Source organism: Mercenaria mercenaria, unplaced genomic scaffold (assembly GCF_021730395.1).
Source record: "Mercenaria mercenaria strain notata unplaced genomic scaffold, MADL_Memer_1 contig_4166, whole genome shotgun sequence".
Classification (NCBI taxonomy): Eukaryota; Metazoa; Mollusca; class Bivalvia; order Venerida; family Veneridae; genus Mercenaria; species Mercenaria mercenaria.
The window spans coordinates 1-68,983 of record NW_026462375.1 but is presented as its reverse complement, the minus strand read 5'-3'; the positions used below and the strand labels follow the sequence as shown (position 1 = coordinate 68,983).

Below are 68,983 nucleotides of genomic sequence, written 5' to 3'. Positions count from 1 at the left end.
CAAAGATATCTTTCTGTTGTATGATTTAAGTCCGGCAGGAAGTGGTTTAATTTTCAGTTGATAGATATTCTTCCCGGTACACAATAAATTTGTGAAAACAATCATTCCAGGAATATGTCAGCCATCTGTAGCCGATCTCGTATTTGTGCTCGATTCATCCGCGAGTCAAACAAAAGAAGAATTTGGGAAACAGCTGGAGTTGATTAACAATTTTATTGACCATATTGTAATAGGAGAAAATAACCTTCAAGTAGGTGTTATAACATATTCGTTTGAAGCGGTTACTGAGATTTCTATAGGACAGTATAACGATAATGTCACACTTAAAGAAGCGGTAAGAAATATCAAATACAGACCTGGAGCGACTTTTACTGACAAAGGCCTTAAAGCTGCAAAGGAACTATTTGACAGTACATCTAAGAATAGACCATATGGACATATTGCTAAGCGATATGTGTTTGTGTTGACGGATGGTATGTCGACCAAAAGAAAAGCTACAGTCAAGGCCGCGGAAAATCTAAAGTCTACAGTGAACAAGGTCTTGGCTATTGGTAAGTGATCACAAACAGTGTAAGATACGAAGCTGTATGCTACGAATAAATGACTTTTACAGATCTTTTTAATGTTATTCTAGCGCTACAATGTTTATAAACATTCAGGGACACAAGACAAACACCCTGTCTTCTCACCTAGAAAGCATTTTTCCAAGAAATATTTGTACTGCGAGTATACAATGTATATGTATATATATAAATACTGTGTTAAAGTGGACTTATTTAAACGAAGCATGACTACCACTCACTCAATAAGCTCATATTCGGATTAGTTTTATTCGGGTACACAGAAAATCAGATGTCGTCGTCGGAAAAGAATATCTAATATTCGTTTAAGTCATTACACCGTTAATGTATACATAAATTGATCAGTTTGTCGATGATAAAAGACAATAATAAGTAAGTTGATTTTTACTTTGCAGAAAGCGAACGTAGGTGACGTAAGGATGTAAATTAAAACATTCACGTGGTTGCGTCAAACGTGGAGCTGTTTCGAAGTATAAGTAAATACTTACTTTATTAAGGTCGGGTGTTAAAAGAAATAGATCGTTGTTCATGTGTTTTATCGACGTCAGCATGTTTACCTTTAGTAAATTTGTATGATGTGAGTTACAGCATTGCTACGAGTGCATATGTGACAACGGTTTCGCTTAACGTATATTTGTATCACAACAGAAGCCGCTGTATTCGAACTAATATTAGTCTAATGAATAAAGAGTATACAAGTTGTAATAGTGAAATAATGAAGGCGTTTTCGAAGTCAATGAGTGTAAATTAAGAGTTATGTTTTCGTATACTGCCAGAACCAGTAAATAATGTCGCCATTGACCACCACTTTGTCTGTCAATGCACAAAGATACGTTTAAATATGTTTCAACGATTTTATACAACCAAAATAGAAAAGAAGTAAAGTAAATAGAAAGTCTGCCTTTAAACATTAAATTCATTTTTATTTTATATTTAAACGTCAATATTCCAGAGAATAAAGTAAAATATAAAGTATTCTATTTAATTCCACGAACCAGAGCTTAGCCAATAAAATATGTAAGAATTGATTAAAATTCATACGCACAATTGGCATATTGTACATTTCTTCATATTTTGATTAACGATATCCAGTATATTCTTTCATAGTTTGCATAAATTAACTATCTTGTTTTAAACTCTCTGAATTCCAGTAGTAAGAAGGCTGTTAAGGTTTTCATGCAGATGCTTATGTAAGAAATATATATCACTTTTATGCTGATTTTACTATGACAACAACTTACTCTATCGCTTGCGAAATTGCATTTTAAAAGATATCCTGACGGCAAAGAATGTTTCACAATTTGATTTTTGTTCCAGGGGTAGGTAAAGAAGTGTCCCATATTGAGTTGCTTGCCATAGCATCTAAGGAAAATACGGCTACAGGACGTTCATATGTCTACTCTGTTCAAAATTTCAATGCATTGTACGCAGTTGTGAAAGAGTTGGTGCAATTAACGTGTGACGGTACGAACAGTTGTTTTAGTTCAATTTCAAAGCATAACTGTGTTGGCCGTTTAAGAATACACCGCTTAAAATTGATTATTTTATCAGATAATTAATTCATTAATTATATATAATTACAAATGTACATAAAAGTTCCTGTCGAGCTAAAGTCATCAAGAAATATATGTTTACATAATAATACAGAACAGTTTAGATTAATGATGATGTGTGAAACGTTAATTAGACTATTTATAAGTACACTCTGATTTAAAGCTTTTTATTCTTCAGAATGCTCATGGACGACCTCCTCGGACATTGTATTCCTACTAGACATGTCACCGACAATGTCAACTGACAATTTCCAAACTGGTTTAAACGCAATCACATATCTTACACACAAAACATCTGAAATGGAAACGGAAAACAATACGGTCAGAATTGCACTGGTGACGTATGAAGATGGAGCAGACACTCAGCTAAGGAGGGCTTTGAATGACTCGGAAACAAAGCAACTGTTCTTATCGTCGATACAAAGGCTTGTTATCTCAGACGGTAATTGTCAATCTGATAGACACACGTGTGAAACTTCAAAACTAACCGATGCTTTAAAATTTGCTGACAATACTGTATTTGACAACACTGTGAACAAAGGCGATGACAGTCGAGAAATTGTAATAGTACTATCTGATGGGCATGAACGTATCACTGCTGAAATGAATACCGAATTAGATAAGATAAAAAGGGTGGGCAGGTCTGTCTATGCCATAGCGTTAGGCGCAAGAGCAAATATAGGAAATCTACAGGATATAGTGGGGGACCCAGCGCTAGTTTTTTCAGTCTACGACGAATTTACAATAAATTCTTTAGATGCTCTTACGGCAGAATTCTTTTTCAGTTCTTGTGATCTTACAAATGACTTTCTTGACGGCAGCTAAACGAAACTTATGCGATTTTTTTCTACTTTTGTAGCGTCTACTTTTCATAAAGTTGCCGTACATGAAAAAAAAAGCGTTTGATAGTGTCTTACCATTGTTGTTTTCATCAACGAAGTATGTAAACGGATTGACTAATAGCTTCTCGTGTCCCTGTTGAAGAAACAGATGCAAGTTATTGAGCTATACACACATGTTGGACTTAAAAACAACTAAGAATCAAAAGTATAGTTTTTTTCGCCTGACTGTAAATATCTTTCTTTGTTACTTGCCTAATGCAGAAGTACCGAGTACGGTTTCATATACAATAACGCAGTCCTTTTTATACCCCAGTCACACTTACGGCGCGGATAGCTACGGTAGCAGGCTACACTTCGAATTTTGCCCCCGTCAATATTTGTTATAAATAGAACTTCGTGATTTTGGATGTCTGTAAATTAAGGTGAGAGATAATGATTATTAATTCTTTAGAAAATTTATACAGCCGATACATGTAAAATTCTGATGTCAGTTGGAAAACTAACTGCTGGTAGCTTTGTATGATCAATGAGACACCTTTTCGCGGAAAAATTCAAATCACGGAAGGGTTCTGTGCTTGTTGATTGATACTCAGGAACATTTTCGCTATTTTGTGAAAAAAACGAGCTGGATGGGCCCCCATTCCGTTTATGTCCTGGCGTTCAGTAAGGACTATTAAATTGAGAAATGCAATAAAATTGGACATCGTTCTTGCAGCGGGATCATTGCAGGCTGTTCAAAAGGCGCAAAATTGATGATTTTGGCATGCTATTTTTCATGGATGGTGTAAACCTTTTGTTTTGATAACTTTCTTTATTCTTGTATGAGAATCCTGATCTTGCCATTAATTAAAAGCACAAAACATGCACGCAATTTATAAGGTGGCTACACTAATTCTGCTCACAAGGGAAGTGCAATATTGCGACTCGCTACATGTAAGACCGTCCGTGCCCAAAATTTTCGCGTCTAAGTGTACCTTGCTACCTTACGTCTAGACACGGATAGAAACGTAGTAATCCGTATCGATCCGTTCCTGAGCTGTACGGATTGTTACGGATTGATACAGATTACTACTTTAAGGTACGACTACGGTACGAATCGATACGGATTACTACGTTTCCATCCGTGGCTAGACGTATCTATCCTCGCCGTATGTGTGACTGGGGTATTAGTGGAGCTGTGTTTCTTGAACGTGGCTTTTTTCTAATGCATAACTGCTTATTTTTTGTGTGTGGAAATTAATCGGATATTTTGTCTCTTATTACGACAAGTTTAAGACATAAACATTCTACTGCTTTTACATTTCTTAATAGTATTTAAACTGGATCTACATTTTTCGTAAATTTTGATATTAAGCAATGTTCCTTAGTATACATTCAATTTGTAGGGGTTTCTTTACTTGTCACATGATAATCTTGTCTTGAAAACATGTTAAAATGTTTGATTCAAACGACGCACGTCGCCGGACGACAAAACATCATACATCTGTGGTTCACCGCATTCCATACGGTGTCAAAAGTTACATATTAACTTTAGAATTGAACAAACAATAAAATACACGAAATAAAAAAGAAAACGTGTTTGTTCTTGGCGAAGGAAAACAAATTTTTTTTTTATTTTCGAAACACCATGCATCAAATTTTCAAGCCTTTGTTGACACTACATGACAATATTGCTTCGACAATTGTTTTATGTATTTGGGTGTTAGGGGATTACATAAACCATTAAACGGTAGATTTAATAAAGCTTGCAATTTTGACAAGAAAAGTGTGCTTTATTATGCACTTATATGGATACGGATGTAAAAAGTAAAATAATTTTCAATGTGAGTCACCCAGTTTACCCACTTTACTCTCCCGCCCACTTAGCTCAACAGGGAGAGCACAGAACATGAGTTTGATAAAGACATTAATTGTGTCTGAAATATTTCGTTCTCCACCTCTGATGTTTTTTTTCAATTATATTGTAACAGATAAGTTAAATACGTTTTTTTTATTATCGACATTACAAACCAGAGAAGAAAATTGTTGAATGTTAATAACCAGATAAGGGGTCGAGGAGGGACAACTGTGGGATGAGAGAATAAAACGGATAAATAATGAATGAATAATTTTTATCGGCACAGAAAGAACATTTACAGCCGACATTAAAAGAGCAAAGCAAGAAACTAATATTTATGGTTAATGTAGTATGTTCTTTCGAAAATGTGTCCCACAAAAAGAATACAATTTGTGTTTATATGAGTCTAATGTTCTTAAACTTGTCATAGTACAGTCATCCAAGACGATTCGGGTAACTGCACCACTTGAGGGCACCTGAAAATATGTTCAATGGCAGGTTTTGTCATAGAGATAGAATTTGTTCAAGTACGAATTATTAGAAGGTTTTCCACGTGGTGCATTTCAATGTGTCGGTTTTGAATTGAGTAGTGACAATTAAGATTAAATCTTGAACTATTACTTTCATACAATGTAAGCGTGGCTCTTTCATTCATCTAAAAAAGAGAAAACTACACTTACACTTTGCACTTTGCTTAATTATTATTGATGTACGAAGAAAATGTTGCCATATTCATTTTCCATATTTTTCTGATTGGCACGAAGTGCTCATGGTGAGCTAATGTGATAACGCTGTGTCCGTCGTCCGTCGTCTGGAAAAAGTGACATCTGATGGCAAAGAGAGTCATTGCTTGACAGCTATACTTATGTTTGGATATGGTACAACAATACATGAAAACAAACGGACATTCCTGATGAAAGGTATCGAAAAATTAGCATAGCTGTCAAACAATGACTCTCTTTGCCATCAGATATCACTTTTCCAGGTATATAGACAGACCATAAGAAAAAATGTCACGTTAAAAAGCATTGAATTATTTTTCTTGATTACTTGTATCAATCTAATTAATTTTATACTTAAAGGCATTCGATTTAACATTTAAACCAGTTTAGAGGGTAAATAGAAATAACACAAGTGCATAGCCACACCGGGAGAGGAACGTTCCAACGTAAGCCAAGTCTCAACGATGGTTGGTTATGGTATAACTCAGTATGACACGGTTGATATAATTTTCATATATGATAATTACTTTGATTACATTTACTTCTTTTTTTGCATTAACATGTATTCAGATTCTAAATGTAATCGCATAAATTCATTAAAACATTTAGATTTTAAAAAGGGTCGTCTGTTTTTTTGAGTAAATATAGATATTTTGCTATTTTCCAGAGCAAAAATAATTATATTATACGTTTTCAAAAACAATAGTTATAGACAGTCAATGATAAATTAAATGCAATGTCTCAGAAATATATTACTGCAACTGCTTTATCAGAAACACTCAATATCTAATATCATGTTCCTCACTCTAACCGATGATGTTACAAACTCTAAACGAAGACACAGGCAAGCGTTACTGACACCCATCGAAGTATTGCGGCTAAACACATTACTTATATTTGAGTTAAACATACCAGCAGGTCTAAATATGATTGAAAATTTAGATTTTGGTAAGTGTTTAGTAGTTTATTTTGATTTCGTTTTTCCATTAAACAGTTTTCCCAAAATATCTTAGTCAAAATGAAAGGAAATCTTGATTATAATACGGTCTGTAAAAGATCCATTTGAAGCACGGGGAAGCAAATAAGTAACATCAAGCGAGCAAGTTATTGTAGGATATTAGATTTGTATTGAGAAATATGCACCAGTTATGCAGCAGAAATATTGTGCGACTTTAGGAGAGATTTCAAATCAAATATTTCGAATAGGTTGTTCAAAGATGCCTTACAATGGTACAGTTGCAAAACGATTGCTGAAATGAGGTATTTAAAAGAAATTAAGCGGTGGTCTAGTGGATAAGGTGTCAGCCGCTCAATTCGGGGATCGTGGGTTCGAGCCCCACTGGGGTCACGACCATGAATCTCATATGAAACTAGTACATTTGTGCTGGTTTTCTAGAAAGCGGACTCGAGAGTGGTTCCAATAAGCTTAAAACTTTCATCACAATCGAGCTAAAACAAATTAGTATAAACTAAACCAACCAAAATAAATTAAAGAATTCTTTCATGCCAGAGATTATTGGGAGGACAATTTTTCAAGATTCAAGCCTGGCTTTGCCCACAAATGAATGTACTTGATAGTGCTGATTTTGAATCAGGGATCCTAATAGAAAACGATGAATTCGATGGGAAAGCAACGAAAGATACGTCGTTCACAAATATGTTTGATGTGAAAAAATATCACCAAACTCAGGCAACATTTGTATGTTTTCTTTAAGAATTCCTACATAGTTCCAGTTTATCACTACCAACTTTGGGCTGAAATTGTTTAATACTCTGTCTGACAGAACAGGAAGATTGATGTCAGATGAAGGTGAATTGTAGTAATATACAGTCACTTTTCTTCCTTGAACAAGCCCCTGATGGGCGAAGTCCATACATGAATCTGACAAATTGTCCTTCCAATAATCCCTTGCCTGTGCAAAATTATTCTTTACTTTCTTCATTAAGCGTCAATTAAGAAATCGGTTTGCAATAGTTTCATAGTAAAGTATCTTTGAACAACTTAAATGAAATACTTATTGTAGAATATTTCCCGTATCTAAAATGAAGTCGCCTCATCAAATTTACCAAAAGGTCGTTTTTCACTTTTATCATCGCTGGTATATGTATGATTGCTTAATGAAGGTAAACTACCAACTGCTTTAATTTATTCCGCGTCGATCTTATTTGAATGATTTTCGCTCCAACATTTTCACATTCTTTTGTTGTCTGGGCTGATTGCTCTTTATTTACACAACTTAAGTTTCAAGAGGTCCATCGTAAATTTTAGCTAAACATTTTCGTTTTGTTGTTTTATTGGCGAAAAACCTGCACATTATAAATATTGAAGATATATTTTCCATCTCTTTTTTGTAGACATGCGTTTGTTGTTTCTTTGACTTTTTTGTTTGTTGTTTTGACATTTCGTTTGCTAATTCTGGATGAGTTCTTAACTTTTGCAGTTATGATATTTGTGTGCTTTGTCCAACTGAGATCTTTACTTAAAGTGAAATCCTGTGTATTTTGTTCATTCTATTAATTTGATAATTATGTTGTGAAATAACTGTGTAATTGTAAATACTTGTTTTATTTTTCATTTCTTTCTATTAGTATCTAGTACCCCATATTTTTCAGGGTTAAACTTCATTGACCAGTCATTCCCTATGCTTCTAGGTAATGGAGATTATTTTGCAGAATTTGTGTAACAAATTAGGATTTCCGCATAAGACATACAATGGTTTTATATGCAAATGATCTACTGTTTCTTTTAATAGTGTCGGTAAATGGTTAAGGTAAATCAGGAAGAGACAGGGGCATATTGCTGAACTATGAGGAACTGCAGAGAGAACAGGTAGACGGCATGACGGACAGCGGTCAATAACGATACTTTAGTACCAGTTTTTAAGTAATGACTTTGTGCTCTTTGATGCTAATAGATGGACTCCCAGTGGAGTTTAGCAAAGTACGTTACCATGATTGTCAGTTTGCTGGCCATTCTCTAGCTTCTCGAAGGCTTGTAGCGTAAATAGTGATAAGTTTTGTTTCTCAGATAAGCTCTGAACTTAAACAATATTGGTTATGTCTGAATGGATCATTTTTGTCCAAGTAGGACGAGATGTTAGAAACTAAAATACGTTCCATCATTTAAAAGGCAGTGCATTTTAAGGACGCTCTCTACAGTTCCGTAATTTTTTTCTCAATAATAGATTTTGATGAAATGTTTTGTATTAAAAGATCTTGTTATGATGTATTGAAAAATGAAATAAAAATACTAGGTCACCACTTTTGTTTCAATTTAATTTGCCCCTAGATATGGTGCGATTTTTAACATTTTTCAAAATTTCTATAATCCTAAAATATATTTCAGTGAAGTACAATAATCAGCACAAATTTGATATCTAAGCATTTTTATAACGGAAAATAATATATCTATTTGAAACATGCTCAGAGAAATCAAAAGAAAATGATTTTGTAGAGAAAGGAATACTTGTTCAGCAGACCCAAGGGCTATTTTGCATATTTTTGTCAATTTTAATTAAGTTGGTACTTCTGCTATTTTATCGAGTTTCACATAATAGAATTTAATCAAACTCTGCACATACCTTTGGTAATGTCTACCTAATCTAAAACAAAACGAAAATTGATAGGTCACCATATTAGATTTCGCTTAAATCAAATTACAACGAGGTGGGGTGTGGCGGGCATTTATACAACGCAAGTTGGTACGAAATACTCTTTCAGTGTTTGAGCAAATGACTTAGAGATATATCAAATTATCAAACGGCAGATATCTTAATAAGAGGATTTTAAGGTGTTTCTGAAGCATTTTGATATCATAGAACGATGAAAGTTTCCGCCTTTCTCTGAAAAAAACCTATAGTTTACGAATACGGATGTACGGTATGGGTACGGTACGGGATTAGAAACAGCTGTGACTCAATGCAGAGTTCGAGCGCCGGTATAAATTACAGACTCCAGTATATGTCGGATTGAAGCAATTTGAACTAAATGTACTTTAAATGTATATATTTTGTAACCATGGTGATACTTACCCTAACATTTAGTCAGTATATTATACATATTTTACATTAAATGCCTGCGAACATACAATAATTTGCGAATTTTTGCCGTACGCGACATTAGATAATCACTTCCGGGCATGCGCAGAAAACCGCTCCAACTCTGTAGTGAGGTACATCGATTAGAAACACAACCAAATTGGCACGGTGTTGGGGTAAATATCGACCCGTCTGGAAAAACTGTAGCGAGTGCCTTTAAGGTGTTGCTAGCCTCGGATTTTTGGCCTTCCCTGTATACTGGATCGAAGTGACTGCATTCTTCCATCTACTCGGACTTGACTAGTATTCAGCAATAGTTGAAAATATCTTTTTGTGACTAAAATTGTCCTTTGGTGAAGTAAATCTACTTGAGTACGTGGTCTTGCAGAGTCTTCAGTAGAATTTCACCCCTTCAAAACAAACCATGCTATTTCCTACTATTTTTCCTTAAAATGGTATTACGCACTTCGTCGTACATAAGATGAAATTTAACCAAAGATAAATGAAATCTGAAAAATAGAAAACCCGTTATGTAAGTAAGCCGTTGGTCTTCTAGGACCATCTCAGTGTTGATTGCAAAGAACAAATCCATGTACCGAATTCGGGTTGTTTTCTATGAACACATAATTATACATGTATATTATTATGTATAAGAAATGTCCGTTTTAGTACTATATTTAGCGTACTACTGCTCCCAAATTTAATGTGTCATCGGTACAAAGTGTATGTGCCCAGCTACAGTTTGATACCTTGCTATCATATTTCTGCCAATCACAAAGCTCAGGAGAATCCAGTGCGGGTATAGATATAATACAAACACATTGTGGAATGTGGCTTCATATTGTCATGTCGTATTTTAATACCCAGGAGGTCAAATTTGGGCATATGTGCTCCTCTTGTTAGTAAAACGGTGTTATTCAAAGGACGCATGGTTAAAAGAACAAACAGTTTGCATACTGGGTGTGACATTGTGGAATCTAATATATTAGATTTCTTACGGCAAATATATTAGATTCCATTTTGTATGACATTATCGAGCTAAGTTTCAACAAGATAATGTTCTTTTTTCTAGAATATAATGAGAGAGAGGTTTGGAAACTGCGATTTTCAAGGGTTTGACAGTTAAAGTCTTTCAGATGATACTGCTTATTTGATTATAGTTGTTGCATACGTATCGGTCTGCTGATTATACTCGTTGAAATTTATGTGATGAATGTCAGATAGTGCTGCATCAAGTTTTGTTCGGATATAAAGGTGTTATATGCTGTTTCTTTGACTTTTTTGTTTGTTGTTTCGACATTTCTTTTGCTGATTCTTGGTGAGTTATTTACTTTTGCAGTTATAATATTTGTGTACTTTGACCAACTGAGATCTTTATCTGAAGTGATAGCCTTTGTATTTTGTTCATTCTATTAATTTGATAATTATGATATGAAATAATGGTGTAGTAATAAATAGTTATTTTTATGGATATCATTTTGCAGAATTTGTGTGGCAAGGTAGGATATCCGGAAAAGACACACAATGGTTTTAAATACAAATGATCTACTCTTTCTTTTAATAGAGTCAGTAAATGGTTAAGCCAGATCAGCAAGAGACAGTGTAGTTTTTACTCACCCCATTACTAAGGAATATAGTAGAGTTTTGTAGTTATACACATGACATGGAATTAGGGGCACTTCCACAGTGCTGAGAAAGTTACCGGATTATACTTCTTTATTCTGCCGAATACCACAGTAGTTTAATACAGGAAATACTCATGCGAAACTCAAGACAGTGCAGCAGCGTATTAATACATATTCACACAAAATAGCTTGTACTGCCATAGTGATGCAGTGTCCGTTTACATATGTGACTTTTAATAAATAACATTAACTGCATGTTTTATCGTATATACCATAGTAGACTATTGCAGAAAACAAGAAATTATAAGTTGTGCCACAGATTAATTATACAAATAACATACAATGGACATAACTACCATAGTGCAGCAACCTTTTTACATAAAAATTACCGCAGCGTAAAAATGTAGTATATTTTTGGTAATTCCTTCTATTTGCAATTGGGAAAAAATACGATTTTTACCCAAATACTGCATTATGTACTATGGAAATGAGCACTCCTATTATTTTTCTGGTACGTATGAGTCGTCTCCGGTATCCCGCCTGCAAAACAGTAGTGGTAAGGTAGAACCCCCAAAATATTGTCTGTATTCGGCGACTCAGGTAGCGCGTCGGAGTGCGATAGAGGTAGTCGAAAGGATATCCGGCACCTCTTCATTGGGTGGTTTATAGGAGAGATCTCCGTGACGTCACACATAAATACCCGTTTATCTGGTGGTGGGCAAAACAAATTTTTTTACATCGTTTGTGTATGGGATCGGACTTTTTAACTTTTAATATTTTTTCGCTCATTTATGAATTTTGAAAATTCAAAAAGTTTTGAAATACTTACAATTTTCATATTTTCGTATTCAAATATCTTTTATAAATGAATATTAACAGTTTTAAATGACACATAATTTTAATAGCGGCGTAGTGATGTTCAGAACTTTTAGAAAAAACACTGTAAGTTAAGCTTTCATAATAAATCCACTTTATTTCGAAACACCAATTAAAAGTAATTAATAAATTGCTTATTTTATAACCTTTCCATTGATAAAAACTTATTGATATAATTTGTGTTTTAAGAAAGAAAACATGGACGTTGGGCTTTTGCCCACCCGATCACTGTCTTATCAGTTCTAAAAATAGAAAATACAACGGATTTGTGTACAAACACGATCTCTCCTATTGGACTTTTTTTGCTTTTCGTTTTCTAAATTTTAGGACATTTTTATATCGTGATGGAAATTCGTCTTCAAACTATCATAAGATAAGATAAGATAAGATATGTTTATTATAGTCTCACTCTGCATGAATACAAATTTAATACAGTTACATTTACATAAAAATTTTCATGCAAACCTTTCTTAACAGAAATATGAGAGACTAGGAGAACAAACATCTATTACAGAATTGAACTTTAATATAGTTTCATATTAATATTCTATCACTAAAACTTTTAAAAGGATTCTATACAATTCACAGTAAAATCGCCATCTACTAAAAGTACTAAAAGAACAATATGTAGATATTACACAATATATACACACACATGCCTTTAGCTTTTGGAAACAGACAGACTGTATCAGTGTATCAGGGACCAAAAAGAAGCAACTGATACCTACATGCTTAAAACATATATATTCTTCAAATTTATCTAGGATCTTATCACAAAATACAGGTTGTCATCATCCAGTAAGTATACCATGCTTATGTTCTTAATATAATATATAAATACTATTAGACAAATGGAATAAGTGACAAATTCTTTAAACGTAACCCTGACATCCAGTAAGTGGAGTAAACTTAGGTATGTAGTATGTAGTATCATCTGGAATGTAGTGAGGAGGTGAGTTATTGAGTGGAACATCAAGTTAGTAAAGCAGACTGCACTGAAATGTTTGATGAAGCAGCGTATAGGGTTGAAGTTAACATACTGATTATATGAAAAGAAAATTCTAATTATTTTCACATTATTGTGATTTTTGAGATTATGAGATTTATGAAATAATATAAATCATTGATTTTGTCTAAAAGCGTTTAAGTTAAAGTCAGTGCATTCAATTGTAAGTCGCACATTGCACTCAAATTTTTAGGTTTTCTATCAAAACAATTTTTTATTTCAAAACATCAATACGTAATGCAGCGTAATGCTGCAAAAATGTACACGTAAAGAGTTGTACACCATTTCCAAAATATGCGTTCGAAATTGCTTGAAACACAAGTTTGCAGCAAAAAAGAGCACGATTTAGTCCTATTAGGATATTTACAACATCATTTGTGAAACATGCAAACCAAACTTTTATGAAGGTCTGCATAATTATAAATGTTTCGTTTTATTTAAGGGTTTAGTTTTAGTTTGATCATAGTAATTAAAAATAAATTGGCAAGAAGCAAGCACGTTCAAATATCAAAACATGCAAATGACCATTTCATACCTTCAATAATATCAAAAATTTGAAATCTACGACGCTGAAATGCAAACCCGTGCGTGGTGTAGACATTGAACTGATGCATGCACATATCCAAAAAGCCATTTACCTGATGATATATGCGATCATTTGAGCAAATACCCGCCATTTTTTTTAAGTTTGAAACCATTTCACACTCTTGAAGTAGACTTTTCTAAGTTTCTAGATGACAGAGATTTGTTCTTTAGCCTAAGTAAAACTGAAAATATCGTCGTTAAAGAACTTATAGTTCTAACATCTTTTTTATCCAATGACAAGGGATTTTCAAAAAAGTAACCAACTTATTTTCATATTATTTCATAACTGAAAAAAAAATGGTCCACTCATGAAGAAGTACAAAATTAATGAGTATTCATTGTTCCGACTACAATGGATTTCACACATTCAGGAAGGCGGAGCAACTACCAAAAACAGGGAAAACATACAAGAAATAATGTGTGACCAAGTATAGAAATATCAAATTGTTTTTTCTCCTTTTTTAATGCAAGCTGTACTTCCATAGTTCATATTCTACCTTTCTGCATTTTTCACTCTTTGTATTATCTCCACGATTTTAATTCAACCTCTACCGGGAAGTGAACTAATTGTTGCTACTTATGTGTATGTTGAAATTGTAATATTTTGTGATAGTCTCTATAGTTCAAAAGTGAATGGTCATGTACTAATTTTATTTATGTATTGAAATGAAATTTTATACCTGCGGTATTGTACATGAAGGAAACGTAAATAAAGATTTCATTATCACTAGATAGCAACACCAGCGAGTCTATTATATGGAGCCATGAAGTTGTTTTTTTTTTCTTGTTATATAAATATGCTAAAAACTAAATGGTGTAGACTGGCTCTACATCCACTGCAGCTGTACTTTCTAATTTATTTAATAAATTCCTGTTTTTGTTTTGTTTGCCGAGTAAAAATGAAGTAATGCATGTTGGAGATTACTCTCTCCGATATCGAGATATCACCCTGCTATCAACATGGAAAGTACTCCATTGAAAGATGTGAACCTATCAATTTGTTCTTCTTCAACAAGTAGAAATGTAACACTAAACTTGACTCGAAAGTTCCTACGTACTTGTCTGCTCCCTATTATACCAGAAATCAATGCACACTTGAAACATGTCAAAATCAGAGCAACAGAAGGACTAGAAAACAGGCTATGTTCCTTAAGTAGAAGTGTTCAGGCAAACTTGAAAAGGGTAGTTAGTGGTAGAAATAGAATGAAGTTTGATAACAAAGTAAGAAATACTGCAATTAATGTAGATGAATTTAAGAAACTTCCCTCAATACTGAGTCTACCCCTGGGAAATGTTACACAGGTAGAACAAGCGGCACGTGTCAATGAACCCACTATTCCTAAGTCCCCAGTAGCAGCTGTCGGTACTCCAAATAGCGGAATCAGAATAGACAATGCAAGTTCCAGAAGTCACAGAAAAAATAATCACGCGAAATCATAGATTATCCGTTGAAACTGGACATTGAACAAGGATACCAATAAACCTTAATACGTGTAACACCTGTAGAAATAAGTTAGTGGACGAGTATCATTATCTGTTTTAATGTAACTTTTTTTTCAAATGATCGAATAAAAATCATTAGACGATAAAAGGTAAGGGTAGATTTCCAGGAAGCACAAAACACCCCAAACACAGCAATAGAGCCATGCATCGCAAAGTAGGCCCACAACAAAAAAGAAGTAACGAAGAAATATTTTACGGGTTGCTTCAAAAATCTAACACCAATGATAAAAACATGTAAACAACAACATTAAATCTATACATAAATGAAACATTATTATGGAATTTCATTCACGAAATTTCTCATTCGAAAAAAAATGCAGTGTACAGACGATAGGTTTTAGTTGTACAACACCAATTATCTCAAAGATGTACAATTTTAAAATTGTACACTTTTCACATGCAGAGAGTATTCCACTCCCTAAAAATCACAGAGTTTACCTCCAAAAATATTCCCTCCAAAATGGATCCCATACAGGATGTAGATGGAATTATTGCAATTGTGTGTGTAATTATGATTATGTCGGCAATTAACCTGCAACATAGAGATCGTTTACGAGGTAGACAATGGGTTCGCCCTTGGATTGCACGTAGAGGACAATACGGAGCTTACCATGCACTAATGCAGGAACTGAGGCAGGAAGACCCAAGGTCGTACAAGAATTTTGTGAGAATGGATAAAGATACTTTTACTGAGCTGTTAGAATTGGTGACACCATTGATCAAGAAGAAAGATACCTTTATGAGGAATTCTATTTCTGCAGCTGAGCGACTAGCTTTGACTCTACGCTATCTTGCAACAGGTAAAAACAATATTCGTATTCTAAACTGATACCAGTGCATATCATTACAGTACAATAAAACATTTCCTTTTTATCTTCATTTTTATTGATATTTTGATACAGCGATTTGCAATTTACTATTATAAAGGAGATTACGAAACTTTGCTCTTTTTTCAGGTGACAGTTATGCAACACTACAATACTTGTACAGAGTTCCAGCGACAACTGTTTCTGAAATAATTCCTGAAACTTGCCAAGCAATATACAATGTTCTTAGAAATACCTATATCAAGGTAACGAATTTCAGTTGTTCATTTAAATGTTATTCTTTGCGTATTACATAATATATGAGTCTGATTAATTTTGATTTACAAGTTAGCGTAAGTAGCAGAATATAATTGCTGAGAACTTTCATTTGATTCATTCCCATGAACAGAAAGCAAACTAGAAATTTTTCTCATTCCTGTCGCCTGTGGTGACATATTGTCTGCAACCTGAGGTCTCCACATTTGGCGTTCTGTTGTCATGCTTGGTGTAGAACGGGCTTGCTCTTGTGCTTCAAAAATTACAGTTTGCAGCTTCAAACGAACATTATTCTTTAGAAAAGGATCTCTGATTTTCCGTAATTCATTCGTTTTTTAGATATTTTCCAAAAACTGTGTCTTCATCGTTTGTGTTAGTATCCTCTGTTCTTGATGTTCCCTGTGAAAACCTTGTTCTTATCTCAGACAGAACATTCACAGCCTCTGCCATAGCTGCTGCAGGTCCAGACTTATGCTTCTTTGGTTTTGGGATCTGGGTGTCTTCAGTGTCTCTCTCCTCAGCTTCCTCATCTCCAGTCTGTGAATCCTGAAATGTAATGTTTTTTTCTTTATTTTTAAAGGTACCAAACCCCAACCAAGAATGGCAGAGTGTTGCAAACCAGTTTGAAGAGAAATAGCGCTCAGTTTGCAACATATTCCATAATGTTATTGGCCTGTCAGACAAAAACTCTTTGTTAGAAAATAAATGATCACTACTTTTCTTGGTGTCAAGTGTTTTTTATTTTTTGTGGTTTATAGGTCATTAATGAACATAAGGTTAATAATTCAGTTTAAGATGGAACTGGTTGTATGTGTCACAGCTCTCAGAGATTTTTATTATATACAGGACATACAGCAAATTTATTTACTACCTACTTACTAAATGCCCCAACGCCTAGCGAGGAAGCTACAAGTACATGTACCAGTTTTATAAGGATATATATTCATTAGAAAAAGTTACGTTTAAAAACGCAGACCTCTCTAACCGTGTCCCTGTAGCAGTATATGTACGTATGTGGGCACACACACATACAAAGACAAAAAATATAGGAACACAGTGGGGCACCGCCTTTGAACGGTCAGTGGTAAACACTCCTGTGTTATTTATGCATATACATGTACTCTCATTTTTCATTTCAAAGTCTTTTGTATGCCTGTCAAGGCTAACACTGACAATGCTAATAGTGGCCTCCATTTTGGTTTACATATAATATAGCAACGTAATTTCTATGTGAAATTCGTTTCATTAGGTACATTTTACCTTTTGAAGGTCCTTTTTTCTCTGATCTGTTGAGTAACATAATGTCGATATCATAACATCTGAGTTTTATCAGCTTATTACTATTGCACAAAATAAACGTTTATAAGGAACCCTACATCATATCATTTCATTTGCTTTTCAAGAATCATGTATGTGTTTGAGGGCTCCATTAGCCTTATTTTTGCTTGGTGGTTAATTGGAAACAGTTAATACAAATGTAACTGAGGTGTGTCGTGCTGTTTTTGTTACTTTTATCATTAGACAAGCAAGTTATTTTGAAGTTATAAAACACTTTTGACATTTCTGAAAATTTGGGCATTTTTTTATGTACATACCAATTTCTTTCCATTTCTAGTCGTATCAAATATTTTATAATCCAGAATCAGTATAGGTATCAACTTCGCTTTTATATTTGTAGTAAATAATACATTTATTTAGTTGATTATTTCTTCTAATTCACGTAATTCAAAAGCAAAATGAACAACTTACATCTTCAGTGTTTAATTCTCCACTTAACTGGTTGCTTAGGAGAGTCGCCTTGGCCTGCAGGTCGCTGTGGACGACAAATTTTGATCTAAGAAGGGATATACCACAACTGTCGAATTGCTTGTTCTTTACAAAGGAGCGAAAGCTTCTTAGTGTTTCTGTCTTGTATCCATAACCATTAGCTTGTGATAGGCTTTTTCCATATGCTGTGGGTCGTTTCATGTTTCTGGTGACTCGCCATGACGTGGTAGACACCTACTTCTCGAACACTTGACAAGTAGAGTTCTTGAAACAATTCCAGAGTTTTGGGATAAAGTTTTGGAAATAGGTCCTTTAGGTTTAATGTGTAATTTTGTTTTATTTTCCGCTAAAACATTTTGTTGATCAGAAATTCATATCTATTCTGTTTAGTGTAGTACCATTATTTTACACCCATCTTATTTAGTGCAGTAGAACCCATTTTATTGGGTGTCTTAGTTTCAACACATTCGTCTGGGTTATTTTTGTGGATTTGATTTGTATATATAGTATTATGTATGTGGTATCCCATTGTCTCTTCTTAGAGTGCAGTGTACATTTGTATATGACATCGTGTGTTATTTTAAAAGCAGCATTTAAACTGAAGAGATATTAATAAACATTAAAAGCATTATTTTAGGTCACATGACGAAATTTTATTTTTTCCCCGGCGCAAATTTTGCACCTGTTCTGCTTGCAAGGGTCAGTAAAAATCGAATATCTACAAGAAAAATAAATGTTGAAAACAAGCGTATGGCATACAATTCCACTTCTCTTTAATTTGCAGCATAATGTTATGAAATTGTCGTAAGTCGAGAAATATATACTATAATGTACAATGCGCGACTACAATTGCACCCAAATACATACGCGAAAAATATATCACTATTCTATGAAAAAAGTAACTTTAAAACAAATTTACTGCGGCACTAAAATCTACATTTAATTTATAAAATTTTTAAAAATGTACATATAGAGCTAAACATCTTTTATTACTTTGTTCAAGGAGACATGTTATAGATATTTGATATTCGATAAGATACTTATTAAACGTCGATCATTAAACACAAAATCTATGGACCATATAAAATGGTACTCTATTATAAGATCTAGATTGAGATTTGAGATTGATTTGAGATTGAGATTAGAGATCGAAAAACTAGATATAAAGACTACACAAAACTAGACGTTAAATGCTCAAAGAAATAAATCATTTTTAAGACTTTTGGCCTGAATATAATATCATTTATCTCCACATCTTTCTTAAACGGCCTTTTAATATACATATGATATCAATGTAAACAATGTAATAGTTTTAAAATCCCCTGATTTTCAGGCGAATCATTATACATGTATATACATGTATGGAGCTTGGCTGCAGGTGTAATAACAGCGCATGAGCGCTAAAACACGTTTACTCTCCTGTTAAAACACTCCCTGAAAACAACATTTAGATACATGAGGATGTTGAGAACATGAAACTTGCCATGATGTAGACCTTACTTTCAGAAAATGTACACTTTAGTCTATATAATTCCTCAATATGTGATGAATTTAACGTTCTTTTTGAATGTAGGTTTTTTTGACTATCAAATACCTAAATATTGCAAAATCCAAACATCCACTGCAGTGATATGATTATGAGCATAAATTGTCATATTATTCCAGTGTATAATAAATTATTATTGTTTATCAAGGAAATTGCTGGGGCATTTATTTAATAACCAAATGCCTTTTACACACATATACAATTATGTATCAATTCTTGGAATATGATTTTTTTTTAAAGTATTTAAGGTGATCTCCCGTTGTTTTATGTACAGTATATAGATTTGTGTTTGCATACCATGAGTCTTGTAATTTTACAGTAGTTATTTGTCTCTTCTTGCAAATACCTTGACCTGAGATGTATTTGTACTTTTACACACCTCACAACACCTTCTAAACAGTATGTTCAACAAGACCCGCATAGATGTTAATAGCGCTTTGAAACATAATTGACAGTAAATTGATAGTTATATACACATGTCCATAATTATTAAATCAACCAATCAAATTAAATTACCATTACATGTGATTAAAATTGTGTTCAATTACATATTACTTTTTAGTTTCATGAGACAACGTAATTTATTGTAATGAATTAAAATTACATTTTCATTTACCCCAGGTATGCTTCAGATACAATTGTTTTCTGTCAAATCGTCAAAGAGTACACACGTCGCGCCCGGGTATCAAACTCGCGACATCTTTATTCAAAATACTGTGGTCAAATTACTGAGTTAACTTGGCAGACTTGCGAGTAACACTTGTAGCGATACATACCTCCGGCGAAACTCTAAATTGTTCGCTTGACTTAGCGGATACCCCAATACAACTTGTTAAAAACTGAGTATTATTAATGAAAGGCTTTCATCATATCCTGTGAAATATTCTGTCCATCATATCTACTTTGATGAGAAAAGTTGATGTTAAACTTCTGAATTTTAAGCTTCTTGATGAGAACATGCCATAAATGGCGCTTAAATATTATCAAACCAGCAAAAGTGTCTATATATAAACAAAATAACTCGTCAATGGCTTTTTCACATCAAAGTTTAATAATACCAGGGTTATTTATCATAACATTTAAGTTGATCGACAATTTAGAAGTAGGTTATAAACGTCTGGCAATGAATCAACCAATAAATGTGACTTCTTGCTGAAATATTAAGGGATATACCTGTTACACTTTAGTGTAATAAAACGTATGAATACAACAAAAGTATTGATACGCCATAATTAAAGCATGCAACGTTTATACTTCTTACTAATTTTATTTGTAAGTGTTTGGATATTTGAGTGCTCACTGGCATCGCAATGTACTGTATAATACTATAAAAAAATGTTTGAAATCAGTCAGTCTTATCCAGAATAAAGACTTTTTTTATTGTTTGTTCATATTAAGATTACGTTTTTGACACATTGTTATGCTATGAACCTTCTACAGTACTATAACTGGTCATTTGTACTTGAAATAGTTTTCACAAGAATGTAGTTTCTTGCAGAATTTAAAAAACTTTATTTTCTTCTTGGAATTTAGGACAGGTCAAGATATATTCAAGTTCGATGATGATATTAGTTATATGTTTTTAAGATGTATGCATACAACTGCACAAATACATTGTGGTAAACACTGGATGATATATGTTGGTCCAGTTATCACTGAATTTTAAAATTATTCCAAAGATATGAGTTTTAATGCAGTGTATTTATAGAGTTTATTTTTATAGTCCAATCGGCATATTTCATTTGAATAACCTTAGATGCTACGATGTTATAGAGAATATTTTCTTTCGCTGCAATTTAGATTTTCAACCTAATCCTAATATAGGTTAATTGTTCGACACGTAAAAAATATTACATTTTAGAATGCCAAGATGCTTCGCCTGATATATTTCTTTTATTATTGATGGCTCTGGGAGTGTTGGCAGCGAAATCAAGTATAGCAGCCACAACGTACGTACTATTTTGGTTATCTGAAATACTCTTTTACTACTAGTAAACTAACACATTAATGACGCGCCACAGAATACCCGTGTATTATTTTGTACTTGATTTTAACGTTGTTGCGTCTTTGTGTGTTTAAAGTAAAACTTCACATTAGCACTGCTATCAAAGACAATCAGTGCCACCTGTGTTGCTGACGGGCCTATATTGAAAGCGTCTACAAATTCTTGGATAAAATACAGGGATCGGTAGAAATTTTCGCTGCCAACACTCCCAGAGCCATCAATAATAAAAGCAATATCAGCAGGCGAAGTATCTTGGCATTCTAAAATGTAATATTTTTTACGTGTCGAACAATTAACCTTTATTATGATTAGGTTGCAAATCTAAATTGCAGCGAAAGAAAATATTCTCTATAACATCGTAGCATCTAAGGTTATTCAAATGAAATATGCCGATTGGACTATAAAAATAAACTCTATAAATACACTGCATTAAAACTCATATCTTTGGAATAATTTTAAAATTCAGTGATAACTGGACCAACATATATCATCCAGTGTTTACCACAATGTATTTGTGCAGTTGTATACATACATCTTAAGAAAACATATAACTAATATCATCATCGAACTTGAATATATCTTGACCTGTCCTAAATTCCAAGAAGAAAATAAAGTTTTTTTCAAATTCTGCAAGAAACTACATTCTTGTGAAAACTATTTCAAGTACAAATGACAAGTTATAGTACTGTAGAAGGTTCATAGCATAACAATGTGTCAAAAACGTAATCTTAATATGAACAAACAATAAGAAAAGTCTTTATTCTGGATAAGACTGATTTCAAACATTTTTTATAGTATTATACAGTACCTTGCGATGCCAGTGAGCACTCAAATATCCAAACACTTACAAATAAAATTAGTAAGAAGTATAAACGATGCATGCTTTAATTATGGCGTATCAATACTTTTGTTGTATTCATACGTTTTATTACACTAAAGTGTAACAGGTATATCCCTTAATATTTCAGCAAGAAGTCACATTTATTGGTTGATTCATTGCCAGACGTTTATAACCTACTTCTAAATTGTCGATCAACTTAAATGTTATGATAAATAACCCTGGTATTATTAAACTTTGATGTGAAAAAGCCATTGACGAGTTATTTTGTTTATATATAGACACTTTTGCTGGTTTAATAATATTTAAGCGCCATTTATGGCATGTTCTCATCGAGAAGCTTAAAATTCAGAGGTTTAACATCAACTTTTCTCATCAAAGTAGATATGATGGACAGAATATTTCACAGGATATGATGAAAGCCTTTCATTAATAATACTCAGTTTTTAACAAGTTGTATTGGGGTATCCGCTAAGTCAAGCGAACAATTTAGAGTTTCGCCGGAGGTATGTATCGCTACAAGTGTTACTCGCAAGTCTGCCAAGTTAACTCAGTAATTTGACCACAGTATTTTGAATAAAGATGTCGCGAGTTTGATACCCGGGCGCGACGTGTGTACTCTTTGACGATTTGACAGAAAACAATTGTATCTGAAGCATACCTGGGGTAAATGAAAATGTAATTGTAATTCATTACAATAAATTACGTTGTCTCATGAAACTAAAAAGTAATATGTAATTGAACACAATCTTAATCACATGTAATGGTAATTTAATTTGATTGGTTGATTTAATAATTATGGACATGTGTATATAACTATCAATTTACTGTCAATTATGTTTCAAAGCGCTATTAACATCTATGCGGGTCTTGTTGAACATACTGTTTAGAAGGTGTTGTGAGGTGTGTAAAAGTACAAATACATCTCAGGTCAAGGTATTTGCAAGAAGAGACAAATAACTACTGTAAAATTACAAGACTCATGGTATGCAAACACAAATCTATATACTGTACATAAAACAACGGGAGATCACCTTAAATACTTTAAAAAAAATCATATTCCAAGAATTGATACATAATAGTATATGTGTGTAAAAGGCATTTGGTTATTAAATAAATGCCCCAGCAATTTTCTTGATAAACAATAATAATTTATTATACACTGGAATAATATGACAATTTATGCTCATAATAATAACGCTGCAGTGGATGTTTGGATTTTGCAATATTTAGGTATTTGATAATCAGAAAAACCTACATTCAAAAAGAACGTTAAATTCATCACATATTGAGGAATTATATAGACTAAAGTGTACATTTTCTAAAAGTAAGGTCTACATCATGGCAAGTTTCATGTTCTCAACATCCTCATGTATCTAAATGTCGTTTTCAGGGGATGTTTTAACAGGAGAGTAAACGTGTTTTAGCGCTCATGCGCTGTTATTACACCTGCGGCCAAGCTCCATACATGTATCAATCAATCTCAAATCTCAATCTAGATCTATAATAAAGTACCATTTTATATAGTCCATAGATTTTGTGTTTAATGATCGACGTTTAATAAGTATCTATAACATGTCTCCCTGAACAAAGTAATAAAAGATGTTTAGCTCTATGTACATTTTTAAGATTTTTATAAATTAAATGTAGATTTTAGTGCCGCAGTAAATTTGTTTTAAAGTTACTTTTTTCATAGAATAGTGATATATTTTTCGAGTATGTATTTGGGTGCAATTGTAGTCGCGCATTGTACATTATAGTATATATTTCTCGACTTACGACAATTCATACTGAAGAATTGGGCAAAAATCGATTCTATTATCTTTCCTTGTTTATTGACATCAACGCTATACCTTGTTGTCTCCCTTCGACCGTCTAGCTAAATATCGATCACTATCGGATATTTTTTAGATGGTTATGGTTCGGCTATCTCCGCTTAAAACAAGGATTATAGATTAGAGATCTCCTGTAAAAACGTAGTGGGAAGGGTGATTTATTTTACACCAATTTTAAGTACCGGTAAAACAACAACAGCAAATATAGTCATCAACTTGGTTTAATTCTGTTTTTCAATAATGTAAAATACGGAACGGAAAAAAGAAGACACCACGTTATTTATTCTTTTATTTTGCATAGTCAAAGAGCTATAAAAAAGTGTTTTATACTTCTTTGGCATAGTATATGAAAATATGATCAACACTATATTATCTTCTTTATATTTTACAGAAAGTGAGACATAAAAACAAATATAAATACACAAAATCATGTATATTAGGCGAGCATAACATACATGTACATGAAACTACTATTATCTTACAAAATAGAAAGCAGGTAAAAAAAATTTGTTTTAAAAGTGCTTACAAACTTGACAATTTCATTTTCAGTTATTATAAATGGATGTGAAATGCGTTTTTTATTATTATTATTAATCATATTTAACTTGTTAAAATTAATTTTGCTTTGTAATGAACATTTGAAAAACATATTGTCACACACTGATGAAAAATGAACAGAAAAACAAACTAGCAAACATACTTGACAATGTAAAAGGTATCTTTTTATGACACCAGAGCCTGTTAATTGGAAGTGTGACCTATTTGCCCCCGAGCCAGTCATTGTGTAATAAAGTAGGTGCGAATTATGACTTCTCAAGGTTTCTCAAAAGGGACTGACTGACTGATTTAATAAATGTCAGATTTTTAAAATAAAAAGTGGAAAACCTAAGAATAAAACAAGCACACCATAGAAAAAAGTCTTTTAGAAAAGATTTAGGATAAAGTGACACGATGTAGTGTAAAGGTTATTCATAATAACTATCACGAATATTTTTACTATATGAACAGGGGGTTACAGATTTTTCATATCTTTTAGCGCGTGCTATACCTTCTTGAGATTAGCTGTGCGTACATTCAGTTCAATTCAATTTCTATTTATTGCATAAATACAATGCCTACAGCAAGTGAAAGCATTATATAATATGGAGCAGAGAAAGTACATAATAATTTTCAGGAGAGACAATAAACCAAAGAGCTATAAAAAATTAAAAATGTATTTTATACTTCTTTGAATAAACTAATAAATTAATAAACGACAATTTTTCACAATGTTGTCACAAATCTTCTATACTATAATATTTTCACTCTTAGGCGAACTTTTAACACGTGTTCTATATATCTATACTTTAATATCGAACAATTAAAAATACAAGTAAATACTCAATCACTGTCCCATTATCTTATGTATCTAACAACATTTGTACTTGAAAATGAAACAAAATATTTATTGTGTATTTAAGTCTCGTTCATTAAACATGTTACAATTTTCAAAATGCTCTTACGCAGTCACCGAGAAGATTATTATCTGTGTAATAAAAAGACCTGATCGTCCCTAATCCCCTAATAAAAAGGTGTTGATAAGCAATAAACTTGCAAAAAAATGTTAATTGGTAATAAACAACTATCGAAAAGCGCTTTAATATGTCTGTTTCAGAGGCTCCGAAAACAATTTACTCAAATGTTGCATTATATAAATTCTTTATAACATATTTATGGTTAAAACTTAAACTAAGGGGTATAAGTATAATTAAACGAATCTTTAAAATACGAGACGGTGGTTTAGAAAGAAATATATATAGTTGCAACGTGCATCATGTCTTTCTTTTTTTTTTTTTATTAACATGATACGTCAGCATGTTTCCCTGTAACATTTCTTTTGCGGTAAGCTTGTAATTCCCAAAAACTATGGTTCGCCTTAATATAACTGAAATTATTCCCGCACTATTATTATCACTTAATACTATGTTGCAATAATAATATTTTCTGTATCATCGGCAGCTAAACTTCGGGCGGGTTCGTGCGCTTCCGCACGCGTCCGGAAATACCACGGACACGGCAAATAAAGAAATAATAAAAAAATCACCAACTTTTAAACGTCTAGGGAAGCAAGAAGACATTAAAATAATTTCAAAATAAAAACATAGATAAAAATTTTATTGTCTGTAGAATACTTCAATAGGATAATAAATATTTAGGTATTTGATAATCAAAAAAACCTACATTCAAAAAGAACGTTAAATTCATCACATATTGAGGAATTATATAGACTAAAGTGTACATTTTCTGAAAGTAAGGTCTACATCTTGGCAAGTTTCATGTTCTCAACATCCTCATGTATCTAAATGTCGTTTTCAGGGGGTATTTTAACAGGAGAGTAAACGTGTTTTAGCGCTCATGCGCTGTTATTACACCTGCGGCCAAGCTCCATACATGTATATACATGTATAATGATTCGCCTGAAAATCAGGGGATTTTAAAACTATTACATTGTTTACATTGATATCATATGTATATTAAAAGGCCGTTTAAGAAAGATGTGGAGATAAATGATATTATAATCAGGCCAAAAGTCTTAAAAATGATTTATTTCTTTGAGCATTTAATGTCTAGTTTTGTGTAGTCTTTATATCTAGTTTTTCGATCTCTAATCTCAATCTCAAATCAATCTCAAATCTCAATCTAGATCTTATAATAAAGTATCATTTTATATAGTCCATAGATTTTGTGTTTAATGATCGACGTTTAATAAGTATCTTATCGAATATCAAATATCTATAACATGTCTCCCTGAACAAAGTAATAAAAGATGTTTAGCTCTATGTACATTTTTAAGATTTTTATAAATTAAATGTAGATTTTAGTGCCGCAGTAAATTTGTTTTAAAGTTACTTTTTTCATAGAATAGTGATATATTTTTCGAGTATGTATCTGGGTGCAATTGTAGTCGCGCATTGTACATTATAGTATATATTTCTCGACTTACGACAAGTCAGTCATAACATTATGCTGCAAATTAAAGAGAAGTGGAATTGTATGCCATACGCTTGTTTTCAGCATTTATTTTTCTTGTAGATATTCGATTTTTACTGACCCTTGCAAGCAGAACAGGTGCAAAATTTGCGCCGGGGAAAAAATAAAATTTCGTCATGTGACCTAAAATAATGCTTTTAATGTTTATTAATATCTCTTCAGTTTAAATAAATATACTGCTTTTAAAATAACACACGATGTCATATACAAATGTACACTGCACTCTAAGAAGGGTAAAAAGAGACAATGTGATACCACATACATAATACTATATATACAAATCAAATCCACAAAAATAACCCAGACGAATGTGTTGAAACTAAGAGACCCAATTAAATGGGTTCAACTGCACTAAATAAGATGGGTGTAAAATAATGGTACTACACTAAACAGAATAGATATGAATTTCTGATCAACAAAATGTTTTAGCGGAAAATAAAACAAAATTACACATTAAACCTAAAGGACCTATTTCCAAAACTTTATCCCAAAACTCTGGAATTGTTTCAAGAACTCCACTTGTCAAGTGTTCGAGAAGTAGGTGTCTACCACGTCATTGCGAGTCACCAGAAACATGAAACGACCCACAGCATATGGAAAAAGCCTATCACAAGCTAATGGTTATGGATACAAGACAGAAACACTAAGAAGCTTTTGCTCCTTTGTAAAGAACATGCGATTCGACAGTTGTGGTATATCCCTTCTTAGATCAAAATTTGTCGTCCACAGCGACCTGCAGGCCAAGGCGACTCTCCTAAGCAACTAGTTAAGTGGAGAATTAAACACTGAAGATGCAAGTTGTTCATTTTGCTTTTGAATTACGTGAATTAGAGGGGGAATAATCAACTAAATAAATGTATTATTTACTACAAATATAAAAGCGAAGTTGATACCTATACTGATTCTGGATTATAAAATATTTGATACGACTAGAAATGGAAAGAAATTGGTATGTACATAAAAAAATGCCCAAATTTTCAGAAATGTCAAAAGTGTTTTATAACTTCAAAATAACTTGCTTGTCTAATGTCAAAAGTAACAAAAACAGCACGACACACCTCATTTACATTTGTATCAACTGTTTCCAATTAAACACCAGGCAAAAATAAGGCTAATGGAGCCCTCAAACACATAAATGATTCTTGAAAAGCAAATGAAATTATATGATGTAGGGTTCCTTATAAACGTTTATTTTGTGCAATATTAATAGGCTGATAAAACTCAGATGTTATGATATCGACATTATGTTACTCAACAGATCAGAGAAAAAAGGACCTTTAAAAGGTAAAATATACCTAATGAAACGAATTTCACATAGAAATTACGTTGCTATATTATATGTAAACCAAAATGGAGGCCACTATTAGCATTGTCAGTGTTAGCCTTGACAGGCATACAAAAGACTTTGAAATGAAAAATGAGAGTACATGTATATGCATAAATAACACAGGAGTGTTTACCACTGACCGTTCAAAGGCGGTGCCCCACTGTGTTCCTATATTTTTTGTCTTTGTATGTGTGTGTGCCCACATACGTACATATACTGCTACAGGGACACGGTTAGACTCAATCTGACTAAAGTGCATCTCCAGTTACGCTACGCTTAGGATCTGAAGACGTGATGTTGATAGCCTCGTTCTGACTACGCTTCCGCTAGCCAATCAGAGCCTTACTTACAACATTTTATATGTGAAAGTGGAAGTTTAAAAAAATCTGTATTTAGCCTGGGTTTTTCATCTTTACAATTCTTATGACGACCACATCGCGACTACGCCCTCGTGTTTTGAGAAATCATATGTCATGGTACGGACTTGGTCACGTAAGGTGTAAGACAGCCGGTTAGCTCAGTCGGTAGGGCACTCGCCCTGTAAGCAAGAGGTCCCGGGTTCGAACCCCGGACTGACTGCACATTTTTCTCACCCTTTGACATTCGACGCTATTTTGATGGTTCAGCTAAATGCCTGTTGAAACAAGTTGTCTGATTGGTTCAAATAAAAATAAATTTGCGAAAATAAAAATAGCAATATCGGAAATCCAAAATATACAGAAGACGTATGTGAATGGGTCATTCTCAGATCTTCGTTTAGAAGATAAAGTACTTTTAAATTAGTCAGATTGACAAAAGACTTAGAGATGAAGAATGAGAGTACATGTATATGCATAAATAACACAGGAGTGTTTGCCAATGACCGTTCCAAGGCGGTGCCCCACTGTGTTCCTATATCTTTTGTCTTTGCATTTGTGTGTGCCCGCATCCGTGCATATACTGCTAAAAAGCCACGGTTAGAGAGGTCTGCGTTTTTTTAAACGTGACTTTTCCTAGTGAATAATTATCCTTATAAAATTGGTACAGGTACTTGTAGCTTCCTCGTTAGGCGTTGGGGCAGTTAATAGGTAGGTGTTTTTTTTTTTTGATGAATTTGCTATATGTCCTGTATATAATATAATCTTCTAAGAGCTGTCACACATACCGCCAGGCCTATTTTAAAAATGAATTATGAACCTTATGTTCATAAATGAACTATAAACCACAAAACAAGAAAAGTAGGGATCATTTATTTTCTAAGAAAGAGTTTTTGTCTGACAGGTCAACAGTATGGAATATCTTGCACACTGTGTGTTAAAATGTAAGTATGACAACATGTGTAAAATAAGTTTGTTCACATCTCTATATATGAAAATAAATCGCCTGGATATTGCTATCCGAATGTGAGGCATGAAATAAATACAGAAACAGGCTTACATAAAACATGAAAATGCCACTTTTACTTGGAAACATTTAGGATTTTCTTTCTTTCCGCCATTATCTATTGCTTACCTATTTAGCATGTTTACCTTGTTAGATCTAATAGGTCTAGTCAGCCCAGTGTCAGTATAATGTGACTGAATAGTATCATGTCATGTGTCTAGGGCATGGTATTCCAGTGATAGAACAAGTCAAATGGTTTATCGCGGCCAGAAATTTGTACAAACCGGACAAAAGTTGCGAAATTGTCATTTGTGCAGGAATGAAGCGTTTACCATAATGTCCAGTACTGGACAGGTATAGTGACCATGCACGGACACAGCCAATTTTCTCAGAGGGGTCCGATCCCCTGCCTCCACCCCCCACCCGCCCTGGAAATTTTGCAATTTGGCACTTCATTTTTTGCATTCTGGGACAGTTTTATGGACTAACCTGTTAAATTTGCGAAAATGATAAAATCAAGCTTTCTTGAAGGTAAAATTCTTAGTTTCTTTTAGATAAATAATATGAATTATGTCGGGGTCGTATGTAGCAGCAGCCGCATATACTTTGCATGCAGTCCTAATGTTGCCTTTTGCGAAAAACATTTTCTTTCCTTCTTATCTTCTTTCCTTTTTTAAAGATTTTCCAGAGGGGGTCCGGACCCCCGGTCCCCACCCCCCATCTGGATAAAATGTCCTGGGGGGCAAATGTCCCACCAAAATATATATTGTCGAACTTTCCGTTCAGATGTATAATAATAGATCAGACATTGGTGACATAAATAAATTTAACTGATTAAGGCACACCATTGATTTGTATAAAACGATACAATACACAAGTTTCAATCTGATCTATTATTATACATCTGAACGGAAAGTCCGACAAGCTCCTGGTCTAGGTATCTTTACATCTAAGCTAGCTATAAACCTGGGCGTTATGCATGATTTCCACTGAGCAAACTATTAGAAAATTGTATATCACTTGTAAAGTGAAGGTGGTCGATACAATACACAAGTTTCAATCTGATCTATTATTATACATCTGAACGGAAAGTTCGACAAGCTCCTGGTCTAGGTATCTTTACATCTAAGCTAGCTATAAACCTGGGCGTTATGAATGATTTCCACTGAGCAAACTATTAGAAAATTGTATATCACTTGTAAAGTGAAGATGGTCGATACAATACACAAGTCTCAATCATATCTATTATTATACATCTGAACGGAAAGTTCGACAAGCTCCTGGTCTAGGTATCTTTACATCTAAGCTAGCTATAAACCTGGGCGTTATGCATGATTTCCACTGAGCAAACTATTAGAAAATTGTATATCACTTGTAAAGTGAAGGTGGATACAGCTAGGTGACCTCTTCATCTATAAGTCTGTATCTATATACCCTCATGAGATTAAATGATTTAAGATTCAAATTTCAATTGGTTTCACCAATGGTGTTGAAGTAACTACTGACCTCATCTCCAGTAGAATATTGACATACATATGTATACAAAACTCGAAGTAAGCTCTTCTTCCTCCAGCATGCGAGGCAACCGAACAAACATATCAGTATCCTAAAAGTTACCAACACACCAAATATGAAACGTATAATCAACGCACCACCGTCCTCAATCAGTCCAAAATTAAAATTTATGATTACATGAAGTTATAGAGCCAGATTTTATTTGTTTTAAAGAAACCTGGCTTAAACATACCTCTAGCGCATTTCATGATAGTGTTTATAGTCATGATAGAACAAACAGTCAGGTCATTATGTTCAATCCCTTATGTTTGGATATGTTTGGATTGCATATAGATGGATTTTCAAGATAAGGGTAGTCACACAAGAAGTGAAAGTTTGGAAATGCTGATGAAAACATGTTATCCAATGTCATTTTATATAGGAAATAATAGCGGACACGATTAGTAGTCCGTTTAATCTACGATGTAAAAATCCGCACTTCGTAAAGCTAAACCTTGCTGAAATTCAGGTAAAACTGCATTTTTCTGATTAGAGTTTTATAATACACAAGATTCTGGGAACAGGTTTTGCATATTTAAGGCAAAGCTGACATTTTCCCGGAAAGTGAGCTAAATATTGATTTTTAAAGTGGTTCCCACAATTTAGTTTCTCATCAGATGCATTATTTAACCTTTAGCCTTCTGGCGGCAAGTGATTTGTCTTTGCGACCAGTGCAGACAAAGATCTAGTCAGTAAATTTTCAGTGAATACCCTTTCGAATAATAAATAGTACTGTCCAAATTGAATGATGGACCATTCCATTTTAGAAACTTAGTAGAGTAAGGGTTAAGAAATGAATGACTGAAACGGATGCATTTTCGAGTTCCTGTACTTATTTAGGGTCATCTGATGCTTCAAGTGATAGTCCGGATAAAACTGATAAATTATCATTTTCACTAACAATATAAATCGGGAGTTGCAGACAGCCTGACCTATAATTAACTGTTTACTATATGCATTATCCACTGAAGGTCAAACCATGTTTTACCCAGAATGTTGTTCACAGTAGGCTGATAGATCATTTCAATTAGGCAGACTATTGGAATTTAAAGCAATTATTGCCAGAAATTAACCAAAGCAAAATTCTGTAAATTCAAACGTGGACAATGTTTTTCACATATTATTTGTAACCTGATAAAGAGATCGTTATGTGAACATTGTATTCGAAACTTGTGAATAGTGAACATAACATTTTGTTTTATGCTGTGATATATATGTTTCATTTGTATTAACTTTCTTGAAATTCTAATTATTAAGATTTATTAACTGTTGAGTTCTAGTGATAGTTATATTTTTGTAGTTACTTAGATGTCAAGTCACTTTCAAAGTGTTTTACTGAAAAATAATCATAGCTTACTAGTATACTGCTTATATTACCTACAAGTTACGATCGTTATTTGTTCAAAGATAATCTATAGATTGCCCTGGTGGTAGCCAGAAAGTAAATTTTCTGTGCAATATAAGGTCACGGTTAATCAGGTACCAAGGGATACAGTGTCATAAGATGATTTGGACAATTGTGTACAATGTGGCAGCTGTACACAGTATTGCAAACGAAGGAATAATCTCAGAAGCAAGATATTTTAACAGAAAAAAGAAAAGTTTAGACATAAAATACTTCCTGGATGTTAATCATCACATATCAATATATCATGATACTGTCACAAAAATACTTCTTTCAAACTGTTAATACAATGTTTTACATTTTTCATCAACATCAAAAAGAAACAATAAAATAAATTATTTGAATTTATTTCAAAAAGGAAAGGATAAAAGACTGATTTTCAAAGACATGAAAATAAGAAAACAGTCGAGTCAGTTATATATATGCAGTGTACAAAAATACCCAGAAAGTTCTCTAATATCTCTGTTTCTGATCCTATTTTGTTTAAAGTCAAAAAATTGATAAATGTAAGAACGTATTGAATGTGAATATTTAAATTACAGATTTCAGAACATGAGCTTTATTATTTAGTATTTCTTAGGCAACGTCACAACCACGAAAGAGGTCCAACGTCATTATGACGCTCAGTACAACTCGCATGCGCGGATCCAGTCAATTTTCTGAGGGGCTGGGGGTTGGGGTGGGGAAACGGGGTGTGGGGAGGTGTCCGACCGAACCCATACTATGAGAAGCAGGTGTCTTTATATACTAAATAACTTGATGTGATTTTTGTGGATGTTAGCCGTTTACAAGTACAGGGTTGCCAATAAGTTTTTGTTAAACGGCCTAATATAGAAAAGCAGCCGACCAGCTAGCGGGGTCCGGTGCACCCCCCCCCCCGTACTGAAAAAATTTTGAAATTCAGCGCTTCATTTGCTGCATTCTGGTGCATTTTAGGAGCATTTAAGATTACATTTTCCACTGCAATTTTATATACAATATACCCCTAATTTTCACATTTTTATGAGCTCACATGCTAAACGATAAAATTTTAAGTTTTCTTAAAGGTAAAATTCTTTGTTTCTTTGAGATAATTAACATAAAGATGAATTTACCTTGGGGTCGTATATAGTAGCAGCCACATACACTTTGAATGCGGTTTTAATATTGTCTTTTCGAAAACCATTTTTCTTTCCTTCTTCTCTTCTTTCCTTTTTTTAGGATTTTCCAGGGAGGGAGTCCAGACCCCCACCCCCTTCCCTCTGGATCCGCGCATGACTCGTGATTACCAGCAATGGTTGACTATTTCTCGCATTTTCTACTTCTTCCTAAGAACAAATAAAAATTGATTACATAACATTCCCATGATGTTGATGAAATGGACGGGTGCACTGAAATATGATCCATATGAAGGAGTTCTTTGCTTTTTGAAACGTGACTGAACGTTAAATTGTCTTCTGACGTCTGAGCCGTGAGTCGTCAGTGATACTCTCACAGCCACGTTTAAACCTCCCATAATACCGATAAAAAGTTGTTTCCTTCAGGACAGAGACCACCAGTTCAAAAAAGTACAGGAAACTTACTGGGAATGAGAATAAGGTAATGTTTGTCCGTTCTGATTGGTCAGTCAAGTAAACAAACCCAAGAAGTGATTTTTTTTTCAAAAATGTTTACTGCATTTGCTGTATTTTGATATACATTTTGAAAAAAAAAAGTTACATTTTATGTGAATTGAAAAATAAAAGTTTTATCAAACGAACTTGCTATACCAACGATGTAAACACGTGGTCAACTCATTCAGACGAAAATTTCTTTTAAAATAAACTATTCCTACTTTTTCGTCCGATAGTTTGAAGGAACTAAAACAGTTCTTGAAAAAAAAATGTGATTAGATATACAGGTTTCGGTTTACTGAAGGCCGTACACGCCATAATGTTATCATGAAAGTCCATGGGAAAACAACTGGTGTTCACTAACCATCAGGTAATTGTCCCTTAACCCTTATGTAGCATGGTATCTGTCTCTTTCCTTTACTTTTGATCCAGAATACAATTGTATCGCAAATATTTATTCAACACTGATTTTCAGGCGGTTACCAACACAGTATGCCTTGCAAACACTTTAATGATGTCACAATTCTAACATGGCTCGAATTGGTTTCCAGTTAAACAAAGAAGAAAATCAAACGCACTATATCCTGCGATAAACAATGGTTGACGCACGGACCGGTAAGAGAGCATTATGACGTCAATTTTGACGTCATGTAGCCGCCTGAGGTCCGATACATTACTCCTCGCGTAAATGAATTCCAGCATAATATTTATTGCAATATATCAACGTGCATGTCAGAATGAAAACAATCAAGGCCTTCTTGTGATTTATCGTCTAATTTACCACGGTTCATCGTTCAGATACTTCAGTATTTAACCACTCGGGCTAACGCCCTCGTGGTTCAATTCCTACGCATCTCAACTCTGAACCGTGGTAAATTAGACGATAAACAACGCGAAGGCCTTGATTACTTGTTAATTATATTTTGACGTTATTGGTGTAATACTTACAATTCACGTAAATAATTACCCGACTGACGAAAATTTAGCTTTAAAAATACTTATGTGGCAAGTAATGTTTTAGCGAACGCAGAGTAGGAAAAGACACCACGTTACATTACTTTGCCATGTGAATGAGCATTTAATTGACCAAATGTCCGATCGCTCCGCCTCTTAGATCACGTTAACCTCCAAAAATGACGGATACGAAACTGCTTTGCTAATGAGTCGTATATGTATATGTTACAGTGACTGTGAAACGTTTTCGGGATGGAAATGACACTATTGAAGTTAAAGAGACTGCGGATATTCGACTTTTTAATTAGGTGGTTTAAAGTAAAAATGTTTCGCTAAGGTAAGAATTGTAGTTTTATTTCCTCTCGTATGTTTCTCAAATTCTATACCGTATTTCGTATGTTCTCAAATTCTAAAACTGTATTTCAACTATACTTCAAAGTCTGTTGATGTTAAAAAGAAAGTGTTTTTATTTATTTACTTTTTTTTACTGTAACCAGCTCGATTGTTTGCATATTTTCTTTTTAATTCTTAATAACATTAATTTCTTCATCTTAACTTATGTTAATTCATTCGGTTAACAAACGGTTTCTCTTTTGTGACTATTAAACTGCAATTTACGACTTCCAAGGTAATTCTGGCATAACAATTTATTTTTAATGAACTTGGTCAGGTTTATTTTTAGGGGCTGGGTATTTCAGCAGGATTCACACGGGTCCTTTTCCCAGTTTGGGGATTCTGTGCGATTTCATTATCAAGCCTATTCTTTTTAAATACTTCAACATTTTCGATCCTTCATCTACGAGGGTTGATCTAAAAGTAATGTCACTGCGTCCACGGTGCGATTATTCACCTGAGTATAATAATAAAGAATTTACCAAAATGTACAAAAATTCAATTCTGATATGGCAACATATTTATTTCCGGCGTTTTTTCGTTTAAAATGCACTTGACTTCAAAAAATACCACTGACGCTATGTCGCCGTACGCTAAAATATTACTGGTTCATTAATAAAACTGTCAAAGGCAGCCACTGATCTTTATCAAAATAACACGCTTAATCATGTGCTTTTTTTACAACGTGACATCACGTATCTCCGCCGTTTGCTGTTGAAATTTTAATGACGCCATCGCTCGTTGAAAATATCTATGCAGTGTTAACGCTTGTTCATGCTGAGAGCAAATAATTATTATGTCGATTTCTGACAAAACACCGCAGCGCGCTGTTCTGCGTTTTTGCTTTAAATTAGGAAAATCACCGTTAGAAGTCATGCAGACGATAAATAACACACATATAGACCAAAAACAGTGAACAGGAGACTAGTGTACAGCTGGTATGAGCGTTTCAGGGACGGCGATCAGTCACTAGAGGATCGCCAGATAACCGGAAGACCTGTGATTTTTTGCACTTTTTCCTCATCTGAAAGATAAACTCCGAGGGGTCCATTTTCAAGACCTTGATCATTTGAAAATGTTCATGTCTTTCAAAGAACTGGTATGTTGCTGCTTTCCTAAAATGGGTGAACAGACATGAGCGCTGTATAAAAAATCAAGGACGATACTTTGAAAAGGGATGAATATTGACAGCAGTCAGTAAGAAACGTCTTCTCGGACGTCAAAAACGTCAGTGGCGTGCGGCGATCGTTGCACGTATGCCTTCTGTATATATCGATATCGTTAAAACTATGCATAATATCTTATCGTTATTTTTTGACAATATTGCAATTAGATAAAGGTACTTCGGTAAGCAATTTTGTTTATTTCCTTTCATTTTACACGATTTTACAGCTACATTGACATTACTTTTGGATCAACCCTTGTATATTTGAAAATCTGTGTAGTATTTATTACAATTATTAATAATCATTTTAAAATGAAACGCGCGCCTATATAGCTTATTTTTTTCTTGCATTGGTAGAACAATTAAGATTTTTTGAGAATAAAGCACCACTACATTTCCGGCGAAATAAAAATGTTGCAGGTCCATTCAGTTCTATTCATATTGCCTTATGACGCTTCTTTTTGAACAATACTTGTTCATTCACTAAATTAGTATGTGTATACCTTAGTTTGTTTGGAATTAAATGATCATTAGTTTCAGCTGTGTTTAAAACATGTATTTTGTAACTTATAATCCACGCTAAATTATTTATGCCTTGAAAATACCACGCTAAATTATTTATGCCTTGAAAATGATGCTACATTTCCGGTAACTTTTATGTTTGATAAAGGGTTCTTATTAATTATGGAAGACACAGGTTTGCATGTCTCTCGAGGCTTCTTATGACTGAGGGAAAAAATAACTTGCGCAACTCCAGCCTCACTTCAACATATTAGCTACAAAATATAGTTTTAACTACATTTCGGTGACAGATGCTTACTTACCTATTAATCTCGACAATAAGCTTGTCGAAGGAAAATGGCGGCGATAAGCGGTAAAAACGTATTTGTTAAAAAATCGATATCTGATAAGTTTGATTGACAGGCGTCGACTGGTCAATTATTAGTTTATTACTTGTCCAAAAATGATAAAATTTCAACATAATTTACTAAACATGGAGAGAGTGGGTATGGAAACTAAAAGATATCATCAAGAAAAACATTATAAAGAAATATATAGGAAGAGCGTTTCATGTTGGGATGGGGGTAAGTGAAATATGTCCAAAAGTAGTTGTTCTCCTTGCAGCAACGAGAAATTTAATAACAGGCTGACGCCTTTTTTCATTATGTTCTATTTCAAGATATTTGGTATCTTTTGTTGCACCTTCGAAGCAAAAAAGTAAAGATCTAAATATGCTAATATACAGAATTTTATTCACTATTAATAATATTATTATTATGTTATTATTATTATTGGGCAATGGGTAGGGGTCGGGCAATCAATATGAATACTATTTAAAAAAGGAGACTATAATTTATCTTTCAAAATAGGACATGATTCCAAAAGGTTGCTCTCCTTTTTTTCGTAGTTTTAAATACATTGTGACTGGAAACAGAAGTATTTGTAATTCTTTAATCCTGAGAAAAAAACACGATCGCAAATTCTATAAATCATTGACAGTAATAATCACTTTGTACGATTATCAATTTCGATTTTTTCTTGTCCAAGAATGGTAATGTGTATTCCCCGGAAAACCCGGGAATTTTACGGAAATCACAAAAAGGTCAGAAAGTAGTCATTTTAAAAGGCGACGGGGAATATATTTGTTTAATCCGTAAAAGAAAAACAGGAAACCAGATATCGCTGGAGAAGTCTGGAGTAACAATTGATAGAAATGTGTCACAAGTGACGAAGTATCATGAAAGTGATACATGTAGTACAAAATTTGACAGTGTTTTTGACGACATTGTCTTAGATTCTAACACGCGACCAAAAAAGTAAATTAGGAAATCCAAGTACTTAGACGATTATGTGTCATAGATAGCATTTATAACATTTGTCATTAGACAACAAATGTTAGAATATGCTTAGCCTTATATATTTGCTGTGAAAATGTGTATTTGTTGAGTAACTTGATACAATAACAAACCCATTTTTTTAAGATAAACTTGTTTTGAGTGGTGATAAAACAGAGACAGATTAATTTGCCTAATTATCCTAGTTCGAGTTGGTATCTTGTTACCAAGAAATAATGAGACACCAGTTAATCTGTTATTTTAAGAATCCTGGTATGTTTACAGTAATTGCTAGAGCCCTCTACAGACGGTAGGTTTTTGTTGTACAACACCAATTAAATTTAAGATGTACAGCCAAATATTATCGTGTGTACGATGCTATTCCTTGATTTCGTAAATCTTAAGTCTTGACTTACAGATTAGGACATGCTCTATTTCATAAGTTTTGCCTTACGTATCACCCACGTTGACAAGCAACAAATTGGTAAATAATTAGCTGATAATGGATCTAGTGAATGAAATTCCAGAGATAATTGCCCAAAATATAAACACAAAGCTGAAACAAATGGCCTGGAAAAAGGATGATATCGAAAAGCTTATTGAATTATACCATTCCCAAACAGATTTATGGGATATAGAAAACCCAAACTATTCAAAAAAGGATTACAGATTGAGGAGTTTGGAATTATTAAAAGAAAATTTGGATAATCAATACACAGGTGAATATTTTTACTTTTTTATTAATGGTTACATTTTCTCAGTACCTGATACACTATGTTCATTTAGCAAAATTATTTAATTAAACTATCACTAAAATAATACGTTTGTTTATAGATTTTTAGCTCATAGAAAATAAAATAATTTTAAACAGATTCATTTTTAAGAGAATGTCATAATTCTTGCAAATACATTTAACTCATATGACACACTGTTTGTCAATTGATATTTTTTGTGCTGTCAATGTATAACCAAATTCAAAGGTTATTCTGTTAACTGTATCTTTTTTTCATATATTTCAGTGGAAAAATCAATACTAAAATCAAACATCTTCGATCTTACTATGCTAAAGAATTGTCAAAAGTTCGAAAATCTACAAAGAGTGGATCTGGCACGGATGATGTCTTCAAAAGCAAATGGCCATACTTTGCCAGCCTGGATGCCTTTCTGAATGCACAGATTACTCCACGACAGTCGACTAGCAATTTGGTATGGAATATATCTCTTTATGCCAACTCCCACTGCCACGGTACTTGTCCATTAGTATTAAAATATTCACAATATTCATCTCTGACATTACGTGCATTGTCTGCATTTCTGTTTCCCGCCTGCTGTTCAATGTCAAAGACTGAATCTCGTCGTTGCTCATTTCTCCACTCACCAGGCCTGTCATTATCATCAAAACTTCCAGCAGGAGTATATATATTTCTTGACTTTGCTCGTAAAAAATTGTGTAATGCACAAATTTCAAGCACGATAAGAGATGCCTTGTCCGGTTCAAGAGCTATAGGCCTTTGAAATACTCCAAATCTGCTTGTTAAAATTCCAAAGGCATTTTCAGAGATTCTTCTGGCTCTGGATAATCTGTAGTTAAAGATCCGTTTGTCCATGTCAAGTTGTCTGTTGGGATAGGGTTTTAAAAGATATGGTTTCAAAGGAAAAGCATCACCACCAACAATTACATATGGCACACGAGAATCTCTTCCAGGCAGGAGTCTAGGGGGCGGAACTCCAATCTGGTTTGTTTCAAAATTTTGTATAATTTTGACTTGTTAAATACTCCGCTGTCAATGGATCGGCCGTTGCATCCAACATCAACATAAACAAAATTATAATCTGCATCAACTATAGTCAATAAAATGATGCTGAAAAAGTGTTTGTAGTTATAGTATGTAGATCCACTCCGAGCTGGGCACTTTATAGCTACATGTTTACCATTCATAGCTCCAATACAATTAGGAAACTGCCATTTCTCTTCAAACTGGTTTGCAACACTATGCCATTCTTGGTTGGAGTTTGGTACCTTTAAATATTAAGAAAAAAACATTACATTTCAGGATTCACAGACTGGAGATGAGGAAGCTGAAGAGAGAGACACTGAAGACACCCAGATCCCAAAACCAAAGAAACATAAGTCTGGACCTGCAGCAGCTATGGCAGAGGCTGTGAATGTTCTGTCTGAGATAAGAACAAGGTTTTCACAGGGAACATCAAGAACAGAGGATACTAACACAAACGAGGAAGACACAGTTTTTGGAAAATATCTAACGAATGAATTACGGAAAATCAGAGATCCTTTTCTTAAGAATAATGTTCGTTTGAAGCTGCAAACTGTAATTTTTGAAGCACAAGAGCAAGCCCGTTCTTCACCAAGCCTAACAACAGAACGGCAAATATGGAGACCTCAGGTTGCAGACAATATGTCACCACAGCCGACAGGAATTAGAAGAATTTTTAGTTTGCCTTCTGTTCATGGGAATGAATCAAATGAAAGTTCTCAGTAATTATATTCTGCTACTTACACTAACTTGTAAATCAAAATTAATCAGACTCATATATTATGTAATACGTAAATAGCTCTCAAAGAATAACATTTAAATGAACAACTGAAATTCGTTACCTTGATATAGGTACTTCTAGGAACATTGTATATTGCTTGGCAAGTTTCAGGACTTATTTCAGAAACAGTTGTCGCTGGAACTCTGTACAAGTATTGTAGTGTTGCATAACTGTCACCTGAAAAAAGAGCAAAGTTTCGTAATCTCCTTTATAATAGTAAATTGCAAATCGCTGTATCAAAATATCAATAAAAATGAAGATAAAAAGGAAATGTTTTATTGTACTGTAATGATATGCACTGGTATCAGTTTAGAAAACGAATATTGTTTTTACCTGTTGCAAGATAGCGTAGAGTCAAAGCTAGTCGCTCAGCTGCAGAAATAGAATTCCTCATAAAGGTATCTTTCTTCTTGATCAATGGTGTCACCAATTCTAACAGCTCAGTAAAAGTATCTTTATCCATTCTCACAAAATTCTTGTACGACCTTGGGTCTTCCTGCCTCAGTTCCTGCATTAGTGCATGGTAAGCTCCGTATTGTCCTCTACGTGCAATCCAAGGGCGAACCCATTGTCTACCTCGTAAACGATCTCTATGTTGCAGGTTAATTGCCGACATAATCATGATTACACACACAATTGCAATAATTCCATCTACATCCTGAATGGGATCCATTTTGGAGGGAAGACTTTTGGAGGTAAACTCTGTGTTTTATAGGGAGTGGAATACTGTCTGTATGTGAAAAGTGTACAATTTTAAAATTGTACATCTTTGAGATAATTGGTGTTGTACAACTAAAACCTATCGTCTGTACACTGCATTTTTTTTCGAATGAGAAATTTCGTGAATGAAATTCCATAATAACGTTTCATTTATGTATAGATTTAATGTTGTTGCTTACATGTTTTTATCATTGGTGTTAGATTTTTAAAGCAACCCGTAAAATATTTCTTCGTTACTTCTTTTTGTTGTGGGCCTACTTTGCGATGCATGGCTCTGTTGCTGTGTTTGGGGTGTTCTGTGCTTCCTTACCTTTTATCGTCTAATGATTTTTATTCGATCATTTGAAAAAAAAGTTACATTAAAACAGATAATGATACTCGTCCACTAACTTATTTCTACACGTGTTACACGTATTAAGGTTTATTGGTATCCTTGTTCAATGTCCAGTTTCAACAGATAATCTATGATTTCGCGTGCGAACTTTTATCATATTTTTTCTAAGCCAAAAGAAGTTTTAAATATTTTATAAAAGGTGCTATTGCTGGAGTTTTCAATAAGATATACCAATCAGTTATAATTAAAACTTTATGTTTATGTCTAACTGCCATTTTAAGCCATTCTGCAAATAGTCAAGGACATTTTTTTCTTAAATGAGTCATATTCATCATTTATAAAGACAGCATACATATTTTATTTGTTGAGTGATCATTTTCCCGTTTGCATATTCTTGACCAAAAAGATATTATATACTATACTCATGTAACTTGGGGTTGATCGTTTAGGATTTAGAATGTACTTAAGGAATTTTAATTTGACTCTTTCAATAACGTCAATTATATTGGCTTAGTAGTTTTATTGAAATGTTAAGAAGATTTGCGTTTCGGATTAGACTATAATAGCTCTTGACGCCTGTGATACAATATGGGATTTACATTTAAAAAAAGAACCACTTCTGCTAAACAGGATGCCTGGATATTTGTATTCATTAAGGACACACTTAGTGGTCAGTTGACATAATTTGGACATTTTTTGTTTTATGTCATATAAATTCACCATAATTTCCTCAATCAGATGCAAAAAAAAAATGAATTTAAAAGTTTAAATATAAAACCAATATTTGATGAATTTCAAGAATTAACAGTAAATATTTGACATGTATTTACAATAACACCCTTTTGGAAAGAACAGCCAGGCCATAAATTCAGTCACGGTATTGCTGGACCATCAGCTTAGCATTTGATTTCCTAATTCTCAATAATTATAATGGGTCGATTCAAGGCTCTAGAGGGAGCGTTAATGGCCAAAAAAGCTATATTTTGACTGCCATTTAAACTCCATAAATGGTATAAAAACTTAAGAATATCTATTCTTACTTAATTCAAGCTTAGATGATTGAAATGGGTATAATATCACAGTATTAAATTTAAAAAAAACAAATAACAAACTCGTGGTCATGTACGTGATTTCCCGATTTTCCAAGTATGACGATTTCCTGGCAAAAACCAGTTAGTCCTTAATGCTTTACATGTAGCAATATTCCTATACTGTTTTCCACCTGCGCCATGTATGAATGCTCAGAAATGATATTAATGTCACAATATTTAAACAACAAATAAGAAACCTATGGCCGCGTAAATAGTTTCTGGGCTTTCCAAATACGATGAGTTCATAGCAAAAAGCGGTTCATTTTGACAGTCGGTAATACTGCGTTGGCCCAACCGCAGACTCTTCGTTGGCCCAACGCCATTTTGCTAATTGGCGCAACGTTGGCCCAACGGTTGGTACACCGTTGGGCTAACAACTGGTATCCTACCCTTATCGTTGGCCCTCCATTGGGCCAACAGCATTTTTTGTCTATCATGGTTGGTTCAACGTTGGGCCAACTCTATTTCTTTGTTGGCCAAAAGGATGCCAAGGCTATCCCAACGATTACGAATTTGAAAAAAAATAAACTAAAACTAATATTATTTAGTACGCATTTTATTTTCAAATAATTGTGATTTTGTTTAACATTTAACAAGAAGAAATGTAACATTTATTTAAAGTTTGTTTGCAAGTTTCCTGAAATCTAACATTTATTTAAGTTTGTTTGCAAGTTCCCTGAAGAAATATAACCGAATATTTCATAACTACATCATGTCAAATATTGATTCCAGTCTTTTATAAATCAATTATTTTTCTTTTTCAAGTCACTGATTAAATCCTATTAGAATGAATTATTGTCTGTATTTTAACTCATTATATATCCAATTTCTGTCTGATTATTTTCTGTTCCCACTGAAGTTGCGGCTTTCTATCTTTCCCTTTTTTCCTGTGCACTACAGTGCTGGGCGCTCCATTATTACTCTCTTGAACAGCACCCTGTAAAAATCGAAAATCATAATGTTGATTAAACCATCTACGTAAAATTGATAACAATTAATAACAACAGATGCACATAATCGTCTAGACGTAAACTTGCGTAAACTGTATGAAATTTAGTTTTGTCTGTATTTAACGGAAAACAAGAAATATCTTTAAAAATGATGGTCGGCGAATTGTAATAAGGAAAGAAGTTTATGAATTTTTCATCTAACATTCATCTTTCATCTAACATTTTTCAAATTGCAAAACTAAACACCGCACTTTAACAATTTAAATGGTTCTCTTTTAATTTTTCGCAAAGGTTTCGTAGGGTTGCAATTTTGTTTCGTTTATCCTTAGACGAATAATTACAGCAGTAGTTTGATGAAGATTCATGAATTGGTCCATGAGAAGAGGTCATTAAACGTGTATTTTTAGCTAAATTGGTCCCTATCCCCATTTGTAACAAAATAGCAGGAGACCTTACGATATTGTTACACATCGAGTTTGATAAAAATCCATTACTTTTTAGTGGTTAATGCGAAGAAAGGCATGTCTACTTTTAGCTATAGTGGTCCCTAATAGGGCCCAAGTTCCTATATAAATAAATTTGGAAGAGGACCTTATAATGATGCTCCAGACCAAGTATGACAAAGATCCACCAAGCTGTTCATGAGGCGCTGTATAAAGGCATTTCTAGTTTTAGCTCAAGCAGCTCCTAAAAGGGGTTAAATGTTCCAGCTGAACAAAGTTGGCTGTGGGCCTAATAAAGATGCTACAAATCAAGTTTGATTAGAATACATGAGAAAAAAATAAATTAAAGGATTTTTTATTTATTATTTTTATTTATTTCTAAAATAAGCCAACTGATCCCGCTTTAACAAATGCATATTCGCTATTCATGAATCTTTGGACAATGACGTAACACCTATGAAAAAGTGAAGGTCAAGCAAAACATACAATTGTAAATATTTCAATATTTCTGTTTCATAAGCAAAGTTTGACCGTAGTCATATCACATAGATAAACTGTATGCAGCGTACCTTCTTTTCAGTGTAATGAGATTCAGTCATTATATAGCATATATATAATAAAACAGATTTCAACTGAGTTCAATATTTGCATACCATACTAAAGAAATTCATATATAATAAATCAGTTAAATAATTTATAACAAATGTATCAAAGCAAACAAGTACTCATTTTAATATGCAATCTGAATAAGTCACAAAAGCAAGAAACCTGTTCATATACAAGCGACAATTGTAACAAGGAAAATCTTTTAAAAAGCACTTCTCTACATAAAAGACTCTTATCACACCCTTATTCATGTGATACGCAGACCGTATTCAGCTCTTTCTTTAATTTGATATATGTTGGTATTTGAACAGGTTTTTATCATATTTATTAAACTTACTTATCATCTTGAGATATATCAATATTCTTGCTAAATATACTGCCAAAGTTAGCTTTAAAACTGTGAACAGCGTCGTTTAGGATAAACGCTTTGTCTACATTTCACTCAGCGTAGCACCATCAACAGAGTGAAAGAAATTGACACTCTCGTCTAATTAATCAGGCAGAGTGTTGCATAAATCTTCCATTTTGATAAATTATCTATAATGCGTTATCAAGTAGTTTGATTTGCAAACTGAAGTCACGTGGCATAGGTAACGAAAACGAATTTAGACGGCGTCGCCGAAAAATGTTATGATTAACAAAGACATGAGCTATTTTTATTTACAGAATTAAATACTCAGCACTAGTTCCAGCTGCCAGTTTTAGATAAAAGTATTCAACATATGTTCAAGTCACATGGATACTACATGCATACAGGCTATAAATGCCTTTCTCTATCAGATTCCACAACTTTATATAGAAAAAATATTCAAAAACTTCTACTTACAGTGTATAACTAGTAGACTGGGTTGTTGTTAAATCTAGATCTATCACATGTATAACAGTTTCCTTTACTTCACATGTCTATGCATCTAGAAATCTCGTCTGGAGAGTAAAATTAACCACATTTTCTGGGATTTCTTACATAACTCGGGTTAACGAGAGTTCATGTTCTTGAACAGTCAGTAGGTTTATTGTAAACATTTGATGGTTGTACAAAATTAAATATTTATTACAGCAGTTTTTTCTTCAATATTTTTTTCCCACAAATTAGATTCTCCAGGTAGTAGATTTGAAATAGTTCAAAATATCATTACGGCTGCAGATAAGTATTACTTTTAATTAGTCCAAACTATGATTACGAATTGGTGCAGAAAAGTATTTAATTAAATACTGCATGTTACACCTACACAAAGTGTTTACCTATAGGGGCTTGTGATAAAACAGTGACCTGTAAAATATATAATTATTATATTAATATTTCAAATGGGCCAACGTTGGGCCAACGATGTTTTCTCTGTGTAAATCTTTCCTGAAAATCAATATTGGGCCTATGCAGAGATATCTCCGACTGAAATTTAAAGTTGGTTCAACGTTGGCCCAACGGCTGTATTTACAATACTTATTAATCATTGTTGGGCCAACAGTGGCCCAACAACGATTATCCTTTGACGGTTTTCCGTCGTTGGCCCAATGACTTCATGTTTACAGGGTAAGAAATCATATTATATAAAATCGTTAGATTTAAACAACAAATAAAAAACTTGAGTAAATAACGATGACTACCAGAAATCGCTGTTAAAATTTCATATTTGAATTCAATATACCTCCAACCCGAGTGAGAGCTATTTATAAATAAAATATTTACAAATAAAAAACACGTAATAACGGCAACTTTATGACAATTACTCGATCATAGCTTTTTATTTCTAGCAACTACTGTACTTTATACACCGGTAATACAGCGCATAATATTATAGTACATGTATATTGATTTAATACCGGACCTCTGGACTACAGGTCTAGAGGCCCGGTTACCTGACCCCTAGCCACTTCCTTATTTTTTTATTAGGCGGATACATTTAGTACCGTCTAACCTACAACCGAGGAAACGTGTTCCTGAATCTAGGTTTTAGCCCCACCGGTGACGAAATAGAAATTATCAAGACTGAATTTTCGGCGGGTAATTTTTGTAAATTTCGGTAGGTTATCACAATAAGATAATTTTCTTCTGCAACTGTTTTGTAATATGAAATTAGGTGCTACATATGATGCGGAAAGCATAAGATTAAGTATAAAAAGTTGCGTGTCTGATATATCCCTGTTTCTCGTATTCTCAGGGTTTCTCATATTCTCGTTTTTTGCCTTCAAGTTGTCAAATAATTTAATGTTTGTTATTTTCTAGACAGGACTGGTACAAAACTGACACACTGAAAATTTCAAGTGATTTGAATGCATGTTGACGAAACTATCAGCATTTTACTCAGTTTTCAAAAAGGCAGTGGCTTGGTAGCCGGTTCCGGCTACCTAGACCTTTAGTCTATGTAGCCGGTTCCGGCTACCTAGACTTAGGAAGGTCTAATACGGGGAGTAGAAACTCCGTATAAATCAATACATTTATCTGTACTATGCTGTCGTCCATACCTGTAAATATCGACCAGTCGTTAGCGATCGATATTTTGTTTTCGCCACTATCGATTAGCGCGTAATTAGCATATTACCTCATGTTAATCATGGAGCTATAACACTTATTGTTCAAAGGGTTTACCAGTCACATGTTAAGTGGCGATAATTAGATGATCAGAGATTGATCTAAAGGGATTCTGAAGCAAAAACAGCATGGGACTGCATGTGGTGATATGCTTAATTATTATGAATTAACTCGAGCTCACTTCCCTGAAGAAATATTTTACCACGTAACTTCAAACCTTTATCAAAGGGCCGATTTTTGTTGGATTTGAATAAAAAAAATGGAAAATAACAGAAAGCTGACACTTTGCTTAATCTTGTAGAGCCATAATTATAATTATTGTTTATAATGTCAGATTTCTACATACAGAAACAAACATTCTTCTTGAACGTAGGGAATGTTTCAAACGAAATTGTTGTTTAAACTCCAAAAATTAGTTTAATAAATTTAATCTTAAAACTGATCTGTGAAAATACAATGTATTTAAATTAAAATAACAATATTTTTTTTAAAAAAGGCCGACAACGAAGTTACATTTAGTATTCCGAACTTTTAGATAAAACTGCAGAAAATCATCTAGGTTTAACACGCATTTAAATGGTGAAGAACAGAGCAATATCATAAACAAATATTTTCAGGCAACAGTTTACAGTTTTGACTTGCTATTTTCATTAAAATATGTCCTGATTTTTTTATTCTAAATACTCTGAATCAACAAGGCAAATATCATGTAAAAAACGACATCTTTCTCTCTGGGTAAGACAAGTCTAGATTTAACCATTTTCACAGGGCGAAAAGTAACATTAATGTAGATATTTTCCAATTAAAAACAGATGCAGGCAATAATTTTATGGCAGAACTTTTGTTTTCAACAAAAAATTCAACAAATGCTTTCCCAGATTTTCACTGAAAGGACGAGTTAAACTGTAAGGCGTAAGTGTTTGAGTAATAGCAGAATAACCTACCGCATACGCTTCGATTGGACGACAGCATCAGATAAGATAAATGCCGGTTTCCAGTCCCCGTATCAGTTGTTCCAGCTAGACTAAAGGTCTAGGTAGCCGGCTCTATATACATATCGTATATGAAACATGTAAGTAAAGGTAGCCGGCTTTAATAAACTGTATCTATAAAGGATTATAAGGATCATTGTATTAGTTAAATAAAATACATTTCTTGTGATTTATTGTCTATTATTTGTGTTAAATACCTGTTAATTTGCCGCATGGTTTTTTTTTGCCCGATTTTATAGCCGTTATTCGGTCATGTTCCCAATTGAAAATAGTATCTTTTTTTCCCAATTGAAGCAAAAAAATTCCCAATTCAAAGCCAAAAAAATCCAAGAAAAATCGATCCGTTTTACCGAGAAAAACAGCAAATTTATATGTCTTTACTCCCGCATCTTGATTTGTAAATTCCCGATGAAAAGTCGCCCGCCATCTTGAAATTTGAAAAAATACATCGGTATGAAAATAACCGATAATTTAGCGATAAAGTTATAAAAACGTATCGAGTTTACAATGAATCAATTACAAATGCAATGCCCTAGTTATGTTTTCATAAATAATTTGTCAAAATGTTTTTATAAGGCCGAAATCTGAGTTCAAAGTGCCAGGCCGCAAGCGTCACTATACTCCGAAATTTCGAGTTGAAATTTACACAAAATACGTTCGTTCATCTTACATGATATTATTTATTTTGCATTTAGGGGTTATATTTGTCTAGCATTGGATTAAGATAATAAAAAGGAAGAGAATTAAGTTTAAATTACCAAATTTTTCGAGTTATATTGGAAAAACAACGGACAGCGACGCTCGCGGGCACCTGTTATAACTCGGAATTCGGATAACATCTTTTCGGATACCAACGTTCAAGCATACTTTATCCTGTTACGTGTGACGGCTTTCTAGCGTTTAATTTTCATTTTGAAGTTTAATGGTGAAATGTTATGCAATCATCGCCTTCTGTAGCACAGTGAAATATCCTGGTGACTTCTGTCAGCAGATAAAAATTGCTGGGAAAAAATGTTGAAAAATGATTGACTCAACTTCTTCCAGACTTACAGTCATTAAAACATTCAGCTTTATATATTTGTGTAAGATGACTTTCTCTTCGAATTATTGTAGTTGTGCTTAATTCTGTGATTTTTAAAAATCTGTCGTAGGACAATCTGTTCCTGCATTTATTTTTTATTTAATTCTAAAAGCCTTAATTATTAATCATTATCAAAACACGGCTACTAAACGCTAGCGCCACCACCAAATTGTGGTGATAAGGAAAAGAGCTATCAACATTTCCGTGGTGCAGCTATCGCCCGTTTCTACTTGTAAACAGGTGAGTAAAATTTATATTTTGTTTTATATTTTCATTGATAGAACTTTTTCGAAAATCGGAGAATGTAGTTCCGTGTAACAACATTTTTACTACAGTTTGGCTGTGATTTCATTAAAATAATATGCAAATTGTGGTGTCAGGAGCTTTTCTCCCGAATCTGACAGTGGCACATTTTCATATCGGCAAGTATTCGAACACCATTCCGATGAATAGACACACTGTAAGAACATACCTGCGCGTGCAAATGGTGTAGAAATGATAAATAATTATATACGCACACACCATGAATAATAAAATCTCGGGTTAGAAGAAATATACCAGAATTTTTAAAAGTGGTGGCGCTGTAACTCTAGTGATGGCGCTATACAGTAGTGGTGGCGCTGTTACGGCATTCAATAATACGAACTGCTGACGCATTCGGAACAAAACTAACACCAACATTCTCTAATTGATAATTTTCCTGCAGGGAAGTATGTTATTAAAGAAAGAAAAACACGATCATAGTTTACTTACCTTTATGAAACATTCTCTATCCAAGAAAAAAAAAGAACAAAATACTGACCCTTGGGACTCTTGTAGTCGAAGTAAATATTTTCCTTTGTTTAAGATGCTAATGTAGTATTATTTCTAACTTTTAAATATTCTACTTAAATACAAACGTAAGAGTACTTTAAATTCAAGGCCAAGAAAAATAGTAGCAATACTTTTATTTCAAACATAGATTTGTGTCCAGGAAATAATTTAAAGATAGTGTATAATTTATTTGTTATATTAAGATTCTGAAAGTTACTCCCCTTTGTTTTTTATACGTCGTTTGCATGTCATTGTAAACAGAAGACCTTACTTTCACAATTCTTTCTGAAAAGTGAGTACAGTACATTTTCAATTCCAATCGATTAAATGAGCTTAGATGTACAATCTGAATCCAGATACATGTAGATTATTTTGCGATCATATAGAGGTTACTACATGTATTTTGTTGAGTAACGTAATTTGGGTGTAGTGTGGGATAGGTTGATAACATCGATTATTGTAGAAATTTCCGTCGCTTGCAGACAGACATTTTCATATATTAAAATTGAATATATCAGCCACTAATCATACACAATAGCGCCACCACTACTGTATAGCGCCACCACTTGAGTGATAGCGCCACCACTTTCAAAAATATCGTGTTTTCACTTTTTACTGTGTTTTTCATAATTGGTTGGTGTATAGGAATACGTGTAATTCATTTCTACACCATTTGCATGCGCAGGTATGTTCTTACAGTGTGTCTATTCATCGGAATGGTGTTCGAATATTTGCCGATATGAAAATATGCCACTGTCAAATTCGGGAGAAAAGCTCCTGGCACCACAATTTGCATAATATTTTAATCAAATTACAGCCAACCTGTAGTAAAAGTGTTGATACACGGAACTACATTCTCCGATTTTCGAAAAAAGTTGTATTAATGAAAATATAAGACAAAATATAAACTTTACTTACGTGTTTACAAGCAGAAACGGGCGATAGCTGCACCACGGAAATGTCGATAGCTCTTTTCCTTATCACCACAATTTGGTGGTGGCGCTAGCGTTTAGTAGCCGTGCAAAAGCTTGTTAGTGTTAGTTTGATGAAGAACCTATGTGCGGCTGCACGAAGTCGACTTAGCCAAGAGTCACTGGTCAGTCTGATGAGGATATGTATCCACAAAGTCATCAGTCGCTTTCACCAGCACAACTTACCAGGGTTGACTTGTTGACTGTTTCAAGAATATGAAAGTCTGTGAAATTGATCTGTAAATCTTATCACACTGAGTTACAGTTAATTAAACATAAAAATCAGTAATTGTGTTCATTTTGGCTTTAACAAGAATGGATATTGAAATTTGTACTTTTACCCAATTTGGCAAAAATGCCGCGAAAATTCCCAATCCCAGGGGTATGGGTCATGTTCCCAAAATGGTGAGAAAAAACCCTGTGCCGTATATACGCACTTATATCATATCGGCGGAAATTTTGTTATGTTAGAATGTACTCAATACATATTCAAGATACAGTGATTCAATCTTTAAAGAAAACAAAACAAACAGTTAAGAAAAGATAAAACAAAGAGTATCATCGTACATAAAGTGATGGGAAGTGTCTATCAGCACGACGGTCGTGCTGATTATTTTTCTTATTCGCACGACGGTCGTGCCGATTAGTATTCTTATCCGCACGACGGGTGTTTCGGTAGCGTTTCTATTTTTGGAATAAGGTGTATCTTAGTTAAAAATACTAGCTGTTATAGCATCATGATTAATTGAATAATTCATCAATTGCAAATAAGTCAAGAATGCGAAGAACACATATTCTTGCATAATTAATAACAGTTAGTTAATTAGCATATCTTATTGCCGTTATTTTACTTTTCATATAATGTTTCTAAATAAATCGTGTGCAAGTGATTCAACATAATGCGGGTAGGTGCATGCAAAAACTGTACTTTATGGAGATCTGATAAGGCTTTAAAAAATTATTCCCGGTAGCATGCTAAAAAAATAGGGTAGGTAGGTCCGATTTTTCTAGTTATTTTTTAAGAGACATCAGTAAGTTGATTTCTAACATCACTGACCATGTTTAAAGCATAAAAAGTGCAGTTTTGCAACTTTTTGTTAAAGAGTTAAAAAAAAATTTCCAAGGAATAAACGGAAAAAACTTCAGAAAAGATAAACTAAATTTCACATATGTATACAGTATTTTCAGTTGTATCAGTAACGAAAATAATCGACATGACTTTCAGTCATGATCATCGTGCGAATAACGAAAATAATCGGCACGACCGTCGTGCGAATAACGAAAATAATCGGCACGACGGTCGTGCGGATAAGGAAAATTGTCGGCACGACCGTCGTGCTGATAGCCTTGGCCAAAATGATGCGGCTCTACTGAACATAATGGCGTTTGATCATTTCCTATGCCTTTTTTAAGTGAAAATTTTAAGTAATCATCTTTTTCGCACTTCTTTGTGCGTCTTTAATTAATTAACTAATTACTTATTAATTTCTTCGCCGGTTTGTCTATAAGTCAATGATCTTGATTGGTTCTAATTGTTTGTTTGAACATTTATTCTAAGGTAGCGTGATAAATGTGAAATGTATAATTACATGTACATATCAAAAGACTAAATTCTAAAGGATCGCCGGCAATTGAAATCATCTATCAATTTTTAATATTTATTTTTTTCAATTTACAACAAACTACAAAATTTTATTAAAAAGTTTACTTTTAATTAATAAACATGCCATTTAAACACGCCGACGACGATAACGACACTTTGATCATTTAATGATAAACATAACATAATATGGGCCGATATCATATGAGTGCGTAAATACGGCAAAATAAACAGGTAAATTTTTAGTAAATTATAAGTCACAAAATTGTAATTTATTTAACTTACATAATGATCCTTTATAACAAAGTTTATTAAAGCCGGCTACCTTGACTTCTGTGTTCATATATGATATGTACATATATAATAGAACCGGCTACGTAGACTTTTGGTCTAGGTAGCCGGAACCGGCTACCTAGCCACTGCCTTTCAAAAAAATCCTTATTTTTGTTTTTTAGTGGTGTTAGCAAATTTGCCATAAATTTTTGATTATGCAATTTCTTGATGTATTTACAACAGAATATATCGTTTTATAACACAATGGTAATTTTAATGTTTTAAATTCTACAACTTATTTGTGATGAAAAGTCAAATCTTAATCCACGGGAATACGAGAAACTCTTGGTCCATTTCTGCGGGTGAGGGTGGTATCAAATACAGGTACAATTAATTGGGATAGTTTCAGTAACAGTGCTCCAGCTAGGATTAAAAAAGGGCAGGGTGCTGGCACTGAAAAGGGCACTTCTGGGGTGGTGGTCGGTCCGGGACCGTGCTCCCCCGGGAAAAAAATATAACTGGTCCATGCATACAGTGCATTTTAACATACTTTAGGCATGGAATTTGATATAATTTAGGCATGTTTTTTGGCACACTTTAGGTATGGTCTTTTAATAGGCTATGTCTGTCATCTCTAATGCACCTATTTATTAACTAAGAATTCTGCTGTTTGTATTTTACTTGGCATTGATTTTCAACTTGTAACATTTCTTTGTAATTGCATACTGAATAACAATATCTATCTGTTTAGGCCTATTTTACTTGTTACAATTTCAGTACACATCTCCATGTAGGCTACTTGATATTTATAAATTTATACCTGTAACATATTATATACAGAAAATAAAGTTTAAACTTCCACATAAATAAATGAAATCGGGCAAAGTTTTTAACTTACAACAGTCTAAAAGCAAGTTTAGCACTTGTAATAGACATATTCCGGGTATCCAAAATTTTATATCCGGATATGGTTACATTTTTTTCTAAAAGTCGTCGAATGTCCAGTTTAAACAATATTTTTGAAAAAATATTATGATGCAAAGACAGTTTAACAGCATTTCACAGTATCTGACATTAAAGTGTACCCTGTCATTACATCTTAGTAAACTAATTTCAAAGAAATCTTCATGAAAAATCGGCAATTTCACATAGCAGACAACAACTTACTTTCGATTTCAAAAACTTGTAAAACGATAAAATCAAAATATTTTCCTATTTAAATTTGATTGTGATCGATTTTTATTAATTAGATCTAAATGTCTGTTTTCTGGACTTAAGTTTCAGTTGTGTATAAAGGGGTATTTACGACTATATTACCGAAAACGAAAGTACACTTTGACAGGTGGCGCGAAATGATAATGATTTCAGACTGGTTTGCAAACTGTTTTAACTCTAAGGTTCAGTGATTTTAATGCTAGTGGAGCAGTCTAAAATATCATGGTCTGCCTCGGGCACGATTACAGCAGGTAATTGTTTAATTGTTTGCTAATTATGTCAGTGCCCCCCCCCCCCCCCACCGGCATGTGTCACTCGATAAAAAGGGGGCAATAAAGCAGTGTATTATAATCACTGAGGCAAAAAAGGGAAGTCTGGCTAAAAAAAGAAATGAATGGTTGTAAAACGGGCAGGGTGCCTGGCGGGGCAACAGGGCGGAACGAATTTCGGAACAGGCGATGCGTCCCCTGCTGTTAATAGCTAGCTGGAGCACTGAAAGGATAGTGCATTGATTGGCGTGTCCGGTCCATATCTTTGTCATCGATGGATGGATTTTCAAATAACTTGGCATAAATGTGTACCACAGTAAGACGGCGTGTCCTGCGCAAGACCCAGGTTCGTAGCTCAAAGGTCAAGGTCACACTTAGATGTTAAAGGATAGTGCATTGATGGGCGTGTCCGGTCCATATGATGGATTTTCAAATAACTTGGCATGAATGTGTACCACAGTAAGACGACATGTCACACGCAAGACCCAGGTCCGTAGCTCAAAGGTCAAGGTCACACTTAGACATTAAAGATCATTTTTCATGATAGTGCATTGATGGGCATGTCCGGTCCATATCTTTGTCATTCATGCATGGATTTTAAAATAACTATGCATGAATGTGTGACACAGTAAGACGATGTGTCGCGCGCAAGACCCAGCTCCGTAGGTCAAAGGTCCTAAACTCTAACATCGGCCATAACTATTCATTCAAAGTGCCATCGAGGGCATGTGTCATCCTACGGAGACAGCTCTTGTTCATTTGATTCTTTACAGTAACCATGCAATTTGCTCTTGAACCAGTCTATCCTAATATCACATTGAATCAAAAATAGATTTTAATCTTCTCAACTATTTTCAAGAACATTTTCTAAACAAAAGTAATTGCTCAATCTTTATAATTATCACTTTATATAGTTTGCCATTTTTAATTATCTCCCTTTAAGGGTCATTTTCACTAAATAGATCTTTTTAAAACATGAATATTTATCCTAATATCACATTGAATCAAAAATAGTTTTTAATCTTCTCAACCATTTTCAAGAACATTTTCTAAACAAAAGTAGTTGCTCAATCTATAAAATTATCCCTTTATATAGTTTGCCATTTTTAATTATCTCCCTTTAATGGTCATTTTCACTAAATAGATGTTTTTAAAACATGAATATTTATCTCTTTATTCTTTTAACTTTTTATTTCAAAATTTATTTAGGTCATTTATCAAAAACAGTGTTGTTTTAAATTATTTTATAACTTTTAAAAAGCTTTTTAAAATGCTTAAGTTTCATTATATATAATCCTAAATTTCTATAACCTTTCATACATACTAATGTATAGCGAAAATACCACCTACAGGTATTATTAGCACTTTGTTTTGAAGCTTTGGGATTGAGCTTTTTAAAATTATCAGTGTATCAATGCTTTACGTTGGGCACGTAAAAAAACTGATTTAGTTCATCTGTATCTCAAAAATTCTTCTATTGAAATTATACGACCACGACTGAAATTTACAAACGCGTAGATTAAACAACGCTTATGCAAAATTTATCTGTTTAAGATCGGAGAATATGTGTATCTTTTGTTCGCGCTTTGACATGTCATTATTTCCGGCATTTTCTCAGCCTCGATTACTTCAAGGAATCGGATTGTCATTAAAATAACCTCGCGTTTTTTGCATCATAAAAAGGGTGGTGCATTAGACAAGGCACGCAGCTAATATTTCATTTCATTTGCTTTCGTGTAAGTAGGCAGGGCTAAATTTGGCGAATCAAATTGACTGATAATCGTTCTTGCGTGGAGGAACGCTCTAGTGACTCTGCGAAGTTTTAAATTATGCCCCGAGGTGTAAATCGATATTGACATGTTGTGTATTGTCTTCGTTTAGTGTTAAATATCGGATAATCTGTTATTGCGTCCTTGAGAAAGATCAGAAGATCAGATCGACGATTATCTTGTAGGCGCCAATGAAATTCGCCAATTGAAGATTTTTAGCGCCAGAGTTTACATTTTGTCGCATTTGGCGCCATTGGCGACCGACAGCGGGAACCCTGAACATTTTGAACAATAAGTGTTATAGCTCCATGATTAACATGAGGTAATATGCTAATTACACGCTAATCGATTGTGGCGAAAACAAAATATTGATCGCTAACGACTGGTCGATATTTACAGATATGGACGACAACATAATACAGATAAATGTATTGATTTATACGAAGTTTCTACTCCCAGTATTAGACCTTCCTGCTGAAATGCAAGTAAAATTCCTAATACCCAATTCATAAAAAATTGCTTGCGTATCACATTTTCCTTATCACTAGAACGGGTATGAGACTTTAACGCTAGATTTGACTGACTGGTTATACGTTACCACAGAACAGGTTGCAATTTATCAGAAAAATCACAGGACCATTCAGTCGGCTGATCGTTGTTATTTGGACGCTTTGTAAACAATTTTACGCCGACAAAATGTAAAAGAGGTTGCAGAAAAAAACATTGTTGCAGCACAAACAAACAAATTAGTGGGATATTTTGCAGTTCAACAATGATAGTTATCTGTTTGTGAGGATGTAGTGTCACCAATACTGGATGACATCTTTTGGGAGAATGGATATTGCGGTGACCACATCGGTTTGGGATATTGTGGATGAACTGATCTCCAACTGCATTAAAAGTGAAAAAGAAAACAATAGTATGGAACATTCATTATAATTTTAAATACATTTTTGTCCCCCCCCACCCCCCATGAGTGGTGGGGGCATATAGATTTGGTCTTGTCCGTGCATCCGTCCATCCTTCCGTGCGTGCGTGCGCCCGTCCGTCCGAAGTTCGTGATGCGCCTAGCTCGAAAAGTATTTGATATAAATTGATGAAACCTTGCTTGAGACTTTATCATGTTATGAACTTGCCCACCTCCTATTTTGTCTGGCCCCGCCCCCTATTTTTAGAGTTATGGCCCCTGAAATAGTCAAAAATGCACATTTTCACCTTGTGAAACTCATAGCTCAAAACGCCTGACTCACAGCCTTGTAAGTATTCCATAACAATTTAAAAAAGCAAAACCAGATTATTCTGTATTCAGAATGACCTTTGACCCGAAACAAGATTATTCTATATTCAGAATGACCTTTGACCTTTTGCTTGAATATCTGTAGAAAGAACCGAGTATTGGTGTGAGTAGATGATAATATGGCCCCGTACAAATACTGAAAAAAGCAAACCTCAAAATGAGGCATATCAATATCAATAATGATGGTAAACATTTAATTTTCCAGAGAATAAATATGACAGCTGTAGAAGAGGAAGTCTGGTGTGAGGTGAGCGACGATGAGACATATAATCCGGGTAAGGAAAAGAAAGGAACTTGGGAGCCGAAGGCAGAAGATATTCTTAAAGTGTTTGAACAGCTTCAATCTAAGAAGGTAACTTTATAGCGGCTTTATTCATTCAGGATAGAAGAATATATTTGTGAAGATAGATTAGTTTTCAAAATACATAATAAAACTTGAATGGAATAATTGGGTTTTTTTTTGGTTGACTTAGATGAAAATTGTCAGAATATGAAATAACTTCATTACTTGTTGTTTGACTACTAAAAGTCTCCTCTATCAAATCTTTATTTGTAAAGTTGTAAACTAATTGGTAGGTAGAATCTTTATATATAACTTCAGTTATTCTCTACTACATGTAGTACAGACACAGTGCTATCTGACCAGAGGGACAGAGTGAGATTAAGCCCCCTTTTTAGATACGGACCGTTTCGGCTAACTTAGCCTAACTTTTTGGGAATAGACAGTCTGGTTCTCTGACATGCCCGGTGTACAATAGTACTAGCCGGTGAATGCGAAAGAGTTCTAAGTGCGTATAAATAAAGAAGCACTTAGAACTTTTTCACATTCACCCCTCGTAGTGTAAAACACTAATACACGCAAAGCCTTCTTTCCTTGGAAGTACAGGCCTCTAAGTCATAGGGCTTTTTTCCAGTAAAACCACGTCTTTCTGGTAAAAGGAGGCATTCCCAAAGCAAATCATAAGTATTGTTTTTAGCTCACCAGAGCCGAAGGCTCATGGTGAGCAATTGTGACCGCTCAGTGTCCGTCGTCAGTCGTGTGTCCGTCAACATTTTCTAAAAAAAAAGACTTCTTCTTGAAAACCACTAAGCAGAATTACACCAAACTTCACAGGAATAATCCTTGGGTGGTCACCTTTCAAAATTGTTCAAAGAATTTAATTCTATGCAAAACTCTGGTTGCCGTGGCAACAAATAGGAAAAACTTCTTGTCCAAAACTGCAAGGTACAGAGCCTTGATATTTGGCATTTGACATCATCTTATGGTCCTCTATCAAGATTGTTCAAATTGTGCCCCTTGGGTGAAAAGAGGCCCTTCCCCGGGGGTCACAAGTTTTGCATAGACTTATATATAGTAAAAAAACTAGGCCTAGGCTTTTGATATTAAGTATGTTGCCTTTCCTAGTGTTTCTCTACCAAAATTGTTCAAATTATGGCCCTATGGTGAAAAGAGGCCCTGCCCTGCGGGTACTAATTGTAACTTAGACGTATATAGAAAAAAGATAAAGATCTTCTTGTCTGATATTTGGTATGTAACATTTCCTGGTGGATCTCTAACAAGTTTGTTCAAATTATGCCCCTGTCAGGCCTCGATCTCAGACGGACTACCGAATTTCCCAAGCTGGGTAGTCCGTCGGGCTACTAAGTTTTCAAACTTGTTAATAATAAAAGCGTGAAATTTCACCAATTTATCTGATGTTTCTTTTTAAATGACAACGGTATTTCCGGTCCGCATAACACGAAAATTACCTGGATTGACTAGAATTTACCCGCGAATCGTAAAGATATCAAAACGTCATGCCAGTAATTTTCCATTCCACGAGCACGTGCGACCTATCGTTTCGCCGCTACTTAAATGTTTATCGACACGTACACAAAAAACGCTTGTAGTGCATTACCTGGATTGACTAGAATTTACCCGCGAATCGTAAAGATATCAAAACGTCATGCCAGTAATTTTCCATTCCACGAGCACGTGCAACCTATCGTATCGCCGCTACTTAAATGTTTATCGACACGTACACAAAAAACGCTTGTAGTGCATTAATTTTTTGATATAATCGCTTCAAATTTTCAGCCCCGCTTTAGAAGTAATACAGTTTGAATTCTATAACGATCTTAATAAAATGTCGACAGAAATGTAGGCAAAATTTTATAAAAACAATCGAAGTTTCATACAATTATTTGTAAAATTTCAAACAGCACGATCTTATTTATTTATTTATTTCTAAAAGTAAATAAATAATACGTACTATGGTCATAAAATTCAGACTTCTGACAAGAAAGTACTAAAAACAGAATTAAAAAATCTTAAATTATTAAAAAGCGGCAGCAATTTAAATACATGGAGTAAAATGATTTTTTGGCAAACAGATTTCTGCAAGTGCGGATGAATAGGTTACGGGACCTCGTGAACGTAAATAATATTGTTTGACACATTTACCTGTCAGTTTATACGGGATATTGCACATTCCAGGGGCGTAGGGACGATTTGAGCATTGGGGCGGCGGAGGGGGTGGGTTTGGGAGGTGGGGTCCCCCTCCTATGAACAGGATCCGGGAAAATTTTGCATATAGCTAGAGTAAATGGTGCCATCTGGCGACTTCTTGGACTGCTCAGTATCTGTTGAACATGGTCGTTTCTTTTTTTCGAGTTTTCACCCCTATTTACAGTTTACTATGTTTAAACACTGTAATGGCGGCACGATGTTAGATAGGACAATGTCTTGCCAGGGTAAAACCAGTAATTAATCAAAGTAGGGGATCGAGCACAATACCCTGACTTAAAGAGGTAATCCAATCTTTGTGGCATTTTAGTCATTAAATGGCATTATAAAGGTAAAACGCAGTTCCCTGTTTAGGGTTGAATGAACGGAGTTCGGGGTTCTTTTAACCAAATGATCGATTTGGAAATGCAAAATTGCGAGGCTGATTGGCCTTTTATATTTTTATGTAGAAGCTGTAATACTTGTTAATTTAATTAGGTCTGTAAAATCTATGAGAACTTTTCTACATTTTATGCGTTGAATTTAATCATTATGATTGGTGCCTTTGATTTTCAAACAATATGTTTAAGTGTCAAAGATATTTAATATATTTTATGTAAAGACATCTAAAAGATCTCGATCTGCGTTTGTGTTTTACCAGGAAGGTCTAATACGTATCAGTTGTTCCAGGTTTTACTCAAGATACTTTCCTTTGTCGGCAGAATTTGAGACACAACATTAATAGCAATTTTGGCAGTAAGCAGTTAAATACAATTAACTTTCATTAATTAAATTAATGTATTGCCTATAATCCGAGTCTGCGTTGCGTGAAAATACAGCGACCTTGGTCGTTGCGGATTATCGATTTTGTACAATACCATGTCACCAAGGTGATCTAGCAAGGTGTCAGCGATATGACAAGATTTTGTGTACATATCAGTCGCCGATGCACTTCATGATAAATGGAAGACCGCTGTTTTTATTTTCAATTATAGTTTCTAGCCTTTCCAAAAATTTACAAGTTCGGCATTTCGCCACTCCTCGAAATATTGCCGCCCCAGCTCCTACGCCCTTGCATTCGCTTGAAAAAAAAAATAAAGAAGAAACCTTTTTTACTGATTTCTTCTCAGCAGTTTAAAGAACCGAGGCCGTACGATCAGACAGTGATGTGTCACATGGCGCGAAAACATGACGTAATGCCATGACAATCTCGGGCAATTATACCGCTTTGATCTCCACTTCAGATGCCGTGATGCCGACACACTTCTTTTAGCTCTTTGAGAGGGTTTTAATTGATAATGAAAACAAGGCCAATCACTTGTTTAACAACAGAATAATTACCGATAATTGATGGTTTTTTTTTTTCGCTTTAAACACGGGTGGGTTGATGATGATTATGGACATATTATTTTGTCCACGTCGCCCCGGACTGTGATAATAGGCTACATTTACTTGATAATAGTGCTTAAAAAAAGAACATACCGATCTACCGACCCTACTTTTTTGGCCACCAGAAACACAACATTTTTGGGGGTGGGTGGAGTGGGAGTGTGGGGCTAACCAGCCAGATCCATTATTGCAGTTAGATTTGAACAGGTACACTATATTTTAAAAGCCCTGACTAAAAAGTAAGTTTTAGAAGGGTAGTGCAAATTTGAACCCCATACCTGGCATATAACTAGATACTGGTATATGTCTTACTTTTTTTCTACAGTTTTCTCCCATAATTTCTGTCTGCTAGTTACTTGAATATTGCAACATGTTATCCACTTACGTTGGCTTAGCCTGCCCATGGATAGTGTGAGTAGTTTAGTTGCCTACACTTTAAATAACTGAATGTTGAATCAAGCATAAACTAAAATGCATCATATTTTTTAAACAAAATGATTTCGGGCAATTAAAAATGTTTTTTGGGCAAGTGGTTTTCTTAACTTACTTGCCTGAAATGACAAGTGCTGAAAAAAATTAAGGCGAAGACTGTAATATATTTTTCTCTTTTCCAAAACGGGACTACCAGAAACCTGATCGGGCTACTTGATTTCACAAGTTGGTAGCCCTGCTGGCTACCAGCAAAAGTAGGTTAAGATCGAGGCCTGCCTGTGGTGAAAAGAGGCCCCGGCCTGGGGGTCACTTGTTATAATTATGAGTTATATACTATAGGAAAAAATATTTCAAAAATTATCAGGTAATATTTCCTAGGCTGTTTAATTGTAATTACCTGATGACCCAAGCAATTAGGAATCACTGGACTGTGACCTTGACCTACTGACCTACGTTCTTGTTGTTTAAGATACAGCCTTGAAATTTGGATGACATGTACAGTTTTGCACACCAATCTTAAAACTGTCTTTCAGTGACCATGAATGTGACCTACTGACCTACTTTCTAATATTTTAGCGTCAGTTTGCCATTTGAAACATGTGGCTCATATTACTCAGGTGAGCGATTTAGGGTCATCATGACCCTCTTGTTCCCAGTTCTGAACTAAAAATTCCCCAATGACTGTTAGGTTTTAGAGTTTTTGTTGTGTTGTCACAATTATTTTGTTACTTTTTAAGCTTTAATTAATTAGACAACACTTACTTTTGAACAATTATTAAAACATCATTCCACAAAATCCAAAAATTATTCAACCAGAGTTGGTGGCTTTCCTAAATGGATGGAAAAACAGTCTTGAGTACATAGATTGTTTCTTCTGAAATCAAGTAATGTTAGAGTTTAGTATTGTTTTATAGCTTTTCAATCACATTGTACTGTGTTGTCACCTTCCATCATGTTGATGTGATCTTTGTTTGTAGGTGTTGGACTTGCACTGGAAGTGTCCAGGACGTCGACATCCAGATTCCGATGTGAAAGAGGAAGAGGTAACGAAAGAAGAACAAGTGATAACACCAGTGAAACAAGAGGAGAAAAAGTGAGTGCTATTACATACATGTATATTGTGAATTTCACAATTTGAGTCATACCATGAATCAACACATAATAAACCCTGTGTGGGTTAAGTGTTCCCACTGCTTTTTTGTGACTTGGGGATATTTGTTGTGTTACCTAAGAAAGCTAAGGGTACAAAATGAGAACTGGGGTTACAAGTACGACAGATGGTTTGATACAAACAAACTATTGCTCCTGAAAACACAGCTACAAGAAATTTTGGATCTAAGCCATTTAACTTCGTAAAATATGTTTTTTCTTTTGCGGTACATACATGTATCCCATACTTGATAACATCACACATTGTAGTGCTTATTGTCGATTTGGGTTTGTTTCCTGTCCCTTTTTTGTGCAAAGGGCGCCATAACGATACACATGCACTGCGCCAGATAATAAAGACAGTTTGTATGATGTCAGTGCTAACCATGTGTTTGAATGTGTTAACGAAGTCCATAGTGCTAAAGCAAGCACTAATGCACAAAGAAAATCCAGTCCGGTGTGGTTTTACGGGATAAAGATGATTGTATTACAGTTTTACGGCTATAAATTAACTACCTCACAGATAAAAATAACCAGATTCTGCTGGCATGGATTCTGATTATAAAATAGAGTAAAAAAGCAGCCTTAATAGATTTCATATCTGGAGGGACATACTCTCGGGGAAACATTTTGTATGTTTAGTGCATTTTGCTTTGAGAAAAATGAAGAAATGTACATGAATGAGGACACTTCTGCTGTGCTACACGAATAGCTTATATGTCTTTTTACCTCACCTGAGCACAAAGTGCTCATGGTGAGCTATTGTGATCATGCTGTGTCCGTCGTGCGTGCATCAAGTCGTCTGTCCATCGTCAACATTTGTGTTTAACGACATCTCCTCCAAAACCAATGTATGGATTTTGATGAAACTTGGCCATGATGTTCCTTGGGTGGTCCGCTACCAAATTTATTCAAACGGTTCTGCTTGGTTGCACATAGGGGCTGCCAGAGCTAAAAATAGAAAAAAACTTCAAACGACATCTCCTCCTAAACCTATGGTCCTATTTTGAAATAATTTCAGACAAGTGGTCCTTATGTCACCCTCTACCAAAATTGTTCAGATTATTTTGATTTGTCAAAAAACATGGTCGCTAGAGTGCGTAGTCACTTTTCCCTATATGTATATAGTGGAAAGTTTAAAAATCTTCTTGTGTGAAACTGCTTGCCCAATTTTAGAATAATTTTGCACAAATGGTCCTTGTGTGACCCTCTACCAAGATTGTTCAAATTCTTTTGATTCCTCAAGAAACATGGCCAGAGTTTGTTTGTTTGTTTTGGGTTTTAACGCCGTCTTTCAATGTGCGTGGTCACTTTTCCCTATATGTATGTAGTGGAAACTTTAAAAATCTTCTTGTGTGAAACTGCTGGCCCGATTTTAGAATAATTTTACACAAATGGTCCTTGTGTGACCCTCTAACAAGATTGTTCAAATAACTTTGATTTGTCAAAAAACATGGCCGCCAGAGGGCGTGGTCACTTTTCCCTATACAGTGTATATATATATATAGTGGAAACTTCAAAAATCTTCTTTTTAGCTCATCGGATTTTTTGAGGAGAAAAAAATGATGAGTTATTGTCATCACTTGATTGACGTTGCCTGGTTAAGTTTTATGTTTAGGTCAGCTTTTCTCCTAAACTATCAAAGCTATTGCTTTGAAACTTGCAACACTTGTTCACCATCAATAGCTTACCCTGTACAGCAAGAAACATAACTCAAAACTCCACAATTTTAAAATAGTTTTACACAAAATTTTAATGGTTCTTGTGTGACCCTCTATTAAGAGTGTTCAAATTATTCCGATTTGTCAAAAAACATGGCTGCTAGGGTCGTGGTCACTTTTCTTCTATGAATCAATAATAGCTAGAGCCTTGATATTTGACGTGTGATATCAGATTTGTAATGTCTACCATAATTGTTCAAATTATTGCCCTAGGTTCAAAAGTGTGTGTGTTACGTATATTAATAATATCTGTCATGTGTTTATGAATCGGATAGAAATATCCATCTCGAGGGCACCTGCACATTGGGCGGTAACGAGGCTAGCCGAGTTACTGCCCATGCACAGGTGCCCTCGGGACGGATATTTCTATCCGATTTGTAAACAAATGATTGATATTTTTCTTGCATACATATAAGCTTTTTATTCTGACAGATTTTTTTGCATATTGTATTTTACAAAAAAATAAGAATGATAAATAAAGCAAATAGAAATGCACTCTTTCTTGTAGTAGAGTATATACACAAAGCGTGGGAAATTAACATATAACAAAGTTCCTTTTTAGCTCGACTTTTCGAAGAAAAAGTAGAGCTATTGCACTTGCCCAGTGTTGGCGTCGGCGTTGCCGTTGGTTAAAGTTTTTGATATTTTAGACAAATATCTCTGTTACTGTCAAAGTTATTGACTTGAAACTTAAAATACTTATTTACTATCAAAGTTACACCAGGAGAAACAATTCCCATAACTCTGATTTGAATTTTGACAGAATTATGCCCCTTTTTAACATAGAATTTTTTGTTAAAATTTTTGATAAATTCAAATATCACTGTTACTATCAAAGCTATTGACTTGAAACTTAAAATACTTATTTACTATCAAAGTCTACACTAGGAGAAACAAACCCCATAACTTTGTTTGAATTTTGACAGAATTATGCCCGTTTTAACTTAGAATTTTTTGTTAAAATTTTTGATAAAGTCAAATATCTCTGTTATTATTAAAGCTTTTGACTTGAAATTTAAACTTATTTATTTATTTTAAACTATTTATTTACTATGAAAGTCTACACCAGAAGAAGCAATCCCCATTACTCTGGTTTGAATTTTGACAGTTCTGTCTCTTCTTAACTTGGAATTTTTTTTTACTGGCAAAGCTCTAACTCAGAGTCAAGCACTGAGAAAAGTCGAGCGCACTGTCTTATGGACAGCTCTTGTTAGTTTTATTGTTTGTAGTGTAACAGTATGTCCTTACCTTAAAACAACATATTTTGAATCGAGAAGTACACTGTAAGGAACGGAGAGAAACTATCAAGGTACCTGATTGTTTTTGTATGTTACATATTCAGTGCATGGATCACTAGTTGTCCTTAACAGCACGAGAGTCATCCGGCATGGGGGGTGCCGGATGGGTTTTACCGGCATGGGTAAAATCACCGGAAACGCCAGTCTGGTGTGCAAGAAAATATAGGCTAACGTAGAAGAAACCTAACTCTGTACTTATAAAACACACACTTGAAGCCTTGTACAAATGTGAGCGCTTTAGGGTCAATGACCCTCTTGTTTATTGCCATTTATTTGTTGAAATGAAAGGCTGATACTGACAGCGGTCCATTTGAGAATAAAATGTTAAACCTGGTTAGAAATTTTAAAAAAGTACTGGTATAACTGACTGCTGTTGCATCACTCAACGTTATGTTGCTGAGTGATGTTACATGGAGATAATTATCAAGCATTAATTTAGGAAAGACTAATTGCTCAGTATTTATAAATAAAGATACTCATGAAAGGATAATGCTTTAGTAGCTATGAACTTACCAAATGCAGATGGCATTCTCTGGTATCCTGTCCAGTGTATGAAAACTCTGTATATATATTTTCAGACCCACCATACCAAATGAGTTTGATTTTGATGAAGATGATATAGGAGGTACCAAGGCTGTTCTTACACCAAGGAGGACTCCAGGTAGGATCACTCTTTCAGAAAAATGGGCCTCCATTTGTTTTCTGTCTCTTTGTTAACAATTTACTTTCTTATAAGAAAAGAAACAACCTAAGAATGCTTTGGTCTTTGTTCCTCACTTGATAGGCACATTACTTATAGTAAGATAAGTGGGTAAATGGTCAAGGACATAGTGACTTGTACAAAAAACATTCTGCTCAATATCTTGAACCTTTAAGTACGATCAACAAATTTACAGTGTTGTCACTGGCATTTAAAGTAAAAATAGGGGTGAGTTTTTCTTGCACTTGTGCACCACCTCACAAAGTGAGGATATAACAGCTGTCTCCAAAACTGGGAGTGGGGCGTATGTTCTCCATGACTATTTGATAAAAGACGTTGTTAGCAGTTACTTGCAGAGAACAGGTTTGTACTGATACTGAATCCAGGAACACGGGTTATGTTAACTGTGTGCTGTTACATGACTGAAATACTGGTGAAAAATGGTGTTAAATCCAAAACAAAAGAACAACAAAAAACATTGCTAAGTAGTAGAGATTGACCCTTATTAATTTTGTGGTTAGTGGGTGAAAGGTCAAGGTGAAGGGTATTTTAGGCTTTCAGTTGAAAATAAGACAGAGTAACGGGGGCCTCTATGGCCGAGTGGTTATGGTCGCTGACTTCAAATCACTTGCCCCTCATCGATGTGGGTTCGAGCCTCACTCATGCGTTGAATTCTTCATGTGTGGAAGCCATCCAGCTGGCTTACGGAAGGTCAGTGGTTCTACCCAGGTGATGAAATAATGCATGGAGGGGCACCTGGGGTCTTCCTCCACCATCAAAGCTGGAAAGTCGCCATATGACAAGATAAATAAAATAAGACTCAGTAACAGTTATAAAATTAGTGGAAAATAATCCTACATTGTCTTGAGAAAATATAAAACTTTTAAATCTTATGAAACATATTATATTACTTAACTGAAGGCATTTTCATCTTCTTGTTTCAAAAAATACAAATCAAACCTTAAATTAGAATTTAAGTAAAACTTATTGAAAGTTAGACCGAAATTCTCCCTTTAGAAACTTGTGTTAATTTCTTTAAACTTTTGTAGGATCTGTACCGAAGTCGCAGAAGAAGGAAGCAAAGATGGACAAGATCCTTAAGGACATGATGCAGCAGCGTAAACTACAGGCCGCTGAGAGGGAGGCCCGAAAACTTGCTGGGAACAAATCCCCACGGACACCTGCCAGTCCTGGTAGAGCTCGAATAAGTAGTCCTGCTGGATCCCCGCGCACCCCTAATAGACAGTCACCTGTGAGGATAGGCGCTAATCCGCCAGACCCAATCACTACTACTCCTGTCAGACCACCAACTGATACACAGAATGCAATACGTGCAACTAAAATTGAACCAAATAACACTTCAAATGTTACCAATAACAGAACTCATGATAATGACTTTAATAGTTTGAGTACCAGTCAAAGCATTCAGACGCCACAGTCCG

The 68,983-nt window shown here is 34.3% G+C and overlaps 5 protein-coding genes across 5 annotated transcripts; 4 read left to right on the top strand and 1 right to left on the bottom strand.

Annotated features, from left to right (window-relative positions):
* Window positions 1-64: 64 nt before the first annotated feature.
* LOC123533146 (von Willebrand factor A domain-containing protein 2-like) lies at window positions 65-6,154 on the top strand (the record flags this gene model as incomplete). The annotated part of the gene is made up of 3 exons (XM_053534848.1): window positions 65-551; window positions 1,899-2,045; window positions 2,313-6,154. Coding segments are annotated over 3 exons (1,281 nt in total), but the record flags the coding sequence as incomplete, so codon positions are not given.
* Window positions 6,155-15,602: 9,448 nt separating this feature from the next.
* LOC128553673 (uncharacterized) lies at window positions 15,603-16,785 on the top strand. The gene is made up of 2 exons (XM_053534849.1): window positions 15,603-15,967; window positions 16,124-16,785. The coding sequence occupies exons 1-2, from the start codon at window positions 15,628-15,630 to the stop codon at window positions 16,288-16,290; spliced, it is 507 nt and encodes a 168-aa protein (XP_053390824.1). The 5' UTR covers window positions 15,603-15,627; the 3' UTR covers window positions 16,291-16,785.
* A 22,616-nt stretch (window positions 16,786-39,401) lies between these two features.
* LOC128553672 (uncharacterized) lies at window positions 39,402-41,587 on the top strand. The gene is made up of 4 exons (XM_053534847.1): window positions 39,402-39,576; window positions 39,742-39,787; window positions 39,877-40,063; window positions 40,912-41,587. The coding sequence occupies exons 1-4, from the start codon at window positions 39,423-39,425 to the stop codon at window positions 41,356-41,358; spliced, it is 834 nt and encodes a 277-aa protein (XP_053390822.1). The 5' UTR covers window positions 39,402-39,422; the 3' UTR covers window positions 41,359-41,587.
* LOC123533147 (uncharacterized) lies at window positions 41,406-42,086 on the bottom strand. Its single transcript, XM_045314782.2, has 2 exons — window positions 41,747-42,086; window positions 41,406-41,590 (listed from the first exon to the last, which is right to left on the bottom strand). Exons 1-2 carry the CDS (start codon window positions 42,084-42,086, stop codon window positions 41,406-41,408), a joined length of 525 nt encoding a protein of 174 aa, XP_045170717.2.
* Window positions 42,087-47,524: 5,438 nt separating this feature from the next.
* On the top strand, window positions 47,525-68,900 carry LOC123534050 (uncharacterized; the record flags this gene model as incomplete). The annotated part of the gene is given in 5 exon segments (XM_053534850.1): window positions 47,525-47,578; window positions 58,573-58,719; window positions 63,651-63,766; window positions 67,420-67,502; window positions 68,591-68,900. Coding segments are annotated over 4 exon segments (647 nt in total), but the record flags the coding sequence as incomplete, so codon positions are not given.
* Between the last annotated feature and the right edge of the window lie 83 nt (window positions 68,901-68,983).

Coding starts and splice junctions, on each gene's coding strand:
- LOC128553673 (XM_053534849.1), top strand. CDS start 15,628: ATGGATCCCATACAGGATGTAGATGGAATTATTGCAATTGTGTGTGTA. Junction 15,968..16,123: donor TCTACGCTATCTTGCAACAG/GTAAAAACAATA, acceptor CTCTTTTTTCAG/GTGACAGTTATGCAACACTA.
- LOC128553672 (XM_053534847.1), top strand. CDS start 39,423: ATGGCCTGGAAAAAGGATGATATCGAAAAGCTTATTGAATTATACCAT. Junction 39,577..39,741: donor TTTGGATAATCAATACACAG/GTGAATATTTTT, acceptor TTCATTTTTAAG/AGAATGTCATAATTCTTGCA. Junction 39,788..39,876: donor TTTAACTCATATGACACACT/GTTTGTCAATTG, acceptor CATATATTTCAG/TGGAAAAATCAATACTAAAA.
- LOC123533147 (XM_045314782.2), bottom strand. CDS start 42,086: ATGGATCCCATTCAGGATGTAGATGGAATTATTGCAATTGTGTGTGTA. Junction 41,591..41,746: donor TCTACGCTATCTTGCAACAG/GTAAAAACAATA, acceptor CTCTTTTTTCAG/GTGACAGTTATGCAACACTA.